This window comes from Paroedura picta, chromosome 9, assembly GCF_049243985.1.
Source record: "Paroedura picta isolate Pp20150507F chromosome 9, Ppicta_v3.0, whole genome shotgun sequence".
Taxonomy (NCBI): Eukaryota; Metazoa; Chordata; class Lepidosauria; order Squamata; family Gekkonidae; genus Paroedura; species Paroedura picta.
Genome location: NC_135377.1, coordinates 88,112,898 through 88,184,986, shown reverse-complemented (window position 1 = coordinate 88,184,986; position 72,089 = coordinate 88,112,898). Strand labels below are relative to the sequence as shown.

Genomic DNA, 72,089 nt, shown 5'->3' with positions numbered 1-72,089 from the left:
TGGCTGGGGGCAAATATCGGCACCCTTCCTCATCCCGGACAAGGCCTGCCCTCAGGGCCCTTACTGCTTTATTTAATCCGCTCTGCTAGGAGCGGTTAAAGATGATGTGGTACGCATAAGCAGTGATCTTCCCACACAGCAAGCACCATAGCCTCGGCCTCCTTTCCAATCCCCCAGCCCCCACTGGTTGGCAGGAGGAACCTGGCAACCCTAAATCAGTGTTATTTTTGCTCATAATGAAAATGCAAGTGACCAAGAATGATCTCAGTTTCCTTGGTAATTATTATCTTTAAAAAAATATAATGCTCTTTACAGTGTTTTCTCTTCTCTGTGATTATTCTCCAGTCCAGAGACACGCTACTATGAAATCTGGCAGAATAGTTCTTATGGTTCCAGCTAGGTGCTCACCCAAAGCAATACATTCCCCATAATCTATTCTGAGCATGATATCACCACGATGAATACCATCAGCCCTATTTCTGGGTGCATTGCTTACCAACTGTTGTCATTTGTTGTAATCACAGCTACAAGTTAAAATCCCACGGAGAGAACAAGAGAGAGGGTGGAATTCACACTTCATGCTGCTTTTGTTTAGACATGGGATGTTATCCATGCACAGGTTTCTGCAATCTGTTCATATCTAAGGGCGGGGGGGAATTGGTTCCAGCATATGGACTAGATGCTCCAATCGTGCTTCAACATTTAGCTTCAATAAACAGAAGATGGCAGCCATGAGGGACAATACTCACTTGGTGAGCCAGATTCATTTCAGCAACATGTTACCCCTCCCTATTTCACAAACCATCAAAACCACATCCAGTCTCACAAGTTCGAGCTAGGCATAACAGTGTCCCTGCGCTGTAGAGTTTGCAGCAAAATACGTAATCTCAACTATGAAGTTCTCTCCATGGGGTCAGACAAGAAGGACCCACAAAAGCTCAGTTTGGGTTCCTTCTGACTTTTAACGACAGAGAGAATATATGTGAGTGGATAGTCCATTGTGATGATATACACTGTGCAGTGTGCATTCTGCACATAACACTGCTCTGTACTTCCTCATGAAGTCTGTATTGGGGTGTCAAGTAGTGGATGGGCAGGTTTAGGTCCTAAGGTGCCTTTGTCCTCCATCCCTGGGGACATGAATAGTAACCATGATTGCAGCAGGGGAAGCTGGTGCCAAAGCAATGCGTTTAAAATCTGCTCGATCAATCAAATTTCCAATGGCCAATCAGAAACCTTGCTGAGGAAAGGCCCATGGCCCCACCCACTCCTTGAAACACCTGGTGGGCACTAGGAAAGGGGTTGGTGGGTACTACAGCAACCATGGATTATAAGATCGGGATAAGGGAGAGGGCAGAAGTTTTGTACAGTAGGTGCTGATATCTCAATGCTTCAGATATGCCAACTGAATGAGGATGGAGGGGAAGGGATAGTCTAGCTCAGGGGTAGTCAAACTGCGGCCCTCCAGATGTCCACAGACTACAATTCCCACAAGCCCCTGCCAGTGAATGCTGGCAGGGGCTTGTGGGAATTGTAGTCCGTGGACATCTGGAGGGCCGCAGTTTGACTACCGCATGTCAATGTCATTGTTGTATATGCAGACTAGTGGAGACTGAGAGCAGGGATCTCTGTTAGGGTTTGGGGAACACATGACTGCCATGGGACAGCACATAGGACCCAGTCTTCTATTGGTTGTGTTTGTCTACTTAGGAGCTTTGCTTAGGGCTAATCACAGGCTTTGGTAGGAGCCCCTCAACTGTATGTAAGTTTGGGTGTTGGGCTCTTTGGTTGTTCAGTTGTAAGTGATACATAAAAGAGTTGATGTTCTGGACACAAGCGTCTCTGAGTCATATTGGACCCACAATTCAATAGTCACAATGACCCAAATGACAAAAACAGGAAAGAATCAGGATTGGTCTAGAGCAGGGGTAGTCAACCTGTGGTCCTCCAGATGTCCATGGACTACAATTCCCATGAGCCCCTGCCAGGGTTTGCCGGCAGGGGCTCATGGTAATTGCAGTCCATGAACATCTGAAGGACCACAGGTTGACTACCCCTGCTCTAGAGGGCACTTATGAGAGAACGGTCACTAGATCAATGTGGTATTGAAGGATGGGAGAGAAGGATTAATGGCCGCTGATGCTACAGCTCTTGAAACATTCAAATAGGTGGGTGGGGAGGCAAGCAGGAATGGTCTGGGAGCTGGCCAAACATGGAGCTATGGAACAGGCAAGAGGAAGAGAACCTGCCTACCGGCTGACAATGTTAACAATTACTGAGATTGAAAAAGAAGAAAAGAGCTGGGGTTTTTGTACCCTGCTTTTCACGACATGAAGGAGTCTCAAAGTCACTAACAATCACCCTTCCGCTCCCCACACAACAGACACCCTTGTGAGGTAGGTGAGTCTGTGAGAGCTCTGAGAGAGCTGGAACTGGTCCAAAGTCCCCCAGCAGGCTGCATGTGGAGGAGGAGTGGAGAATCAAACCTTGTTCCACCTTGTTCCACCACTTTTTACCACTATACCTAGCTGGAAGTTGAAAGCTCAGATCTGCCATAGTAGCTTGTTTGGACCAGTCATTCTATGTATAAACTACATCACAGAGTTGCTGTAAGGATGACATGGAGGTAGCCAAAATGATGTTGTATGTGGGAAAGCAAGTTATAAATGCCTACATCTTTTTTAAAAGAACAACATCTTTATAAGCAGAAACATGATCATCATTTTAAAAAAAACCCAAAAGCCCAACACCTATGTGTACATCCAAACCTATTCTGGGCTATTGTATTTGGCTGACACATATTTCCATATAAAAGAACAATAATTGTAGAAAAATAACGTTCCTGGCTTTTAAAAAAACCCAGCACCTATTATATCTTAACAGGTTAATTATACTTTATGCCTTCAATAACAGCCCCCTTGCCTGGAGATTTAAACATTTTTCATTGAGCGCATAGTATCTTTTTCATTCTGTGCTTGGCGCCCACATATTAAAAAAGAAAACTATGAAGAATTTCTAATTTGCTAACAGATTTCTTTTTTAAACAATGCATCTCCTAATGACTATTGCTCGGTAATCCTTTCATCTGAAAGACAAGGGAAAGCCAGATGATTTTTCTATGACATCTGTGCACAATAAGGCTTTTAATTCAGAGAGAAATGCTCCAAAGTCTGGAGAAACACGATTTCTACAACCACATACAACAATGAATATTTTACAGAACAATAGACTGCAATTTAGCAGGGCTGCCACTAAAATGTTATTTAGCAGAGTTAAGATGAAAATTCCTCCTCATGGGAAAAAATTGCTGATGGATTCTGTGAATTTTCTTATGGGTTGGGCAGAAATGCCTGACTATCTTTTGGATGTCACTGGGCATTATTTAGTAGACAAAGAGACAAGCAGGAAGGCAAAGAGAGAGAGGGGGGGAGTAGACTGGTAGATTGATTGACAGATTAAGTAAATTTGGAACTTTTTCTTTCTCCAAGGAACTCGAAACAAAGTTCTCTTACATTCTATCCTCACAACATCCCTGATGTGACTGGTCTACATTCTATCCTCACAACATCCCTGATGTGACTGATGTTCATGGTCATTTACATGGGAAGATGTGGACTAAACTGGGATCTTCACATCCTATTCCCATGGCATAACCACTGCTTATGGGGGATCCCAAGGAAAACAAAAAGAGTTTCTCAGACTAGGAAATTCAAATGTCTCATGACCTGTGACAATAATCAAGAATAAATCATATGGTGAAGTAAATGCAGAATTTTGGTGAATCTATAAAGGTGGAAAATTTTAAACATAGGCTAGATAGCCATCTGACGGAGAGGCTGATTCTATGAAGGCAAAGGGGTGGCAGGTTATAGTGGATGAGCGATAGGGTTGTGTGTGTCCTGCATAGTGCAGGGGGTTGGACTAGATGACCCAGGAGGTCCCTTCCAACTCTATTATTCTATGATTCTATGAAGACTGTGAACATTCATGGGTTAAAACAGTGAAAATGATTAAATGTAAGACCTTAAGTGAAAATTGGTATACAATGTTCTTTAGGTCATATCTGACCTCTAAAGTGGTTTCCAAACTCTCTAACCAGACTGATGGTAAATGTTGGAAATTTCATGAGAAAGTAGGGCCCTTTTTCCACATGTGGTGGAATTGTAAATTAATTTTTTAAAAATCCCGGATAAAAATTCATGCAAATTATGTTGAAATGTACATTTCCAGGTGAACCAAAAAATGTGCTATCAAAAATGTCTTTCTGACAGGTATTGCTAAGGGAAGTGCAGAATTCTTCTTTTAAACAACAACAGCGCCAAGATTCATCATTGCTTCTGGATGGAAACAACAAGAAGAGCTGCAGATGAACTCTTGGTGTCAGAAGATCAGAGAACTGGCCATGATGGCTAAGACAACAAATTTGGTAAATCAAAGACCTGCTGAAGAATTTCAAAGACATTGGGACAAATTTTTGAAATGTGTGTAAAATCAAACTTTTTTCTTTTTTTCTTTCTGCTTCTTATTCTGTAATTTCTTGTTTATCAGAAAATAAAAAAAAGAATAAAAAAGAATAAATTCCATGATTGACATTCCAAATCATTCATACATTTCCATTTTATTTAACAGTCCTTTATTTAACACAAATAAAGGCCACCTCATGAGAAGGAAGGAATCCCTGGAGAAGAGCCTAATGCTGGGAGTGATTGTGGGCAAAAGAAGAAGGGGGCGACAGTGAATGAGGTGGCTGGCTGGAGTCACTGAAGCAGTGAGTCTGAACTTAAATGGACTCTGGGGAATAATAGAGGACAGGAAGGTCTGGAGGATCATTGTCCATGGGGTTGCGATGGGTCGGACACGACTTCGCACCTAACAACAACATTTAACCCAACCCTCTATCCCAGCAGATAACAAGGTATAAAACAATTCAGTCAAATAGCATGTGAGATCTAATGAGCAATTCAATAGGATTAGAATTTTAAAAATACAAACTATGCAAAAAGGTATCTGACTTGATATGTTAAGCAATGCAGAAAATGGAATGACAAAAGTAGAAGACAATGCAGTAACAAGATAATATGTGCAAACAAACCAATAATATATACCGTACACCATGGCATAGAGAAGAGCCCTGTTCCCTTTAGAAAAATGCCTTCCAGAACCAGTTCATTCCACTATAGTCCAAGATATGGTTGATAATGTAAGGGCAATGTCTGCTGGTAAATCAAAATCTCCAAGTAATAGTTGGGTGATTCAAGTCAGACCTTCATTGCCATATATAGATCAATATCCACAGAAAAGGAGAATGGGAATGAAGCAAATGCTGTCTTTAAAAGGTAGGTGAAATTATACAAAATAACTGACATCATGTTCAATTTGCATAATTTATACTAGGCAAACAATCTAGCTTTTCAGCATCCTGCACACAGAATTTTCTTTTCTTTTTATGGCCTTCTAAATGTGAATCAAGCCCATTTCTGTCCTTGGCCAAATTGTTTACTTAGTTAAACAATATAGGGAGAATCCCCAATGCATGGAAATATAGTATTGTTGTCCTCATCTACAAAAAGGATTGAAATCCAAATCCCAGAATTATCGACCTATTAACTTGCTAAATGTTGCAGCTAAACTTTATAGTAAATAATTGCTAAATATATTGGATGATTGGGAATCAACAAATCACATTATTTTGAGTTTACAAGAAGGATTTAGGAAGACAATGACTACTATTGATCATTGTCAAATCCAGGCTTATCTGGCAAACAATAGTGTTAAGGGACATGCAAAGCTCTTTATGCTGCATTTGTGGATTTAGCAGCATTCGATTCAATTGATATAAATTGCTTACAGACCAAATTGGATGGTATGAACATTGACAAACATCTTTATCTTTTGAAGGAGTTTCATGCTGATATATTTGCTAAGGTTAGAGTTGGAACTTCTGGGTCACTAACAGAGGCTATCCCTATAAACAAGGCCCAAGATTACTGAAGGGTAGACCATAAACACCTAGTTTCTATAAATGAAACTGAATCATCTGGGCCAGATGAATTGCATCCAAGGGTACTAAAAGAACTTTCAGATGTAATTTCTGAGCCTCTGTCCATTATCTTTGACAATTCTTGAAGAAAAGGTGAACTACCAGAGTATTGGAGGCTGGCAAATGTTGTCCCCATCTTCAAGAAAGGGGGGTAAGGAGGATCTGGGTAACTACTGACCCATCAGCTTGATGTTTATAGCTGGCACAATTTTAGAACAAAACAACAAACAGTTGGCTCTTGAGCAGCTAGAGCAGATGGCTGCAATTACTAAGAGTCAGCACGGCTTTCACAAGAACAAGTCATGTCAGACTAAATTTATCTCTTTTTTTTGAGAAAGTTACTACCTTGTTAGATCAGGGGAATGGTGTGGATATAGTTTACCTTGATTTCAGTAAGACTTCTGATAAGATTACACGTGATATTTTAATTGACAAGTTGGTAAAATGCTGTATGGATTCAATTGTTGTTAGATGAATTAAGGATTGGTTGATGGATCGTACCCAAAGGGTGATTGTAAATGGTTCATCATCTTCTTAGAGAGGAGTGACATGTGGACACAGAGATCTGTCTCAGGCCCTGTGCTGTTCAACATATTTTAAAATGATTTGAATGAAATAATAGAAGGGGTACTCATTAAATTTGCAAATGACACTAAACTGGAAGGGGTAAGAAACTCAGAAGAAGACAGAATCAGAATACAGGATGATCTTGACAAGCAAGGAAACAGTGAATGAAAGGAATTTCAATAGTGAAAAACGTAACGTTGTGCGGGATATGGGGTCTTAGTAGCCCATACACTGAACATGAGTCAGCAGTGTGTCTCAGTGGCTAAAAAGGCAAGCAGGATTCTGGGCTGGACTGAAAGAATTATAGTGTCCAAATTGCACAATGTGATGTTACCACTTTAATCAGCTCTGGAAAGATCTCACCTGGAGTACTGTGTTCAGTTTTGGGCACCACAACTGAACAAAGATGTAAAGAAACTGGAGTGTTTCCAGAGAAGTGCTACGAAGATGGTGTGGGGTTTGGAGACCAAGTCATATGACAAAATGTTGAGGGTTCCTCAGTGATGTGTCAGTGATGTGCCAGTGTTTGTCTCTTGTAGCCTTTCTTTGCATATCCAGGGAATTGCTACATTGTGGGATGGTAGGTGAATTTCCTCCAGGCCAGGCTGGATTCTGGAGTTGTTTGTTCCTGCATTGTGCAGGGGAGTTAGACCAGATGACACTTCCAACTCTATGATTCTAGAGGAGTTATTCAGGGCTGTGTTCTTGCACCAAAATGCAGCTGAGACTTACCTTGCCCCCTTGTTGATGCCTGCAGAGGGCTGGCTGAAGGCTTATGTGACCACCCCAGTGGCCTGCCACAGTGTGTATGAATGGAGAATGTGTGGCATCAGGCGGCGAGGCAGAACTGATGGCGCCTATATAGGCACCATGTGTGCGGATCCCAGGCCTTCTTGTCCAGGATGCCACAGAATGCAGTTTCCCTTCAACCCACCCTGTGTTAATGTGAAAACAGCCTTGTTCAGTGTCTGAGGTCGATATTTCATGGTGAATAATTTGTCACAGCTGTGGGTTTGCATGGGATGGAGCCTGTTGGCACGGAGTCGGATGGGTGATCAGACTCCCTGGGGTTCAGGGCCTCCCTGAGGGATGGCATGTAAACAAGCATGGCTGACCCTGCTGGGTGGCCTGGGGACAGCCAAATGAGGTAGGCGCCTTTTGGCTCCCCCACATAGGTTGTTTCCCATAGGGCAGTCTTCAGTAGGCAAGGGGATCTGCTCTCCACCTAGGGATGGTGCGGATCCTCAGGTCACCTCTGGAGTCCATGGGTTTGGGTGAAGTCCACTGACTACTAGGTCAGGCTCCCTCTCCCAAGCTGTGCCAACCCTCCCGTGGGAAGGTAAAAGTTGTGGCCTTGTTTATACCCAACATTAGTGTGTCATGTCTTCTTCCAGCCAATAATCCCGTCCTGCAAGTCAATACTCATTGACTTGTTTTCTTGATGACATGCTTTCTAGAATGGAATGACTGGAATTTGTGACATCCTCTGTAGGATCTCAAAAGCATATTTTGTTATATCCTGAAGACAGAGTTTACCTGACATTTATCTGTGTAGGAGTGAGGAGACTGTTGCAGAGATTGGGAGAATTTTGTGAAAATGAGTCACATTTTGCATGAATTTGTAAGGGGGCCATTTGCCTTGCTACTTCCTGGGTCCCCGTGGGGGACTGTTTTAAGCAGTGGACCCTGTCTGCCCCAGATTTCTGCCTCCATGTGAGGCAGCAGGTGTGGAAAGATTCTCCCATGCTGGGGGGAGGGGGCAACGGGTGCCTTTTTTTACTGTTTTACACATTCTTAAACAGAAAAAAAAATGCCTTGGGTGATTCTGCCACACTGTGCAGTGCCACAGATCCGCCTAGGGCAGGGGTGGTCAAACTGTGGCCCTCCAGATGTCCATGGACTACAATTCCCAGCAGCCCCTGCCAGCGAATGCTGGCAGGGGCTCCTCAGAATTGTAGTCCATGGACATCTGGAGGGCCGCTGTTTGACTACCCCTGCCCTAGGGCATTTTGTGTAGCAGCTGGGCTTGGAAGGCTCGATTCTTCCCTGCTGGATGTATCTGGGCTTACATAGGCCCCGATTGTGGCTGTGGCAGAACAGGGAACATGGAAAGAATCCACAATCCCATACTGCGGGGCAAGTCAGGGCCTGATTCAGGCCAGGCCCAGGCCAGGGGTAGGCCAGTGCTGACATCATGAAGAAACAGGAGTTAGCCCCACTGCTAGACAGACATCAGCCTGGCCTTATACTTGGAAATAACTTTTAAAGACATCTTAAGCTGGAGATCTCATATAGAGATCATAAAAGCTATCACACTTAAAACAACCGCAGCAATTCTAAAATGTCGTCATAGTCAAAGGGGTCATCTGGTGGAACCTGCTCTAAAAGTATTTAAGAGTAAATTGATCCTTCAGTTGCTATATGGACCAGTTATGTAGGGCTAGAACAATATTCTCTGAAAGACTAGAGACCATTCAAAACTTCTCCCTGAAGAGACGTCTGGCTCTCCCTCAGGGTATCCCAGCTGCTCATGCTAGGGTAGAAATGGGGATGCTCTCAATAAAGAGTCGTTTTCGTCCTGCCCTATTGAAATTTCTCCATTGTTCACAAACTGCTCAGAATTACTCACTTTCCAAATTCTGCTTTAACAAGCTGATGTGAACTAATAATAACAGGTCGAAACACCTTAACAACCTGAGTTGTTAATTTAGAACTATGAGAAAACTCAAATAATGCACTGTAATAACAGGTTTAAGAAACATCGCCGGTACATTGACAGACACATAATTGATCAGTGAAAGTGTTTTAGATATCTTGGAGAAAACTTTCAATACATTGGGGGCCATTATGCCTATATACATTCGGTCTCAAAGTCCACACAAAAAAAAGGGCTTTAGCCATTCTTAGATTCTTTCAGACTAAGTTTATCCCAGCAGCTCTGAGACTATATTCTGCAAAGGTATTAGCGCAAATCCCGTATGGTGCTCAACTGGGCCCATATAAGAGCTACTCACTGCTTGAAAGAGTGCAATCCAAATTTTTGAGAGATCTTTATAAAACACCGGCTCACCAAATGTTGTATTGCACCAAGAATCCAGCCTACTGAAGGTAGAAACCCATGCTTGGCAGAAAACAATCAATTATTGGTAAAAACTTCTCCATCCAAAGGGACTCATCCCAAAATTTTAGCAGTTTCCTCGCAATTCCCATGGAATAGTAAAATTATTGAAAAAATCCAAACTTTGGGCCTTGATCCAATTCATCTAATAGCACTCAGCCTTAAAACAGCTAAAGCTGTCATACAACAACACCTTCTTGATATAGATTCTCAGGAGATATCTGCAGTTCTTCCTAGAAAGTATAACACTTTGAAAGGATGGTCAGGAAATTCTCCAGCTTCATACTTCACAAACATCTCCATAGTAAAATACCCCTGGGCCTTCTCAAGAGGATGTTTTAACATGTTCCCCTCAGCTCTCCTGGAGGGCAGGTTTCACAGTCATCTGCCGGAGGTACACTTATGCCCTTGTGATATTGCCCAACTTGAGACAAAGTCACATATATTATTATATTGTCCCTTTTATGACAGCATTCAAAAATGTTTACACCTATGTTTACTATCCCATTATACTAGACATTCGTCTTTGTCCTCCTATAATAGTGACATTCTAGTTACATTTTTGCTAAGGGATAAAGACCCGTTTATTTCTAACATGGTAGCAAAATTCTTTTGTATTTCTACCAGAATAAGATCGAAAAGAACGTCCAAACGATAGTAATGTATAGATAAATGCCAGCTTATCACTTGGGTTAATGGACTGTTAGATTTCTTGTTTTTGTAGCTAATTCCTCCGAGTTCCCCCCCTTCTTTATATATTGTAACACTTTCCCCCTATTTACAATAACATTATATTGGTTCTTGACAATGTATTATTTTAACCTTATTTTAATATCGTAATATTTCCATGTAGCAATATTCTTGTATTTTTTTCAAGACACTGTATGTATTAATTTTTACTATTAATTATTACAGCTTTTTGTGGATGCATAGAATCATAGAATCATAGCATCATTTATATGGGTCAATTGACCAAATAAACATGCTACTACTACTATTGTTGTTGTTATGTGCGAAGTCGTGTCCGACCCATCGCGACCCCATGGACAATGATCCTCCAGGCCTTCCTGTCCTCTACCATTCCCCGGAGTCCATTTAAGTTTGCACCTACTGCTTCAGTGACTCCATCCAGCCACCTCATTCTCTGTCGTCCCCTTCTTCTTTTGCCCTCGATCGCTCCCAGCATTAGGCTCTTCTCCAGGGAGTCCTTCCTTCTCATGAGGTGGCCAAAGTATTTGAGTTTCATCTTCAGGATCTGGCCTTCTAAAGAGCAGTCAGGGTTGATCTCCTCTAGGACTGACCGGTTTGTTCGCCTTGCAGTCCAAGGGACTCGCGAGAGTCTTCTCCAGCACCAGAGTTCAAAAGCCTCAATTCTTTGACGCTCGGCCTTCCTTATGGTCCAACGTTCGCAGCCATACATTGCAACTGGGAAGACCATAGCCTTGACTAAACGCACTTTTTTTGGCAGGGTGATGTCTCTGCTTTTTAGGATGCTGTCTAGATTTGCCATAGCTTTCCTCCCCAGGAGCAAGCGTCTTTTAATTTCTTTGCTGCAGTCCCCATCTGCAGTGATCTTGGAGCCCAGGAAAATAAAATCTGTCACTATCTCCATTTCTTCCCCATCTATTTGCCAGGAATTGAGAGGGCCGGATGCCATGATCTTTGTTTTCTTGATGTTGAGTTTCAAGCCAACTTTTGCACTCTCCTCCTTCACCCGCATCAACAGGCTCTTTAGTTCCTCTTCACTTTCTGCCATTAGAGTGGTATCATCTGCATATCTGAGGTTGTTGATATTTCTCCCTGCACTACTACTATTACTAGTTGTTAATTTAGAATCCCGTTTCTGGGATTGCTATCCTCGAATGGGTTTATAGCCGTGATGCTGTGTATGACAGACTATAAACCAAGCCCAATTTCCCCATGGTATGGAATAAAAAAATATATATGATTCTGCAGCATACCTAAGTAACACCAGTAGTTTTAGAATTAGAACTGCTTTTGCCATTCTGTGTATCCAGACTATGCCAACAGCCTATCTGTAAGGTAGTCATCCCCGGATATGGATAGCTTTAAGGCTATGTGTTTGTGGAGAACCAGCTGTAGAAGATCTCCCTTGAATATAAGCCTAGTTTTTCAGCACCTTTTTTCACACTGAAAAAGCCCCCCTCGGCTTATATGCGGGTATATACCATAACTGAAATAAAAGCCTGCTCCAGATAGCCAATTGTTGCATTGCTTTTGGCAAATGGGTACTGCAAGCTGAGCTTGCTCTGGCAGCTTGTAGGACATCAACGGTTTGACTGTGATCTTTTTTCCCCTTTTGCCTTCACTTCTTCCTCTTCTTAATCACTTCTTCCAAACTATTCTTTTGGTTTCTGTGGGTGGGGTGGGCTTTGGATACTTGATGGGATGTGGGGGATCCAGACAGTCTTTCTCTGAGTTCAATGTTTTCAGAGATAGTTTCTGGACCAGGATTAGTCAAACTGCGGCCTTCCAGATGTCCATGGACTACAATTGGAAATTGTAGTCCATGGACATCTGGAGGGCCGCAGTTTGACTACCCCTGTTCTGGACAGTCATGGCACATGGCAGGTGTATCCAACGACTCTGCTCCTTTGACAGCAGTGTTTCTTCCATGAGGGGCAAGGTGGTAAATGCCAGTCGGTGCCTATAAACCAGCCAGTCTATGTATGCAAGTCATGCCACTGTATTTTCACAATCCAGACAACACATCTGATTGACTGATCGATCCAGCATTCAAATCCTATGAAAAATAACAAATAACATTCCATGTATAGCATATGTATTCTCTCATGTATGGATCCATTTCTCAAGAAATATTAAACATAAGCCATGTTATAGCTCTATTGACTTTCTTTTTTTAAAGCACATTTTGAGAAAATGGAAAATGTACGGTCACTGGCATTTATGTCTTTGAACTGTTAAACTGAACCCTATTCCCTGCCTTCATATACAATTAATCTGCTGCATCCCGTTTCAGATTAATTAGTTTCATGTCAGGTATGAAAGAACTGGAAGATTAATCTGTCTAGCCCATTAGCTGTAATGGTGGACAAATTAATTCATTATAACTTTTGACCATTAATACAGATAATTCGTTCAGGAAGCATTAACCTGGTGGGCACCATGTCTCTTATTCCATGCAGAAGTTAATCAGATGGAAGCAGTTACTCCAAAGAACTGGAGTCCCTTCCAACTCTTATGGATGCCCCTGAATACTTTTGCTAAAATCGTTTCCACAGTTATTATGCACCTTTCTCATATTGGGTTGCATAGGGGCAGCAGTGATACATTATACAAATGCCATAAGAAAATACTGGATTGATAATTGAAACAGACTGTGCTGTACTGTCCATGCAAGTGAATGCATTTAGATTTCACTGGGGAGGGGAAAAAAGGTCCTAAAGAGGGATTGCCACATACACAAAAATGGAACACTGAAATTAAAGAAAGCTATGCTCCAAAGAAATATAGCTGTTATTAATTGATACATATATATCTGATGTAATCCCAGAGAGCCAGTTTGGTGTAGTGGTTAGGAGTGCGGACTTCTAATCTGGCATGCCAGGTTTGATTCTGCGCTCCCCCACATGCAACCAACTGGGTGGCCTTGGGCTCCCCATGGCACTGATAAAACTGTTCTGACCGAGCAGTGATATCAGGGCTCTCTCAGCCTCACCCACCCCACAGGGTGTCTGTTGTGGGGAGAGGAATGGGAAGGCGACTGTAAGCCGCTTTGAGCCTCCTTCGGGTAGGGAAAAGCGGCATATAAGAACCAACTCTTCTTCTTCTTCTTCTTCTTCTTCTTCTTCTTCTTCTTCTTCTTCTTCTTCTTCTTCTATATTATTCCACACTTACATTTCTGCAGCTCAGCTCATGTCATAGATTAACCTCAGCTTGTGGCTAAGGATGCTACACCCAGCACTAGGTGTAGATTAATCTTCCAGTTCTTTCATACCTGCCAGAATATTTGTTACGTTTTATCACTCCTCCTCTGAGGAGATAGGCTCACCATTTTATCCCCCCAGACAACCATTTGAAAAAAAATTATTAATTAAGAAAATAGTGACTGATCCCAAAAGCCCTTAGCTGGCTTCAGAGCTGAGAAGTGACTTGAAGTCAACTTTCTTCAGTTTAATTCCAACACTGTAAAGTTTGCAGGCAACTTTTGAAAAGAAAGAGACCACAAGGAAGGATGGTAAATGCAGAGTTTTCAGCAGAAAGGTTAAACAAAATATTGTCAATCACAGTAAGAAGTAGGAAAATTAAAATAAATGCAGAAAGGGTGGGCTTTTAATGTCATTATCTTAGGAATCACTGGAGAGAAGGGCAGCTGCACAGAGAATCACCTACACTGGGGGTCTATAAAATCAAGCTCCCCTTTTAACCTTGTTGACATTTAGAGAGAAGGGTGTGTCTTGAGCAGATATGGGGCTCTATAAACAGCTACCCCCAAACTGTCAGATACATTCCCACTGAAAATAATGGTCCCGCCTTCTGAAAAACATACATTGGAAAACTGAACTGGCAATGTCTAACCCTAAGATAAGCAGTCACAACTCGAAAGTAAGCGATTGTTGACACACAAACCTACAATCATCGTCATGGTTGGTTAGTCTTTGGCAGGAGGAGTGAATTGCACCCATTTATTATTTTAGGACAGAAAATAGATAGGTGAGCTCATCGGCATTGTTGGGGTTAGGACTAAACTTGTCCCACCATCACTGGCAAACCCAGTGTATGTCATGATAATTATCCTCACCCTGATAGCCCAAGTTGCTGGTTATGTACTATAGAAATCAAACAGCCATCAAGAATGTGTGGCCATTGTCATGTGGGCAGGAAGGCTAAAGCAATCCAGATATTAGGACCTAGTAATGCAGTATCTCAATATATAACAAGTGTGTTATCAAATGTATGCATTTTATTAATATAATATAAAATATCTCTAGGCCCTTTAATTGAAATTGGAACTTTCTGGTTCTTAGCTCAATATTTAGATTTAATTTATTCTCCCCCCCCCCCTTCTTTGCCTCATATGGTCAGGCTTACCTAGGCTTTGCTCCTTCAGTTAAATGCCAGAATATGACTGAAGGTTGAATTTTCAAAGAGAATGTCCAAGAAAACCTTGCAAACCCCCTGAATTACTGCAGTATGGCTCCTTTGCAATGGAGCATTTACTAAGCAGAGCCCAAACAGGATGTAATTGTTAACTTAGAAAGGGCACCCACTTTGCATTTCAGAGGGGTTCCTTGTACAAGAGGAGAGGAGACAATCTGAAATCGCCATTGCTGTGAAAGAATGGTCAAACTGCCTCCATTTCTCCCCCTAAGCTTCCAGAAGCATAACAGCTTCCAGCTCTCCTATTTAGACACAAAAGTCAATAAATATGACTACAGCTAATACAGTAATTCTGTACAGCACAAATCTATAATGTAGCCACTGACTCATACTCGAAGAAATAACTGGCATACCGAAGGTATACCGAGACATGTCCACGACTTTAATTATAGCCTTGATTTAACGAAGTTAATGGAGTTGGCAATGGACTTCAGCTCTAATAAGTCTGAAGCATAGGCCTATAACTTTTCCTAAGGCCAATTCTGGCTGTGTGTTAGACACGGCAAGAATAAAAATGATTACTGCACCATCTATGAGCTCCCATGACATAAATTGTAATGGGCAAAACGGAGACTGCAGGCTGACTCCCGAAAGCCTCTTCAACTGGCACACGGGGAGAAGGGCCCGGGAATCGTAGGTCTTTCTTTTCAGACGCCCTCGTCTCTCAAACTGCACCACTGATAGGAAAAGATGTGTTCGCTCAGAGCAATAATCAATGCTGTGCATTGAACACAGGGGATACGAAACATCAAGTAGATTTTTGTTTCTGTTCCAAAAGAGCTGCAGCCTGATCAAAAGATTGGATAAGTCCTGTCAAAGAGATTGGAGCCCTGAAGGATTGTGTGTTCTAGATAACCCTCCAAAAGCATTCCATCTATTTATTTATTTGATTTATTGGGTGGTAGGAATGCTTTTAACTAGCTGCTCCTTGGCCCCAGTGGAGTTGTGGGGACCATGAATATAGGACTGAGTTGTGGATTTTTAATCAAGGGGATTCAGCAAGTTCAGCTTTTCCCATTTTCGACAAATGACTGAAATCCCTTCATCTGCACTACTGTTAAACACATGGGAGCCCCGATTCCTGTGCATGGAACTAATGAAGGTGCGTTAAACTGAATCAGTGTCAAAAGTATGATTTATGCTTTTCTCATATAACTTGATTCCTGCTATTCACATGTCTTGGTCTGTTATCTATGCATGCGTCTAATGTAGTACTTGAATATATAGCCTAGTCTTTTCACCTCGGGTCCTGGTCAGTGTCCAGGGGAGGTGTGAATGTAGCAAGCCTGGTGCCCAGGCTGCCTTCCCCCACTGTGCTGCATCTGGGAACTGTTCTCTTTCCCAGGGACCTTGAATGTCAACAAAAATGCTAGGTGGAAGACTGCCCATTTTATTGCCAAGGGATCTTTACCTCCAAATGTTTTGGCATTGGGGAGGGGGAAGGCGAAGGATAGATTAGGGCACAGTTAGCTAGGATTTTAGTCTTAGTAAGCAATCCATTATGTTAAGTCCATTTTCCTTTCAATAAAGAGATTTTCTTCAAATGCAGTCTGCTTATAGGGAGTAATTGACAGACTCTCACAACCAGCCTCTTGGTCCATTGGCTCTCGAGAGTCTCAGACAGGTCTTTTCCTGTCAGATCCTACTGCTGGGTACTGAACCAGGCACCTTCTGCCTGCCAAGCAGATGCTCTACCACTGAACCGCAGCCCCACCCTCATCAAGTCACCCTATGATGGGTTATGTACATTCTTCTGAATGCCAGGATTTTGAAGGCTGGGCAACTCTGACTCACAGATTTTTTTTCACACCCCATCTTAGAATACTTTCACAGCAAGGAAGATATGGGTTTTTTTAAAGTGAAAATGAAGACTCCTCATCAGTGAGACTATGATCATGCATTACCAGTAGCAGCTGCATATAATGACAGCGGCACATGTTATTCTTCCTTCTCCTTCGTGACATTTAGTACAGCCACTTGCAATACCATAGCTATATTTATTCCTAGGTATCCCAACCTTCCAATAAGACCTGGACAATCCTCTGGAATTACAGATCATCAACTAAAGATCATTTGTTCTGGAGAAAATCGATGCTTTTGGACTCTATGGCACTGTACCCTGTCCTTCCCTGGCTCAAATCCCCAGAAGTTTCCCAACCAGGATGTAGCAACTCTACTCTCCATCCACTGCTGGTGGCCAAGGGGAGGATGAGACCCGGCAACCCTACCCCCAACTCCTCACTGGCCATGTTGGCCAAAGGTGTTGAACAGTGTGATGAGAACTGCTTCCCCGTGGCAAGGATTCTCCATCATCCTATAATTGTCATTTCGAATGCAGACCTTCCACGAAGGACTCTTCTGTGCACACTACCTCTGTTGGCACTTCGTAGTCATCTTATTCCTTACATTTGCCCCTTCTCAACAACTGGAGGTTGTTGATAAGGGGAAATAGCAATTGTTATAGCGCTATAGCATTATAGGCAGTGTGGTGAGCAAGACAGGGCTGATGGTAGAAAATGGTATTGATCTGGGTGGGACCTTTGAAAATGTGCACTTTTCCATCTACACAGAGTGATGACGCAATTGGGCAGTGCTCTTCTCCAAAAGATCAGAGCACAGCAAGGCTTGGAAAGAGGGTATTAAAGGTAGGGAAAAGTCGATTGCGGCATGATAGCATTTCAGGTTAGAAATCAAAGTGGTAGGGAGGAAAACTACGTGGAAGCAACTGATGGCACATCAATATGAAATAAGATGTACAAAAGAGACAAGGAGACACACACCTGTCATTTTCAACAACAGCCAATGTTTCAGATAACAGGGATGTTAATTCCAGCAAGAGGACTGAACGATAAGGACTCAGCAACAAGAATCACTGATGCAAGGTGAATTAAAGATGCAAGATGAATTAAAAAGCTAAAAATTAGAACATTGTGGACCTAAAGCACCTTCACGAATCTACTAGGCAGTAAATGTTAATTTTTAATATATGAATGTTAACAGAATTAGTATTCATGGTTTAAAGCAGGGGTAGTCAAACTGCGGCCCTCCAGATGTCCATGGACTACAATTCCCAGGAGCTCCTGCCAGCATTTGCTGGCAGGGGCTCCTGGGAATTGTAGTCCATGGACATCTGGAAGGCCGCAGTTTGACTACCCCTGGTTTAAAGACTTCACACTTACTGTGAACTGGCCAGGTCTGTTTCACTGAGCCAAAGAGTCCAACAAGGCTATGTCCTTGCTCCAAAGTTATTTAACTTATACCTCAGTGATTTAAGTTCTCATATTTCTAGAGACGAAATTTTGCTCGCCTCACCTGGCTCATGTTAAATTACTGTGTCTTTTATATGCAGATGATACCATTCTTCTCTCAAGATTTGTGGTTGGCCTATGTAAGCTTATAGGTTTCTATTTGGAAGGCTTACCTTTTAATGTTACTAAGTCAAAGGTACTTCTTTTCAGGACAAAAAATAAGAGGGATAAAGAAGCGTGTGTTCAGTGGCAGGTCAAGTCATGGAAAACCATTTTAAAAGACCACTCTAGAGCACTTTATTTAGTAAACATAACAGCACATAATCTTAGAATTATCTCAGCCTGGAGAAAAGGAGGTTGAGAGGGGACATGATGGCCCTCTTTAAGTATTTGAAAGGTTGTCACTTGGAGGAGGGCAGGATGCTGTTTCTGCTGGCTGCAGAGGAGAGGACACACAGTAATGGGTTTAAACTTCAAGTACAACGATATAGGCTAGATATCAGGAAAAAAATGTTCACAGTCAGAGTAGTTCAGCAGTGGAATAGGCTGCCTAAGGAGGTGGTGAGCTCCCCCTCACTGGAAGTCTTCAAGCAAAGGTTGGATACACACTTTTCTTGGATGCTTTAGGATGGTTAGGGCTGATCCTGCGTTGAGCAGGGAGTTGGACTACATGGCCTGTATGGCCCCTTCCAACTCTATGATTCTATGATTCTAGAATGGCTCTAACATCTCTGCGATTCGAAATGATACTGTCAGCCTTACTTTTTCGGGAGATATTTCCAAACACTCGCAGCCAAACACATTTGTATAAGTGGGAATTCATCTTTGGAGGACCTACCCCATGGTGTTTTGGCTTGCCCCCCGTACTCCGAACCCAGGGGCAAATGCCTTGCCAAGTTATTACCCATCTCATACCCTATTTCTGATTTTGATAAACTCACCTACCTGTTATCAGATGTCCTGTCCTCTACCATTCCCCAGAGTCCATTTAAGTTTGTACTTACTGCTTCAGTGACTCCATCCAGCCATCTCATTCTCTCTCGGCCCTTTCTTCTTTTGCCCTCAATTGCTCCCAGCATTAGGCTCTTCTCCAGGGAGTCCTTCCTTCTCATGAGGTGGCCAAAGTATTTGAGTTTCATCTTCAGGATCTGGCCTTCTAATGAGCAGTCAGGGCTGATATCCTCTAGGACTGACCGGTTTGTTCGCCTTGCAGTCCAAGGGACTTGCAAGAGTCTTCTCCAGCACCAGAGTTCAAAAACCTCAATTCTTTGACCCTCGGCCTTCCTTATGGTCCAACTTTCACAGCCATACATTGCACCTGGGAAGACCATAGCCTCTATGGACAGTTCCAAAAGTAATTTTTAGATTTTCCTTTTATGGGGTGAGGGTCTGTTGTTTATGACTCTGATTGGAAAAACCGTAATCAAGAAGGAAGAAAGTAGGGTTATACAAGAGGGGAAGTTGTAGGTCCTTAAACATGGCTTCAGTTCCCAATGTGGTGCCTAACAACACCTTCCTGGCACCCACCAAGGGTTTTTAGAAAGTGGGTGGGGCCCTCAACAGTGTTGGGACCCTTGGTGTAGAACCAACAAAAGTGTGATTCTATCAAGTTACTGCATACATCTGCAGAGCACAGAAAAGATACAAGTGAGAAATATGCATTAGATGAACTGAGAGCTATCATGGTAAACATTGTCTAATCTTACTGGCAGGCACTCTCCAAGGGCTTTCACATAACTGGCTGCCCTGATCCGTTGGACTTGAGATATCACAGACTGAACCTGGGACTACATGCATGGAAAGCAGATGCTCTATCACTGAGCCACAGCCCTATCCATCAACATTTCAACATGTGTGCTCTTTATCAGCAGCATGGCGAGGCCAAGGTCGCCCACCTGGTTGCATGTGGGAAAGTGCATAATCAAACCCAGCTTGCCAGATTAGAAGTCTGCACTCCTAACCACTACACCAAGCTGGCTCCTAACCTCTACACCAAGCCAACCACTACACCAAGGACAATTATTTGTAGAGATGTCACACTCCTGCTTCTCAGATGACACATTTCTTCTCTCATCTTTCTCTCAGCACAGTTTCCGTGGTGCATGTTAGCAATGCCTCAGTTCCAGCCACATGACAAAAAATAACATGGCTTGTTTTCCACACAGAGCGACTAAAAATTTGGAAAACAGATATTTATATACATATATTTAAGTTTGAATACAATTGTGGCAGTAATATCCTAAAGTGTTCATTGCCCTAAAATTACTTTTCAAGTGATACCATTTTCCACGACATAATCCTAGAAATTTCTTTTGTTCTTAAACATGTACAATTATAGCTTTCATTCACCCAGAGCACTTATATACTTATTTGCATGGAGAAAGGCTCATTATAAAACAAATTCTTTCCACAATGATCATTTAGAAAAGAAAAATAATCCTATGAGTTTTACAGGCCTGGTTTGTGTCATGTATTATTTGTATTTATAATCCTTGTCCCTGGGAAGGCATATCGGAAAAGTTTGAAAACACCATAAAAGTTATGCTTTATACTATTCTAACCTTTTAAGTATGATGTATTTTGATAGGTCAACCATTTTACCTTTCATCTTGCATGGGTTTGAAGCACTGTAAAAGCCAAAGAATGCAAGTGGGTACCCATCAAAACAAAGAATACTGAAAAGGTCAACATAGCTTTATAGAATGAGATTTTTATATGCCTCCTAAATCAAGACAGTATTGATTGTGAATAAAATAAAGGTATATATATGGTTAACCTTTTTAGCACTTCTTATGACTATATCTAATTCCAAACCAGGCCATGGATTTTAATATACTAGTAATAAAATCCATGGTGTACTGTAATACAACAGGTGCTAGCTCATGGATTGGTGTGGGTTTTCTGCCTCACTTGGAAGCTGCAACCCTAAGAGGAGTCTTCTCTATGCAGAACAGTCCTGATCCAAATCAGGTTCAAGCACAACTAAGAAGTGTGGAATTCCAGAACATGAACTTACATCGATCTGACAACCTTACTTCCTCTCTGCAATGTTTTCTTGACCTGAAATATGTAGCTGGTTGGGTGTCTGTGGAGGCATTAGACCCTTTTGAGGCCCCACTTTCACAGAATATTTCCAATCCAGGGGTAGCCAACCCCCAGGTGGGGCCTGGAGATCTCCTGAAATTACTGCTCATCTCCAGACTATAAACATCAGCTCCTCGGGCAGAAATGCTTTGGAAAGTGGTCTCTGAGGCATGATACCCTTTTGAAGCCTAACTTCCGAATTTCACATTCACTGGCCTATTGCTGGCAACTGCATTTCCTTTTGTCTGCAAAGACAAATTGTTGCCTAATCAAACTGGAAAACCTAGGGTCATTCCGCACAACTTAAATGTAGCCAAAGTCTTACCTTTTGTAAATGCTATTAATTTAACGTTCCGCATGACATCGCAAACAAACCGCAAAACTCCCACCAAACTCCAGCAACAATCAGAATTTTAGAGTGCTTAGGGGGAAATCCAGAAAAGTGGATTCCCCCCCCCAAAAAAATGCTATACTTCTGAGCACAAGCCGCAACACATCAGCAAAAGACATGTGCATTCTCAAAATAGTGGTAGAAAGAATGTCCCTCCCTAGTTCTCGCCCCTGAGCTTCCAGAGACGCGGTCAACATTTTTTCCCCTTAAACCAGCAAAAGCAATGAATAAGCGAGGATTCTTTGGCTGAAGTCCCTCCACAGAAGTGGTTAACAATAAAACAAAGCTTCCTTCTGCAATTGTTTTTAAAGTTTCCAAGCACAATAAAACTCCCTGTTCGACACTGTCCGTAATTTCGGCCAGAAATTGCACCCATCGGATGAAGAGCGTGTAAACGATTAAGTGCCAGCTCCTATGCCAGTTAAAACGGTCTTTCTGAGACATTGAATGAACAAGTAGAACAAATTCTAATTTTTATTTATCGGGACAGGCTTGAGCAAAGTCTTTTCAGCCCCTATGTCTCTCCAGCCAGTTGCTTGTTCACCATTTACAGATATAGGGTCTAAATATACTTTATTTAGATCTTCCTGCACTTTCCAGGCTTGTAGGATCCTTGCTGGCCTGTCTGTCTGTTTGTGCTGAAAATAAAAACTGTTGCTGGTAAGGGCTGGCCAGAGCCCACAGCCCAGGTGGGTCACACCCTACTCCACCCTCAGTCTGCAAGCCTCTGCCATCATCTCTACTATCCCCTACAGGTTGATGTAGAGATGAAACACTTGAGACCTACTGCACAGGGTTGCTGCTCAGATGAAACAGGAAGCAAAAGAACCCCTGCCACAGTATTCAGTTTCATCTGCACAACAACCATGTGCAGTAGGCCTCAAATGTTCAGATAGTGGTTGAGAAGAAACACGCATGGTTTGGCTGTGTCTTCCCTCTAGCAGTAAGGCCGGCAACAGCAGTATTTTATTTTATTTATTTTTATTTTATTTATTTAGATTTATTTAGATTTTCAGTGAGAAGGGGCTTTCCTGTGGCTTCCCTGTCAGTCAATAGTTAGGTAGAATGGGAAAGCTTTCCCCCCTGCCCTCAGACCCTGTTGCATTGCTCTCAGAAATGTGTCCCTCCCCTCATTCAGGGGCAGTTAGAGGTTCCTTCATAACAGGCCTGAGGGGAGGAGGGGGGTACAGATTCCTGAGCAAGAAAAGCAATTGGCCCTGAGTGGGGGAGATTCCACCAAGAGGAGTCTTTGGAACCTTCAGTATGTTGTCAGATGTGTGAATCACATCTGTAACAGCTTGCACTGCTAAAATAATTGAGTAAGGGCTAGGTGGGCGGAAAGTAGTCCAGACAGTCCGTGCCTCCAACAGCCCAGCGAGGAGCAATCTGGCACAATAGCTGCCAGTCTGCCCCTGACATCCGCTGGGAGAGGAGGTCAGTAGGGCTGCAAAGGGGGGGGGGAATGGAGGCTTGGAAAGGCCACGCCAGCCCCTTTCACGCCAGGGCTGTCCTGTCATTTCCAATAACTTCCTTCACTTTGCCTCAGATTGCTGATGGAGCTGGCAGATGGCTGGTAAGTGCTCTCCCTCCCCCCTCCCTTCAGGCCTGCTGTGAAGGAATCCTCTAAAAGCCCTTGACTGAGGCAAGGGAGGCACTTCTGAGAGCAACACAACGGTGTCTGTGGGGGTACTTTTGCTTTCCTTTGGGGGGGGGAAGCGTTCCCCTTCTGCCAAACAGTTGGCTGACAGGGGGCCTCAGAAAAGCCCCTTCTCATTTAAAATACTGTTCTGGCCAGCCTCACTGCTGGAGAGAAGAAACAGCTGAGCCATGTGTATTTCTTGTTGGCGACTCTCTGTTGATTTGAGGCCTACTGTTGTGATAAGACCATATATAGTCATGTCAATGTACCCACCCCTGATAAACTGGTCAGTGATGGGCCTGGATAGGATGGGAAGAGGAGGGGCACTGAGTCGGTATGTACACAGCTATGGTTCCCAACCTTATTCAGCATAATCATGCCACTTCTGGGGTTTCTTGAATCCTGAAGAATGTTTCAGGGGTTTCTCAACAGTCAAAATGTTGAAGAAGAAGAAGAAGAAGAAGAAGAAGAAGAAGAAGAAGAAGAAGAAGAAGAAGAAGAAGAAGAAGAAGAAGAAGAAGAAGAAGAAGAAGAAGAAGAAGAAGAAGAAGAAGAAGAGTTGGTTCTTATATGCCGCTTTTCCCTATCCGAAGGAGGCTCAAAGCGGCTTACAGTCGCCTTCCCATTTCTCTCCCCACAACAGTCACCCTGTGAGGTGGGTGAGGCTGAGAGAGCCCTGATATCACTGCCCGGTCAGAACAGTTTTATCAGTGCCATGGCGAGCCCAAGGTCACCCGGCTGGCTGCATGTGGGGGAGTGCAGAGTCGAACCTGGCGTGCCAGATTAGAAGTCCGCACTCCTAACCACTACACCAAACTGGCTCTTTGAGAAAGGCTGCTTTAAGGTGTGATGTTTGACATCTTAATTTGAATTATCCAGCTAATTCTTTTGGCTGCAGATTTCCTTATTTTTAATATTTTGGACCACCATCTTATGCATGTCCTACCTTCAAATTGGCCAGGAGCCCCTGATTGGCCTCCTGCCCGGTGAGGCATAAAGGGCTCTAAGGACATCCTGTTCAAGGAAGAAACTGTATGGAAAATTTCAGAACTGACAGTTTAGAAAGTATAAATTGTCACTTTGAACCAGTGGAAACTATTTTGTTGAAAGCTGGTATAGGAATATAGCAAGTATATGAATTGCCAACATCAGTATCCAATATAGTAGTATATAAGAGAGTGCAAGGACCATGTCCTTCTAGATTGTATCAAAGGGGATGACACGGCCAGATTCAAACACCCTGTGCCACATTATAACTCTTCCATCATAATCAGTGCACACAACTTTGGCTGGAGTTGTGCTCCAAAACTGCTGCAACAAAAATAAAGCAGTAAGAAAACAATTTCTGAAGCACCAAAGTTATCAGAACCATGGCAAACATGGGTCATGTTGACACAGACCTCAATAGAGCCAAGTATATTTTTTATTTATAGTTGGATTTATATACCGCCGTTTGCCAAAACATCTCACGGCTGTTCATAATATGGAACAATCATAACAGTAAAATCTCCCTGTGCCATCTTCTAAAGCAGGGATTCCTAACCAGGGATCTACAGATTCCTGGGGGTCCGTAGGAGCTCCAGAGGGGGTCCGTGGTCTTTCCCCTCCTGCCTTAATGGACTTGGCCACAAGCTAGGGAGCTGGCTGCTTCAATTGCTCCTCCTCCCAAGTATGAGTTATCTCATGGTTTCTGCAACTGGGAGGGGACAGAACCTGCACATCTACTCTCACCTTAAACCACCTCGTGTCTCACCCCCCTCAGTCTTCATGAATCCTGCCTGTTAACTCTTGTGCTCCTTGGAGGATGTTCCTTTCCTGCCTTAAAAGTCATTGAGTTCCCACAGGCAGGAAGGGAACGGGGGGCTGGTCTTGGATGGGGAGGTTGGGCCCAGAGTGCTGTGGAAGACCAGTATGTGCATCTCTGTAGAAGGCAATAGAAAAATATAGTGGGATCCATACTGCTGAAACATTCATTAGATTTGTCAGTATGCAGGCTATGCCATGCAGATATTGGGTACAGCTTGGTGGGTATCATTAAACAAAAGTATGTGGCAAGGTTGCATACAGCAGTAGTCCCCAACCCCCGGTCTAGAGACTGGCACCGGTCCATGGATCAGTTGGTACCGGGCCATGGCTCCTCCTCTTCCTCCTCCCCAGCTGCTGCCTCAGGGGCTGCCCTGCCACTCTGCCACCGGTTCACCTTTGGTGCTCTCCAGCGGCCACCATCGCTTGGGCTCCCCCTCATCATGGCACTGCACAGGTGCTGCTGGCAGTGCCCCCCAGCAAGTGGTGGAATGTCGGTGCCAGCAGGAAAGCAAGCAGAGCAGGGGCTCAGGCGGTGGCGGCAATGTCCCTTGGCAAAAGACTACCCACTAGGCCTCAGTAAAATTGTCAAGCGTTGACCGGTCCCTGGTGATAAAAAGGTTGGGGACCACAGGAGGAATGAAATGAAAGCCTGACTTGCCAAAGAAAAGCTTCCAAAGCTTCAAGGGGCCATGAAAAAGTTCTTGGAAGTAACAGTAAGACCATTTACGCACTGGAGGTTTCATGCCAGACTGCAGGCTGGAGTTTTAGTTGTGGCAGGTTGCCCGCACCCCACTCTTCCTACACCTACACAGGGGAGCATTTGGCTGGGTGCAACTCATCCGCCCCTGATTTGTGCTCCTGCATGGGAGCTGGAGCAGTGCGTAAGCAGTCTAAGACAGAGCATTGTACTAATAAAATGGTGGCATTTCCTCACTGTTGTGTATGCCTGGCAATCATGAACAAATGAAAAGCACTGAAGGACTACTACAGGTTTGCTGCACTTTCCTTTGGAATCCTCACATATCAGGATGTGAGGAACTCATGGCACTCTATTGGGAGGAAGAGGTGAAGATGGAAACTTGGAAGATAATGATGTTCACCTGAACATGCCTGACTTTGGGAAGAATTCAGGAGTTGCCCGTACCATACAGTGTAATCCTAAGGACACCTGTCTGGAAGGAAGCCAAAAATCAGATGACTTCAGTAGGATCCTCAACAGAACCCCTTAGGATCCATCTCAATTTTTGGCTTTTCTTAAACATTAGCAGACAGAAGATATTAATTCATTTGTTTATTTATGGTCATTGACCAGCCTCAGAAAATAAATAAAATTACAGCAGCATCATTTAAAAAAATTGACAACCAAGTCACTCAACATCAACCAAGGATTTCTGCACTCTGCTGGCAACATATATTTTCTGGGCCAGAACAGGATAAAGTTTGACAAGAGCCAGCTGATCTGCCATTTGAAAAAATCAAGACATATTTGTTCTCCAAGACATTAAAAATCACCTAATGGTAAGAAAATACTGAGCTAGAACCAAGTTGTCCAGATTTATCTAATGTACAGTGCAATCATAGACAGAATTAATGGGCTAACTCTGCATGGAATTCCACAGCCAGCCTCTCCAACAAAATATTATTAATCTTTCAGCATGGTCAGGCTACGCCAGAGGAAATGGAGGAAATCACTTGGGAGACAAAACAAAGGAAACTCTGAGGACAAATATCACTTGAAGTAAGGACAAGGTAGGAGACTCTTGCATATATTACAGAAAGACAAATAAGAGGAATATTATAGCAAGAGTTTAAAGAATTGCATCCAGATCCTATTGGGATATTTGGTTAATATAGGACAGTCACAGAAGTGTGGTACTGAATGCAGTAAATAAATCTCCCAAGAAGTATATTGCCAAAGAGGTAAACTTTCATTTATTCAAGTAGATCCAATTCACATTCAGGTTGCAGTCAAAGGAAGAGGAAGAAGCCTAATCTAAAGAGTACTTCCCTTATCACAAATGGCCAGCTTGTACGGCATCACGTGTGTGAGAGGACGAGGACCTTATCTCTACAGGAGAGACCTTCAGAGACGCCATGTGTCTCCATGGAAGGCCATGGGAAGAGGATGAGATGACAAAAGGAGAGAGAAAAAGGGTCGGAGGACAGAGGACAGTCCCAAGTTAAGATGAAGAAAGGCATTCCATTCAAGGAAGTAACACCTGTGCACACTTAGAGTGATGTAACCTCCCCCCCCCCCGCCCATTGTCCATGCATGCTGAGTCAGTCAAACAGTACTACTGTACAACAAATGTATACATTGGAACAAGAGGAATATTATAGCAAGATCTGCAGGAAAGGCACTTTTCACTCAGTTTCTCTTAACCTCTATGCTACTCTTTCCCCTCCCTTATTTCTTAAACAAAGCTTTCACAACTGTGTAGATTAAAGACAAAGTGTAAAGATTAACATGTGCTTTCCCATCAAAATTATTGACTTCATGCAGACACATTGAATCAACTGACTATAATTCATAAACTTAATTGACTCCAAGTTAGCTTTTATTGAGTGTCAGCTCTACTGGGGGGGGGGGGAGACCCTTTAGAACTGATTTATAAATTACTAGATCAAGGTCCATCCTTTAGGACAGGCTTTGAAGGGCCTAGGCTTCTTCCCGAACTACCCTCACCTCAGACCCTTCCCCAGCCTTCTTCCCAACATCCCACCAGACCCTTCCCTAGCCTTCTTCCCAACTATCCCCCCAGACCCCTCCCCATAGCCTTCTTCTCAACTCCCCTCCCTCCTCTTCCCAAGTGCCATGTCCCTGCTCCCCAGCCTTCTTTCCAAGTGCCATGAGCCTCCTCCTCAGACCCCTTCCCATGGGCTGGGCCCCTTCCCTACCTCTCCGCTTGAAGAAGGACATGGCGGCGCGGTACAAGAGTGGCCAGCCCCGAATCTGGCCTAGGGGTGCCGGGCTCCAGAAGGTCCATCAGTGCGCAGGGGGAGGGAGGAGGGCAGGTCCTGGGAGGCTAGAGGAGTCTCCAGGACATTGGGGCGGGGCAGGGATAACCCCAGAATTGGTGCCATCGTGAAGAATATGTCTGGGAAGCATAGCTATGTGCATGCGCAACAGGTGCAATTCCAGCCATTTCTGGCAAAGTGTAAGAAGAAATTTAGGATTGCTGTCTTCCAGTTGAGTTCTTCTGAAATTATGACTGCAGAGATCAGTTCTCCTGAGGGGAAATGGCAGTTTTGGAGGGCAGGTTCCTATGATGTCATATCTCTTCCTCCTAAAACTCCATATTCCCTCCCAGACACTGCCCCCATATCTCCAGGAATCCCTCCAGCCAGTGTTGGCAACTCTAGGAAACCACTGATAGAACGCAAGAAGCCAAGTCCTGGTAGTTCAGCAAGTTGATACATCATAGCTGCATTTGGATGGAGGGGAGGGGGTTACAGACAGGCAACTGGAAGAAGCAAATTCATCTCTTTGCCTAGGGGAAAGCCAACCAAACTGATGATAAATGATTCATTTGCTACCCATGACCTCCCCCTGCAAGACTTGCAATGGTACACAAGAGCTGTGTTGCTAGTGGGCTGGGAAATCACTCTAAGCTGCCCTATTTTTCTTGACTGCAATTTCCTTCTGTTCCTTTTAGTTTCCCAGAGGTTGATGAGGAGAAAAATTGGACTTAATTAACAAGCCTATTGCATTTTACTTTGAGTGCTTAGCTGCTATTGTAATTAAGGGGCTTTGATGGTATCAGCAGCTGTCCTTTTCCCTTTGATGGCCTCAGCCATTTGGCAGAACTGCAGGATATGGGGGGTTGGGGAGAGAGCATAGGAAGGAGGCAAGCAGATCTGATGCCAGCTTGTTCCAACTCGTCCCTCAAAGAGATCTCTTCTGCCAACTCCCCTGAAGAACCATTTCAGTCCAGGGACAGAACTTCCAGCCTAATCCAACGAGATGGCAGGGTTCCCTGGTTGTGCTCCAAGGTGGAGACATAAACAAAATCAAGGGCTAGTCTAACTTTCTTAGGTCCTTGGAAAATACGGTCAGACATTTCCTTAGTAATAGAAATAAGTGAGGAAGTGAGCCAGTGACTATATTGTTTACCTGTGAGAAGAATGTTGTGTTTCTCCAGCTTTGCGATCAGCTTTCTGCTATGTCCAGTCAGGATCACCAGATAATTGGTTTTCTACTGTAATCATAGCCCTTGTTGAATGGTTCTCAGTCTTCCCCTTCAGCCATGCAGAAGCAATGACCAGCAATGATGCTACATTAAAGTCGTGTGGAAGGGCCCCAAGATTTAAGTAGTCTATTTACCTCGAGGGACCCAATGTCAGCTGACAACAGCAACAAACACTACATTAAAAATAAATCCAAAAACCAAGGAAAGGACCCCTTATCTATATGCTGAATCCACACCAGTCTACCCATGGGATCAGTGTTGCAGAGTTAGCAAGTTAACTAGATGTTATACACACTGTTATTGCCTGTTAAAACTACTATCGTTATTGTTTACCCAAATTTATGACTTATGCTGTACTTCTTTGTTATATGTACTTCCTCTTCGTCATATGTAAACCACCCTGAGCCTGAAGGGAAGGCAGTCTAGAAAATAATAAATAAATAAATAAATAAATAAATAAATAAATAAATAAATAAATAAATAAATAAATAAATAAATATGGCGTCAGTGGGCCCAGATTCTGTTGCTGGCTCATCCACAGTTGCCATCCATTGACTTTGGTTGACAATTTCAGTTGATCTTTCCTGGCTCAGTCAAAAGCCTTGGAGTTCTCTTAGGTCCACCTTTATTACAGGAGAAGCAAGGTAACCCAGCTGCAAAAAGGCTATCTATTAATTAAGCCTAGCCCACAAGATTATCTTAACACAGCTGATCTGGTCAGCATGATCTCTACCACAGTAACATCAAAACTAGACTAAACACTTCTGCAGGGCATGCAGAGGGGGGCTCTTCTGCCAGGCATTTGGTTGAGGACGACCAGAACCAGCAACACCCACTGGACCCCTGAACCTCACACCCCTTCCAGGGATCCATGTACCTGAACTGAACCATGGACCAGTTTGATTTGTCATCCTGTTTAAATTATTATCTTCTGTTGTTATTATTATTACTCTTACCATTGTTGTATTTCTGTCTGACACAAAAACCAAGTTTGATGTATTGTTCTTTACGTTCCATGTGAACTGTCCTGAGCCTCAGGGGAGGGCGGTATATAAATGTAATAAATAAATTGTGCATTGTTCATTTGTCTCCTCTCAAAATCAATTCAGAAACTCCAACTCAACTATTATTGGGATCTAGACTAGATGGAATATACATATTATTCCCATTCTGCCAATCCCCCATTGGCTGCCCATTCATTACTGGATTCAATACCAGCTACTGACTACCACAGACAAACCCTTCATGGCCCCTTTTATCTGCAGGACCATCTCTACCCCCCCTCCCATCAGCTTTGTTCATGTTAGCTGCCCTTCCAGTCTCAAAAGCCAGGAAGATGTTCAGAGCACAGCTTCTCAACCTGCCTGCAATGGCTAATTAGTGGCTATGGAAACAGAAAGTAATCCATGGATGTGTCTAGAAGAAAAGAAACTGAAGGAGTCTCTCTGTCCCTAATCAGCCAGAAGACAGAGAGATCTTGGATAAGGCTAATCTGTGGTCCATGTACTTGGCTCACCTGAGCTGAAGGAAGTATGCCCATGCTGCTGGGAGACCATCAGGTTACTCATTAAACCCTGAGATGCTGGTGTTAACTGTAATTGTGTTGGTTTAAAGGGGTTCTACTGGGGTTAATGTCATTGTTCTTTGCCATGAGCCACCTTGCAGGAGTGACAGGTTAGAAAATAACAAACAAACAAGCAAATAAATTTCATTCAGAAATGCCTCAAAGGTGTAAAGCTACAAACACCCAAAGGGCAGCATACAGTTCCTAAATGGAGTCTCCCCCACCAGGGGGTGGCTGGCCTTAGTAAAACCATCCCCCTTCAATCCTTGTTTTAGTTGGAATTAAGGAATCTGACATGACCACAATTTTGACTAGGAGCATCTCAGAATTGAGGTCCTTAGGGAGAAGGGTCCCTATGGGACCCAGGATGGCCTCTGATCTCCCTCGCTTGCTCCCTCCCTGTCTCCTAGCTGTCTTCTCCAGAAGAACTGGTGCCTGGAGATCAGCTGTTTTTCCCGAAGATCACCCAGCCCCCTCCTACAGATTGGCAACCCAGCTAGCTGCAGAGGGAGGAGGCGTGGGGGATCAATCTGGGCTCTTGAGATTAGAGACTCCTACTGTTTAATCACCTCCAACACTTTGGATCTCAAGATCCAGCAGGGAACGGGGTGGCGTGGGAGGGTTAGCACCCAGAAAAGCCACAGGGCAGGCATGTGTGCTAGCATCCCCTGTATTCCTGGGTACAACGGGCTTTGTCCCTAGTAATTTTATAAACCTCTCTCATCCCCCTTCCTACTTGTCTCTTTTCCAGACTGAAGAGTCTTTCCAGACTCTTCAGTCTTTCTTCACAGTGAATGTGTTCCTCCTCCCTAATCATTTTGGTTTTCCTCATCTGTACTTTTTCCAGCTCTGCAATGTCCCTCTTGAGATATAGTGACCCAGACTTTACTCAGTGCTCCAAATAAGGCCACACCAAAGATCTATACAGTGTTTGCCATTTTATTCTCAATGAACACATCAGGCTTTAGATATGTTAGAATTGCAATCAGCAAGTAATTTGCTTCAGTCAGCCTTGAAGCTGAGTTGCACCTATGTGCTCAGTACTGGCATCAAGTGGTCACTGATGAGGTTGCTGTGAAAAACGCCATGCACATAGAATCACAGAATCAAAGAATAGTAGAGTTGAAGGGACCTACTGGGTCATCTAGTCCAACCCCCTGCACTATGCCAGCTACAGATGTCAAGCTGTTTATAAAGAACTATGCACCTTCAACAAGATTATGGAAGAAGTAAACACTGGAATGCTATTAGCAAGTTATTTGGAACAAGCTTACCCTGAAGGGCTGGTTGCTGTAAACTGCAATGTCCTAATCATGAGCTCAGCTGAGACACCTGGCTGCAGATCAGGAACTGCAGATTCTACCAACAAACCATTCTACACCAGTTTCCTCTCTGATTAATCAGAACTTTTGTCCCAGGTGAGAACACCCACTTACTCTTTGAACTGGAAGAGAAGCAAAAGTCTGTGTTTGTAGTCTCATGATGTCTTCTGTTGGAGTCTGGCGGTATGTGTGTGTTCTCCATTTTGGAACAGCATGTTAGAACTGTTTTGCTCGGAAACTTGTAAGCTGTTCGGTCCTGATCTGGCAAGAGGCCAGATCAGGAAGCATAATATATTGTATATATGAGGAAGTAAACTTTATACTTTTAAGCCTCTAATAATGTTCCAGTGTCTCATTGAAGCTGTGCTTCAAGGATTTAATTAAAGCTTATACTGCGCTCTCTCAAGGTGTGCTAAGAGTAGAACCTATGCAGTGGGGGAAAAGAGCAATTCTCTTTTTATATGTTTTGTTCTGTCAACCACAACACATGGTAGTCCAGAAGGAATAAGAACAGTAAGTATTGATACTTACGTTACTCCAAATGTAAAGACTGTTTTGCAATTTAATCAATATTGCACCACTTGGGTAAGATCAGAAACTCTAGATTCCATGTGAGGAGTTTGCAAATAGTCTGCCCATCCAGAAACTAAGGCAATGACAGAATAGGAAGAAGTAATGGAACCTGTAAACCGCTCCATGGGAGCGGTAGTAATAAAGAGGTAAGGGAAATGTGGGAGGAGAAAGGGGCTGGGCGAGTCCGGGATAAAAACTCGAAGGGGCCAATCAGGAGCCGCAAAGAAGTGGCAGCCCTGCTCCTTTCCCACCACCAAAGCTTGGACGCAGGCTTCAGGGGGGAGGGAAGAGGAAAGGCTTCATCCTGGGGAAATGAGCAGGCCCACAGCGTTTCCCCGGGATGAAGCCGGGTCCTCGGGGGGGGAAGAGGGTGGGGGGAAAGACTTTTTGGGATGAAGCCAGGGCCTCGGGGGGGAAGAGGGTGGGGGAAAGGGGGTGGGGGGAGGAGGTGCCCAGCCCGGGCGGGAGGGGGCCTGGGGAGGAGGGGGCCCAGGGGGGCCCTCCCGCACCCAGCTACCTGCCCGCTAGCACCTGCTGTATTTGGGCTACATGGGCCTTAAATCTAGTCATAAAATAATAATGTTGGAAGGGCCATACAGGCCATCTCATCCAACCCCCTTCTCAGTGCAGGATCAGCCTAAAGCTGCTGCTTGAATACCGCCATTGAGTGGGAGCTCACCACCTCCTTAGGCAGCCAATTCCACCGCTGAACTACTCTGACTATAATTGTTTTCCAATAATAGAATAGTTGTTTCTCTATAGATAGCCAAAATAGCACATAAAGGAAAATAAAGGGCTAAATGTTGAGTGATCTATCAACCATATAATTCCAATTCTTTTTCAAAGTGACGTCAATAATAAAAAATGGAATTATATGCTTGAAAGATCACTCAACATTTAGCCCTTTCTTTTCCTTTATGTGCTATTTTGGCTATAAACCCCCCCCCCCCCACACACACACACATACACACACACACATACCTGATATCTAGCCAATATTGTTCTACACATAGTTTAAACCCATTACTGCAGGTCCTATTCTGCAAACAGGAACTTTTCCCTGCCCTCTTCTAAGTGACAACCTTTCAAAGGCAGCAATCAAGTCTCAACCCCTTCTTCTGTCATGAACTCCTTCCAAGAAGTCCAGGCTTCCTCAGCAACATGTGAAACTACTTAACTGCAAAATTCTCATAATCCCCCCTAAGCATTTTTCTTTTTTCTTCTTGGATCTTGTTGCTTTTGCACAGTGCCACTTGCTGCTTCTGTAGCCAGCATTTGTTTTAAGTTTGCATTCCCATATTTTCATCGAGATTCAACAAAGTGGAAATGAAATATTCTACGTAATCCAGTTAATCCTGTTGCTTTGCAGGGAAGTAAGAACAGATGCTAAACTGATTTTTTTTTTTTTTACAATCTGTTGGTTAGAAATGATTGTGCCAGATTCTCAAAATTATTTGAATGGTGAAACTTACTCATCATCACCCTGTTATGGCCAAGCTTTTGTTGACATTTACCCACATAAAAATTTGACTTGCCAGGCAGATGCTTGCAACACACCTGATTAATTCATTTACTTTTCATCTCTGAACACTGAGAAGCTACAGTACTAGCATTAACAGCAGTTTCAATAGTGAAAAGGAGATGCAACCATTAGGATTTTCCTTTTTGGACATTTCTGAGGCCGAATCACATATCCCTACTCCTGTCCCTTCCATTCCATGGCAGGGAAAACTGTATCTGTTGATTTTCTGCCTCTCATGAATGCATGATGATAACACAAATTCTCTAGTGTAGCGATCCCCAACCTGTGGGCTGCGGACCACATGTGGTCCGTCGACTAATTGGAGGTGGGCCACGAAGGACGCCTTCTCTCCCCCCCCCCCGGCCCTTTACAACACACTTTGGGTGTCATTGTCTCCCATCACTCCCAGATGGGACTATCTCTTTGCAGAGAAACAAGTTCAGGGTTCCCATTGATTTGTCATTGTCATGAGTTAAAATTTCCATGAAAATAAAATGTTCCTTATGTTCATTGTCGTGGCGTGTCTGTATCTTATTTTGAAGGGATGTTTAAACATTACTATAGCGACCAGAGAGTGTTAGAGCAGTGGTTGAGAATAGAGGAGTAAACTACCCCCCCCACCGGACCTCAGTAAAATTGTCAAGCGTTGAGTGGTCCCCGGTGATAAAAAGGTTGGGGACCACTGCTCTAGTGAGAAGAGAACAAGGTAGCTAATTTACTGATAGTAGTTTTCATACCTATGTCAGGCTACAGAATCCACTGTGGAAATTGTGGAATTCACCCCCAGTGAACACAGTCATGACTGTGAGCATAGCTGACTTTCAAGGAGAGTTTTCCCCCAGATTCATTTCTTGCATCAATGCCTGAATTGACCTCTGCATTCAGAGGCAGCAGATCTCTGAACACCAGTGATGGTCTTGGCCGCTATGCCTTATCCATGGGAACTGGTTAGCCACAGAGTGAAAGAGGATGCCTGACCCAACAGGGCTCTCTTCCCTTTTCCATGTTCATATGCTTCAAGCCACAAGAGCCAGGTTATCCACATCGGCTCTGTCTTTTTCTTCCTCCAAGCTTGAAAGGAGGCTCAGTGGGTAGACGTCCCAGTTGGAGAACTAGCACAAGAGAAGAAGGCTTAGTGGTGGAGTGGTTAAAGAGTGTTGACCTCTAATCTGAGTCCCCACTCCTCCACATGCAGCCGGGTGGGCAACCTTGGGCTAGTCACAGTCTTGTTAGAGCAGTTTTTGCAGAGTAATTCCCTTAGAGCTCTCTCAGCCCCACCTAGGAAGGGAATGGTGATTACAAGCTGCTTTGGGACTCATTTGGGTAGTAAAAGTGAGGTATAAAACAGCTCTTCTCTTAACCTTCTCATCCCAAACAATGTGGGCCAAACCCACATTCCCATTGCTGTTCCCATTGCTGTTCCCATTGCTGTTGTTGGTACTTCAATAAAAAAAAGGGTCTTCAGTAGGGATGCCAGCCTCCAGGTGGGACTTGGAGATCCCCCAGAATTGGAGGGGTAGAAAAGCTGGGGCATTTCACCATACTGAGGTCCCTGTTATCCTCAGGCTGTGTCCCCAAATCTTGAGGTGTTTCCCAAACTGGATATGGCAATTTACCCCCATCTGCAACAGCTGGCTGATACTAGATGCAGATTTGGCTCTTAGCCACTACAATGGTTTACCTACAGAGGCCAGATCGGTCTTCCCGTCTGTGGTGCTCAATTTTAGCATCTGACAGGCAGGCAGGGAGATGGTTGTTTTCTTCTTGAAGCGACAAGTTGCACTGTCAGCATGAAGAGCGTTTGCGAAGGTAAGGCACATTTTGTTCTCTGCCTGCCGCTGGCTTTTGTCGCCCACACAAGGGAAGCGGCTCCTATTCAAGGTGTGCGCGGAGCATGAGATTTAGTCAGCTATCGTTCCAAATAGGAAAAAGCAATCGGATTTCATGTTTATGTATGACCAAGGTGTGTTCAAGGGAGAAGGCGAGCAGAACCGAACACATTCCCGCTGACAGCGCAAGACTGCCGATTTCAGTTGAACACCTAGCTGCCTTTTGCAAAATACACATCCATTTAGAAATGAGGGGTATTTGCGTTTCCAGCGTTTCAGCTGTATCTAATTCACGGTTTGCCTCAGGACCCAGATTAATTAGGAAGCACAGCTAGAGAGGGGGTGGGAGGGGGGGGAGGAGGGGGGAGACCATCTCTCCCTAACAAAACCCAGCTGTGTCATATCTGCATTTTGTTTCACACACTAACATTTTAATTAAATATAGAGTGCTATAAATTAAAGCCGCCTAGCGCCTGCTGGATTTGAGCCACTGGAAAAAGTGTAATCAGGGTAAGATGGTATTGTGGAATTGCCAATGGCATTCACATCCAGAGAGAGAGCTGCGTTAGTCCGTCCAGGGCAGTAGAAAAGAGCAAGAATCCGGCAGCACCTGGAAGACTAGCAAAATTTGGGGCAGGGAAAAGCTTTTTGTGAGGATCAGAAAAAGTGAGAAGTGATTCACAAAAGCTCCTACCCTGTTGGAAATCACATTAGTCTTTCAGGTGTGCCTGAACTCTTCGCTCTTTTACTCTCTACCCTTGTCTTTTCCCTCTCACCGTTGGAAACAACGGAGGTCAAATGGGACACCCAAAGTAGGTGCCCATAGAATCTGACCTCAGGTCCAGTGTTTTTAAAACTTTGGGGTTCTTTTGAAAAGAGGCTCCTGCAGCTACACTTCAAATCTGGCACCTCTACCTCAAACCCCACCCCCTCCCAACCTTGGGTTAAATGGAAAAGGAAACTTTTGGTCCCTTTAAATGGACCCATCTCCACATGTCCAAATCACACCTGAAAAGTGACCTATTCTGCATGAGGAATTTGCCCCCTAGACAGCCTCTCATTGCTCACAAGTTTCAGTGCTGTTTCTACACAGTGTCTGCAACAACCCAGAGCTCTCCAGTGGGTGGCATGAGTTTTAGGCTGTTTTGCTTTGAGATGAAGGAATTTGTAAAATCGTGATTTGCCACTTCTTGCCACACCGCAATCCAGGGCACAAACAGGGGCATGCCTGTGTGGAGGGAGAAATGTGTGATAGTCTCGGTAGTATTATCCCTGCCCTCGCACCTGCCATCCCCTCTCCATTTCCAGATCAAGATTTTTTTTTTTAATGGGGCAGTCAACATTTATGTGGGACTGGAAATCTACGTGGCCTTAATCAAAATAAAATGTTCTCCTCATTGTGCTTGGTAATTTTGGGATCGGGCACCCAAAACACATTCTTGTGTGCGTTTTCTGGGCGGTGGGGTAGTAACAGGGAAAAGGGTGTGTGTGTGATGAAGCAACCCTCTCCATAATAGCTTGGCATACGTGCTCTGTGTTTTAAATCTTTACTGTGAACACACATTCATCGGGGTCCAGTTGCCATGGCCACCCTATGTCAAATGTACCCAAAAATAGAGACATTTATAAGACTCCCCAAAAGAGATTTAAAGGACTGTTTCATTGTTGTGGTGTGATCCCACTGCAACATAGAAGTGTAAGGTAAAAAAAAAATGTTTTGGTGTTGTGGCATTTCCCCATAGCAAAATGGAAGTACATTTTTTAAAAAATAAAAATTAATTTCAGGGCTTGGGAAGGAAGGAAGTTTGACTCTCCAAAACAGCAGCTGTGAAGGGATTGGTGGCTTGCCTTGATTGACAAGCCGAGGAGTGGGAGAGAAGTTTGGGTTGTTTTCTCTTCCGGTTTCTCCATCACCTCATCGGGAGGCAAAAAGCCATGACAAGGCAGTGGGAAAACATGGGGGGGGGTGTCTTCAAACACAGGCTTTCTCTTTGAACTACTTCCTTATTCAGACATAGGGTAGCTGTACCCCCTGGTGCAGACTGGGGTCCCCTGCTATGAGGTCCCCATTAGCTGGCCAGCAGTGGGACCTCTCAGTAGAAGGCCCACTCCATGTTGCCGGTGTTCCACTGAAAGTGATGCCATCATGCCAGTATCTTCTAGACACCATTCTGGGCAACAACACTGTCGTAGAAATGGCTTGTATTGTAGAATTCATGGCCAAATAGCAGAGTGTCACCTTGAAAGTCATTGGTGTGCTGATGGTGCTTCCTTTGAGATACCAGCAATGTGGACTGGGTCCAGCATGGTGTGGTGATTAAGAGCAACATCCTCCATTCTGGTGAGACAGGTTTGATTCCCTGCTCCTTTGCATGCAGGCCGCTGGGGGACCTTTGGCTTGCCACACCCATTATAGTGCTGTTCTGACTGGGCAGTTGTGTTAGAGCTCTCTCGGTCCCCCTCAGTACTTCACAGGATATCTGTTATGGGGGAGAGGAAGGGAAGCTGCTTTGAGACTCCTTTGGGCAGTGAAAAGTGAGGTCTTCTTCTTCCCACACACATACTTGATATTAGCCAAAGGACTGAGAAGCCTTTCAATAAATTGAATAAATCTCTGATGTGGGGCTGCCATGAATTCGGCCATACATGAAAATGCATGCATAAGCAGGGGGCAAGGGAGGAGGGTTGTCTCCAGGGAAGCCAATTCCTTGGGAAGACAAATTTATTACTTTCTCTGCCCTTTCCATTTTCAGGAGAGTGAGCCATTCAATGTGCGAACCTGAACTTGGACAGTTTTGGATTTCACCCCACCTAAGCATCAAACAAGGCTTCTGCTTCCATGTTTGATCCTTAGGTGGGGTGAAATCCAAAACAGTGCAGGTTCAGGTTCACACATCGAATGGCGCACTCTCCTAAGCATCAAACATGGAAGCAGAAGCCTTGTCAAAATAATTAAAATTGAACTAAATAGGAGCGTTAAAAAACAGAATCTTGATTGCTCATATTAGTAAGGAATGGTACAGGCATGGACCGGAGGACTCTTTTTTCAAATAAAACCTCATTTGTATTCCAAGAATCTGACAGATAATGAAAAGGTAAACAGGCTTTTCCTATAAGATTCGGCATGCAGATAAGTTACAAATGAACACAAAATGACAAGCAATTTAGTAATGAACGAGATAAAATAAACGTAATGTATTATATCAGTGGAATACGTGTCTCCCAAAGCTATCTTGATTATTCTGTTATTCGTCCCTCGTGATTCATTCTCCGGTTTGCCTTCTGGGGAAATTTTTGTGGATACCTTTAAAAAATAATGTTAATATGAGTTGCTATGTCATACTGTGCTCACCGGGAAAGCAAAGACTGAGCTATATTTTGCTCTTCATTTCTTTTAGGAAGAACAATTCATTCCTTTTTGACAAAACTGCGGTCATGGCTCAGATTCACTTCAGTTCCTTCGCAACCAAACCTGGTGGCAGAGAACGCTTCAACTTTCCAGCCTTTCCTTTGCCTGTGATGACGAATACATACCGAAACCAGTTGCATGGCACTTTGAATTTCACATTATCCTTGTGTGGGGTTTGGTTGTGCTGACCTTGACAGATTTGGAATCTTTTCTTTAGGCTACCAATAGGACATCTTTGATCTCTTCATTTTTGCAAGGTATAGTGACAGCTTCTGGGGAGACCCAACTTGGTGGAGCAGTTCAGAACGGTGGCCTTTAATCTGGAGAACCAGATTTGATCCCATACTCCTTCTCCACATGTGGCCAGCTAGGTGGCCTTGGACCAGTCAGGGTTCTCCCAGAGCGCTCTCATCCTCACTGATCTCATAGGGTGTCTGTTGTGGGAAGAGGAAAGTGAAGGCAATCGTATTTATTTAATGTATTATTTGAATTTTACCCCACCATTGCCCAGAAGGGCTCAGGGTGACTTACAATAAAAATGTGATACAAGGTATAAAGAACAGCTCTTCATCAAACAGCAGAAGTCTGTTCCTCTGGAGAAAAGTGATGCTTATGAGGAGGGAATGCAGCCTTGTTCCCACAGAGGTCCAGGGAAGCCAGCCGCTAGAGGGGGACCTGGAGATCCCCCAGAATGACAGCTCTTCATCAGACTGCAGAGATCAGTGTCCCTAAAGAAAAGAGCTGCTAGGAAGGGGGGACTGTGGCCTGAGTTCCTCAGTGGGGCTGGCTGCATTTAGATCCAGCATGTGCTGAGGGTGGCAGGAAGTTGGGGTGGAGAGCTGACTCCTTATCAGCCCTTCCTGGCTGAGGCCTCCCTCCCAATAGGGGTTCAGCTACAGGGGAGGGCCATTCCTGGCCATGGACCAATCAGTTAGCGAGTGATCAGTTGTTTCTGAAAATATATGGGTTACTGATGCATTGGTTGGAGAAAGTTGACAAAGAAAACTTTTTCTCTCTTTCCCAAAATACCAAAATTTGAAGATATCCAGTGAAGGTGATGGACAGTAGATTTGTGACAGAAAGAAGAAAATACTGCTTTACTTAGAGAATGATTAAAATGTGGAATTTGCTGCCAGAGGATGTAGTAATGATCATAGGAATAAACAGCTTCAAAGGGGAATTAGATAAATTCATTGAGTAAAACTCTATCAGTGGCCACTAGCCATGGTGACTGAAGGGAGCCTCCCCATTCAGCAGCACTAATCCTCTGAATCTCAGAGCCAGAAGGCAACTTCAGAGGAAGGCTCTGGACTCTATGCTCTGTTGTTGAGTGTCCAGAGGAAAAGTTTGGCCAGGATGCTGGACTGGATGGATCGCTTGTCTGATCCAGCAGGGCTCTTCTTATGTTCTTCATACACTGGAGAGTAAAGAAAGACTTTCCATCTGTCTGCTAGGTTTCCTACCTACATAATCCCTATCTGTATATCTATATATACACGTACAAACAAAAGCATACACATCTCATCCATATGAAAATAATTCACAAACATACACATGCACCATCTGTTCAAGTAATTCAACAGACTTTACCTGTAGATATTTCTGTCAAAGCACACAAGAAAGGTTAGCAAATATATTAAGTACACCTTATAAGCTCTTTCAAAGCACTACAGAAGAACTGGAAAAAAAAACATGTATCCTTCAGGCTATCCAGTGCCTCAGAGAAAAGGTCCAACCCTGAACTACACTTCAGTAAATCCTGGTGTGAGAAGAATGCAAACACTGATACCATTCCAGCTATTGATGATATTATATTTACTTGGCCTGTTCAATGAACGCTTCTGCAGACCCAATTTACTCCTGCCTGGATACTTTTCCTCAGAATCAGTTGCCTTCGTCTCTACATATGGCCCATTTTGAATTCTTTTCAACAGATAATATTTATTCCCTGATACCCTTTTCTTCCCTTTATTTTTCTGGAAGAAGGAATGGGGAAGAAAGGCTCATCTAATAAACCAAGCAATACTTAAAGAATATTGTGAGAATGATGCACTACAAAGAAGGAAAAGCTGAGCTATGTCTCAGTGTGTGTGTGTGTGTGTGTTTGTGTATGAGTGTATCATGTCTGCCCCCCCCCCTCCCCAAAAGGCAGCAACTTTGGAGGAGCCTGTAAAATTAAAGAGAAAAATATCGTCACAATGAGGGCACATCACATTGTCCTTATTCTGAATTGGCTTTATGACATCACAACAAATGCAACTTGGCTAGCTAAGAGAACCGAGTGACAAGATTGCTTTTTACCTTCACTCTGATTTGGCTTTGTGACAATTTAATGTGGCCACAATTTATTAACTGCAGGCCCATGGGACATGATCCCTGACTATCTGCAAGTATCCCAGAAAAAAAGAGTATTAAAAAAACTTGCTGTAAAGACCAGGGAAAGAAGAAACTAGGATGATGATGATGATAATCATCATCATTTTTGATTGATTGATTGATTTAATTTCTAAACCACCCTTCTGAGATTGGCTCAGGGCAATGTCCTGTTTTCCCAGCTTATATACCTAGCTGTGAAAACAAAATGGCTTCAAGGAGAACTTTGTAAGCCACTATGGGGGCACAATTGTGGAGAAAGGTGAAATATAAATGCACAATCAAGAGGGGATTGGATACATTTATGGAGAAGAGGTCCATGAGTAGTTATTGGCCACAAGGTATAGATAGAACAATAAGACTGGGACAGTGATCTTCTGCATTCTTGGTGCTTGGGGGGCAAACAGGACTTTCTGAAGTTCTGCCCTTGATGGTGGACATCCTAAGGACATCTGGGATTCAGCCACTGTGTGACACAGAGTGCTGGACTAGAAGGGCTATTGGCCTGATCCAACATTAAGCAAACCAATAAAAGTATTATGTTCTTAAGTTGGCTTGATCTTGGCCCATTCTCTGGCATCACAGATTTAGTGAAGATAATGAGCCCAACAACTGTAAAGGCAAACCAGACCCTGAGTGATCATCTGTGAGCCAAAGCCAGCCAGAGCTGAAACAAACCCTGGTTTTGCATTATATCTGAGCCAAGTCTGCCTTTGTTTCCAGGCATTGTCCGTATTTTGTAGATTTTAAGGTTTCAGGACTGAAGCAACCATAGACACTAGGAGACAATTAGAGATGGACACAACCTGAACCATGAAGCAAAACCCATGATGCATTTAGCCATGTTTGTGGTTCAGGTTGAGAACTTCATGAAAGGTTCACTGGCACAAACTTCCTGGAAATCAGTTGTAATAGCTGATGATCGTAAGGGACCACCTGGAGGTTGGCAAGCTTGAAAATCCAATAGGCACAGCTTGCAACCCTACTTTTCTAGTAGACCCTTAAGGCCAGAGTTGTTAACAACCTGCACAAATTTTATCTTGTTCCATAAACAGTGGCTTAATGGGATGTTTTTACCAGGTGATATTTACCTCTGTGCCATGAAAAGATTCAACTGCCCATTTCTTTTTCCACCCATTAATCCTCTGTTAAAGGAACGAGGGATTTCTCCCCTCTCTGGGTTGCTGGCAGCCCTCCTAACAGCATAATTTTTCATGAATTTGTTTCTTGTTTTTTTTTTTCAGTTTAAAGAGGGAAAAATTGTTTCAGGCAGTTAACAATCAGTTAATTTCTACCCGCTCTCTGCATGCACAGCCTGGTAAACTGCAAGCTTTTACCTCATGACCTTTATGATTGTGTGGAAGAAGCAAGCAGAATTAAATGAACATTGTGGAGAGCTGCTGAAAAATAAGCCCTGTTTAATTGACAAGTGTTATCTATCTATCTAACTACCAACAAGATAGTTTTAGAGAGGAGCAAACCAACAATGTCATCAGAAGGCAAGATATTACGGCGGAAGCTCACTTACTCTGGACACATCATGCGATCAAACTCACTAGAAAAATCATTAATGCTCGGCATGGTCAGTGGCAAAAGGAAACGTGGTCGCCAAAGGATCTACTGGCTTGACACAATTGAAGCCAATACAGGGATGAGCATGAACCAACTAAAAGAAGCAGTCAGATACAGGGGCGCATGGTGAAGACTTTCCTATAGAATTGCTGAGGGTCAGACATCACTGAATGGATAACATCATCATCATATATCTATCTGTGTATCTACCTGCCTGCCTGCCTACCTTCCTCCCTCTTTCTCTTTCTGTCTATGTGTCCTATTAGTATGCCATTCCTTGGCCCTGCCTTCTAATCCATTATCCTGTGACCTGCCAATATGCATCAAGTTCCACTCCTGAATCATTTAGAAGCTGGCTCAGCCTACTGGCCAAGCATTACTGAAAGCCAAAGTGGGCAACTTTAATTTGAAGTGAGCCAGTGACAGAGGGACATGATTAAAATCAAGTTGATTTAAATCACGCAATGCCGAAAAGCTGCTACAAACAATTGGTTTCAATTGAAGTTTCAGGATCAGTTTGTCAAGAATTTCCTCCCTACAAACATGCTGTAAGAATTATCATGGAACAAAATGCAGTTATATCACCGACAGTGTCGAACAAAGCAGAAGGGCTCAGAAGGTGGGACTTATTCCCTGGAAAGTATTTTGCAGCAAGTCACTGTTAGGAACGTAGTCCTAAACTCTTGGTTATTCAGATGATAAACATGGCAATTTTTTTTTTTTTTTTGCCTAGGAATAAGCGAACACTTGGAGACTTAAGGATTTATTGACTGGCATGATAGTAATTGGCGAATGAGACACGAGTAGGCTTTTGGGCATGAACAAGGCCGCAGCTTTATTAACAAACCACAAACAAGGGTTGGCCTGGCACAAAGTGTAGAGCAGGGGTAGTCAAACTGTGGCCCTCCAGATGTCCATGGACTACATTTCCCAGGAGCCCCTGCCAGCGAATGCTGGCAGGGGCTCCTGGGAATTGTAGTCCATGGACATCTGGAGGGCCACAGTTTGACTACCCCTGGTGTAGAGTAATCCCAGCGCAGCGGTCCAGCTGCCATCATGGGCTCAAGGGGCACCCTGGGTCCCCCTTCCTTCCAGCCGGAAGGAAGGATCCCTTGCCCCTTGAAACCCTCCCCAGGGAGAAGGCCAGGAATGGTTGCCGGGTGTCCACCAAACGAAAACTGGGCGGGTGGGCATCTGTCCTCCGGCTTGATCCGCGGCAAAGAGGGTAAGCCTGAGGAACATGGTGCTTATAAAGCACTTGCCCCTGCCCTCTCCGTTGCTCTCACAAGCACAGCGTGCACCGACACTCCTGGGTCACATGTCTCCTTGGCCCACGCCCATCCTTCGCGCCAACTGCAGCCTTGTTCAGCCGCGGCTGCTCCTTACTGGCTATTCTAGAACCTTCCATCACATGAACTTTATTTATTGATAGATCAATTTATAGACCGTCCCTCTCGGACTCGCCGTGTCAGGGTGGTGAACAACAGTTTAAGCTTGCATATTTAAACCGCTCAGGGAGCGGTATACATATTTTGCTAAGGGCTAAGTGGGCAGAGAGTGGGTCAGGCCTGTCTGGGTGAGGGCCCAGTCGGAAGAAGCTTCCGATTTTGCACTCACCCGGACAGGCCATGGCAACTCAGGAATTCTAGCCAGTCTGCTCCTAACCACTGCAGGCAGAGGAGGTCAATAGGGCTGCCAAGGGGGATGAGAACAGAGGCTTGGACAGGCTGCACCAGTCCTTTTCACCCAAAGGCTGTACTAACTGTCTTGTCCAACTGTAACTTTGCCTCAGAACACTGACAGAGCTGGCAGGAGGCTGCAGAGTACTCCCCCTCCCCCCCTTCAGGTCTGCTGGGAAGGATCTTTTAACAGCCCCTGGCTGAGGGGAGGGAAGTATTTCCAAGACCAACGCAGGGGAGCCTGAGGGCCTTCCTTTTGAGGTCAGGGAACTTTCCCCTTCTGCCAAACAGTTGGCTGACAGGCAGTCCGCAGAAAAGCCCCTTCTCACTTAAAATACTGCTCTGGCCAGGGGTTAGACCAGGGGTAGTCAAACTGCGGCCCTCCAGATGTCCATGGACTACAATTCCCATGAGCCCCCTGCCAGCGAATGCTGGCAGGGGGCTCCTGGGAATTGTAGTCCATGGACATCTGAAGGGCCGCAATTTGACTACCCCTGGGTTAGACACAGTCAAGCGATGTGTATTTCTTCTTTACAACTCTCTGCAGATCTGAGGCCTACCTCACAGCGTTATTTCTGCAGATGAAACTGGATACTATTGTGGAGGTTCTTTTGCCTTCCGTTTCATCTGCAGAACAAACCTTGTGCAGTGGGCCTAAAGTAGTTCGATTCAACAACAACTTGTGTGGGAGGCCTTAAATGTTTCTTCACCACAACCCTGTCCAAAGTAGCCCTTTCTGCCTGGGGAACTGATTTTTATACTTTGCAGATGAGCTGTGATTCCAGGAGCTCTCCAGGCCCAACCTGGAGGTTGGCTACCGCCGGGTTGGAAATATTCCTGGAGGTTTGGAGGTGGGACTTCAAAATCGTACAATGCCTCGGAGTCCAGCCTTCAAAGGAGCCATTTTTGCATGCAGAGCTGATCATTATACTCTAGATACTATGATAGGGGCTTGTAGGCTACAGTTGGCGCAGGTGTGTTTTTATTGATGATACATTGATGGGGTCCGAACTGGCAGCAACTGACTAGGAGAGAGATCTTAAGAATAATTTATGTATTTATTATTAAATTTATTTACCTCCCCTCTCAGTGAACAGGCTGTCACTAATGTAATTGGATTAACTTTTGCTTATATATTCCTACTGTTATGATGGTCAGTTCATAGTCTGACGAAGAGTGCTTGCACTCGAAAGCTGACACCTTGAATAAATATTTGTTGGTCTTAAAGGTGCTACTGGACTCTGGTTTTATTAGGCTTGGTGTGGTTTACAACATGTTAAAGTCAGTTTGAAATGCAATAAATACTACGAATGCTCCAACATGCCTGCTACTTCTATATGTATTCAGTGGTGGCATTTTGGTCTGAAGAGGTAAGCAGGGAGACTCATATGATGGCAGATAACTCACTGAAGATATTGACTCAGTGTGTGACGGCAATAAAAAGGCAACCCCTATGCTGGGGATCATAAGGAAGAAGACTGAAAACAAATCAGTTGGTATCATCATGTCCCTGAACCTCAAAAATATATTATAGCGTAGAGAGAAGTGCAGAAAAGGACAGCAAGAATGGCCAAGGGCAGGGGTAGTCAAACTGCGGCCCTCCAGATGTCCATGGACTACAATTCCCAGGAGCCCCCTGCCAGCATTTGCTGGCAGGGGGCTCCTGGGAATTGTAGTCCATGGACATCTAGAGGGCCGCAGTTTGACTACCCCTGGCCAAGGGGATGGAACACCTTCCCTACGAAAAAAGGTTTGAGATGTTAGGGTTCTTCAGCTTGGAGAAATGACGGCTGAGGGGTGATGAAGGTTTACAAAATTATGCATTCTTTCTCCCTTTCTCACAATACAAGACCAGATGTGAACCAAATAAATTAAGTGAGCAGCAGGCTTAGAACAAATAAAAGGAAATCCCACACGTAATTCCTGGTTGTGGGAAGTGGGGGCAGCTGCCTTGTCCGGAAACTGTAATTGGTCCAAATTCCAGCCACATAGGTTCTTGACTGAACATGCTGGAGGGCTAGTCCTTCGACCAGTCCTCCAGCAGCTCTATTGGCTCTCAGTTGTATTCTGGATTCGGTTCAAGGTTCTGGTCTTAACCTTTAAGGCCTGACATGGGCAGGGCCCTGCATATCTAAGGGACTGCCTACCTGAATACATTCTTCGGAGAGCCCTGTGATCGTCAAATGCAAACCGGCTAGTGGTCCCTGGACCCAAAGAAAAATGCTTGGTTCCTGATTGGAGGAATGAGCTTCCTAACAAGATCAAGGCCCTCCAGGAACTGGAACAGTTCCTCAGCACCTGCTAGATGGAGCATTTCCGCTAAGCTTATGGTTGGGGGCAGCAATGATAACATTGATCTGGAACTGCCTCATTTCTCTCTCCTCCTTTTCCTTTCTCTCTCTCTCTCTCTCTCTCTCTCCCCCCCCCCCCCATTACGGGGTTAGCAGTCTTAGAATGTTAACTGATTTCATATCATTTTAACTGCATTTAAACCTTATTGACATCTATAGTAAATGTATGTTTTTGGCTTTGATATTGTGGCATTGTTCAGGGCCGTGTTTTAAAATGCCCTGGGGTGTCCCATTGTGTAGGAGTGGTTTAGTAGTACCAGAGTGAAATATAAATAATAATAAAAAATAAATTCAAGCATAGACAGCAACAAGAACGGATTGGAGAAACGTATGGAGCTAGCCACAAGGTATAGAAGGAACACACTGTCTAGGTCAGTGATGCTCTACATCCTTGGTGCCTCGGGGGCAACAGAAGGAGGGATGCTGGTGTTCTGGAGCCAGCTTGGTGTAGTGGTTAGGAGTGAAGACTTCTAATCTGGTGGGCCAGGTATGAATCTGCGTTCCCCCACATGCAACCAGCTGGGTGACCTTGGCCTCACCACTGCACTGATAAAGATGTTCTGACCAAGCAGTAATATCAGGGCTCTCTCAGCCTCACCCACCTCACAGGGTGTCTGTGGTGGAGAGAGGAAAGGGAAGGCATATGTATGCCGCTTTGAAACTCCTTCAGGTAAAGAAAAGCAGCATATAAGAACCAACTCTTCTCCTTCTCCTTCTCCTTCTCCTTCTCCTTCTCCTTCTCCTTCTCCTTCTCCTTCTCCTTCTCCTTCTCCTTCTCCTTCTCCTTCTCCTTCTGTCCCCGCCAATGCCCCCTGGTCCAACATGGCTTCTCTTATATTCTTGTTCATATGAGGCAGATGGGAACTAGACCAGGGATCCCCAGTGGGTAAAATGGTGGCCAGTGAGTCCTTTCATAGTGCCTGGCAAGTGTTTTTTAAAAAGTGGCCAGGGCTTCTGACCAACAAGGCTTCTGACTGGTCATTTGAGATTGGATTGCTGTGCCAATTTTCAATTGTTTATTGAAATTTTGAGCAACAGAGAAATGTTTTGTTTTCAAGGGTGGAATGTAGAGGACTTTGTTTCTACCTAGCTAGCTTGAATTGACGGCTCTGAACAGCCTAAAGTGTGTTTACAAATCTACGCAGCTGGATATTATTTTTTCCCCCATATAATGGGGACGCTAACTTCTTTTGTCACCTTGGTTGTCTCAGCTGACAAGCACACGAGGGGGGGGGGAGCTAACAGCTGTGCCATCTATTTGTTTAAATGCTTCAGCAGGGAGCCATCTTTGCCTTGAGCTCAGAACATCATGTCATGATTCCCCCCATTAGCTCATACAAGCAGATGTCCCCAGTGGAAACCGAGACACGATGACCCGGAACCAGGGACATTATTTTACAACCTGCAAGACACCAGCATGTTGTTGCTGGAGCAAAGCTGTTCATGTCAACAACTTTAATGGCATCTCTGTAGCCCTCTCCCTCTAAAAAACAGTCAAGTAAAATGAACCCTGCATGTAACCCCAAGGCATTTTCTTACAGTGATAGTAATAGCAGGTTGTCCAGTTAAAAGAAGAATAGTTCCCTGAGGTATTTACAGTCAACAGGACAAGCATGGTTAAAATGTCTCATTAGGGGAGGGGCCATGGTTCACTGGTAGAACATCTGCTTGGCAAGCAGAAGGTCCCAGGTTTAATCTTTAGCATAGGATATCAGCTGTGAGGCATTTGTGAGTCATTTTGCAGACGTAATCTCGACACTCCACCATGATCTCCCTCCAACCTTAGATACAGAAAGTAAACTAGAAGCCCCTTGGCCTTCTTTGGAGAATACACTGAGTAACTTCAGATGACTCACATTGACTGAAGTGGGCAGGATGCTAAAGGAAGTGAAGCCAGCCACAGGCCCTTTAGACCCATGCCCATCATGGCTGCTAAAGACAACTGATATAGTGGCCCCCTGAGTAGCGGCTCCCCTCGGGGAGACAATCAACCTCTCCCTCTCAACAGGAGAATTCCCAGAAGGCCTCAAAGAGGCAGTGGTTTGCCCATTGCTTAAGAAACCATCTTTGGACCCGCAAGAGCCCAACAACTATCACTCCATCTCACAGCATTTCTGTAGAAGATGCTTGAAAGGGCTGTTGTGGACCAACTGTCAGCAATCTTGGAAGAAGCTTCAGTCTTAGACCCATCCCAGTCAGGTTTCTAGCCTAGCCAAGGGGTAGAAACAGTGCTAGTCGCCCTGATGGAAGACACTCATCACCAGTTGGGCTGGGCTGGGTCAGTGCTGCTCATGTTATTAGACCTTTCATTAGCGTTTGACACAGTTGACTATGAGCTTCTAGCTCACTGACTCACCGATGCTGGAATTAGAGGGACTGGCCTTCAGTGGCTGATCTCCTTTCTCCAGGATCATGGACAGAGGATAGAAATAGGAGAGAGTTTATCAAGCTGCCACCAGCTTGCATGTGGTATCCCTCAGGGAGCGGTTCTCTCTCCAATCACATTCAACATCTTTATGTGTCTTCTTGCTCATCTGGTGTAGAAGTTTAGGTTGGGTTGTCACTAGTATGCTTATGACACCCAGCTCTACCTACTAATAGATGTCCACCCTGATTCTCGCCAGAAGCATTAGCCAGCTGCCTGGAAGCAGTAACAAGGTAGAGCTGAAGTCCTGTGGCTGGGCAGGAAGGTTTCAAGTGAGGAAGCACACCTACCCAACCTGGACAGAGTGCAGCTATCATTGGCTCACTCCACCTGGAACCTGGGTGTGATTCTTGATGCCTCCCTCTCAATGGGGGCTAAAGTCATTAAAGTAATTTGGCGGGCATTCTATCAGCTTCACCAAGCCAAACTACTAACACCCTACTTGACCCTGAAACACTTAGCCATAGTGATCCATGCAACAGTTGGTTCTAGAATAGGCTATTGCAACTCACTTTATGCAGGCTTGCCCTGAACCTTGATCCGGAAACAGCTGGTCCAGAATGCAGCAGCCAGAGTCCTCACAGCAACACTAGGGAGGTCCCACGTTTGGCCCATCCACCAACAGCTGCACTGGTTACTAATCAAATTCTGGATCAGACTTAAGGTCCTGGTCATCCCATTTAAGGCCATACGTGGTCTGGGCCTGTGTACCTGAGGGTCTGCCTTTTTGCCTACACCCCTCAAAGAGTTTTACGCTCCTCTACCTCCAACTGCCTGGTGATCCCTGACCCCAAGGAAGCTTGCTTGACTTCAACCAGGGCCAGAGCTTTCTCCATCTTGGTCTCCACCTGGTGGAAGAAGCTTCCAGAGGTATTCAGGGCCCTGACGGAGCTAGAACAATTCTGCAAGGACTACAGAAGGGAGCTCCTCCTCCAGGTGTTTCATGAGTTTGACCAGAACCAACATCTTCCCCCCAAACCTCCCTCCTATGAAAATCACTGCCAATTCATCCAACCCATAAGGCCGTCAGTATGCTGCAGTTTGAATTACTGTTCTCACCATTGTTCTGCTGTTCTATCACATTGTTATATTGTTATTACTGTACTGTTACTGGTTATAGCTACTGAGTTATCTGTACTGTTCCCTTTTCTACTTAGTTTTATGTAAACCACCCTGAGCCTCAGGGGAGGGTGGTCAATAAATTGAATGAATGAATGAATGAATGAATGGATGGATGGATGGATGGATGAATGAATGAATGAATGAATGAATGAATGAATGAATGAATGAATGAATGAAGCTTCCAAAGTCTGTTTTCTCCAGGGGAACTGATCTCTGTCACTTGGAGATCAGAAAATAGGAAAACATTTATGCTATTTTGCTATAATATGCTTCCATCTCCTTCCAGGGAAGGCTTATTTAAAAAAAAAAAACTTATAAAAAAACATAAAAAATGATTATGTATCTGTAAGGATGGGAGTATTGAAACATCAGCACATGTATTACTTGAATGCCAAATGTATGATCAAATTAGAAGAGAACTCACTTCATCTTTCCCATAAATTAGGCTTAATTCTGAGATGTTTAAAACCATGCTGTCAGATAAAAATGCTTCAGTTATTGAACTAACCTCTGCCATGGGTAAATTTGCATGGAAAGTGACTAAAATAAGGAAGACATGTATGATATGGAAGATAGTGTTACTTGCTGCATTGTATTTTAATTTGAAATTTCATTAACTTCCATGGTTTGGAATCTTTTCCTATTTTAATCTTTGTACAAATCTTTGTACAAATACTTAGTGTATTTGTATTCTAATGTGTATTCTGATCTAGTACTATATTAATAAACGGATTCTGACCTGGATATCCCTTTTGAAATATAGAAATATCAGTGGAATGGATGACCTTTTATGTCACAGTCTGCAGGTAAGCACTCTTGTCATTTACATATCTGCTGAGGAACTCTCCACTCCCTCCATGGAATCTAAGATCTTATAAATATGACCATGAATCATATGAACATAAGTCATATCGGATCAGGTCAAAGGCCCATCCAGTCCAACATTCTGTGTCACACAGTAACCCAAACGAGGTCCATCAGCAGGACCACCATTCCAGATCCCTTCCTCCAAACACCAAGAAGGCAGAGCTTCACTGCCCCAAACATGAGAACATAAGAGAAGCCATGTTGGATCAAGCCAATGGTTGATCCAGTCCATAGTCTGTGTCACACAGTGGTCAAAACCCAGATGTCATCAGGAGGTCCACCAGCAGGGCCAGAACTCCAGAAGTCCTCCCACTGCTATCCTTCAAGCACCACAAATACAGAGCATCACTGCCTCAGACAGAGTGTTCCTTCTACACCTTGGGGCTAACAGCCACCCAAGGACCCCCATTCCAGATGTTTACCCAATCCCTTCTCAAAGCTGTCTGTGCCTGTAGTTGCCGCTATTTCCACCACATTTTAATTGCTCTGTTGGTGAAGAGGGACTTCCTTTGATTGGTTCTAAGAGTCAATATACTTTATTTCCTCTTCAAACACTGCCCTCATGGGTTTGATCCAGCCAGCTTTTCTGCTGGTGAAAGAAAGAGTCCACTTAAAGGCTATGCTGGGGTCACTGGACTTGCATGCACACAAGGCATGGGGGGAGGGTCTATACCAGGGGTAGTCAAACTGCAGCCCTCCAGATGTCCATGGACTACAATTCCCATGATCCCCTGCCAGCAAATGCTGGCAGGGACTCATGGGAATTGTAGTCCATGGACATCTGGAGGGCGCAGTTTGACTACCCCTGGTCTATACTAAGGAGGGGAATTAAGTGAAATGGGATGGGAAAAGCTAGCCAGTGTTGAGGATAGGTGCATGTTTGGATGAGTTTCATGTATTGATTTGGAAATAAGCAGCCCAAATCCTTGGCTACAGATCTCTAGTACCACCAATAAACAAGCTAGGACAGATACTTTCAAACCTGAGACTCTATTAGGGTATATTCTCAGATCGGGCAGATACAAAATCTCAGTAGCTAACTTTGAACGAGTTATGAATAGAAGTGTATTTAGGCTTAAGCAATGGAAATGCGGGGAATGGAAATCCTGCACGGAAGCAACCAGAAGAAAATTACATGGTGGGAGGGAAAAGCAATATATTTCACTAACACAAACAAGTGGGCAAATGATAGATGACCACAAATCGGTGTAAATGTCCATAGTTTTGCATTCTGCTATTGAGCTGGCTTGAGGAAACATATGCCTGGCCTAACCTCTGAATCAAATAAATAGAAATTGGATTCTGCATGAGAAATGAAGGTGTATTAGTGGGTAATATTTAAAACATTACTCTCAATGAGAACATACCCATTTGTCCCAAGGGATGCATATTACATATGTATATATTTGGGACAGGGAAGTAAACCAATGTGGATTTAATCATTTCTCCCTATTTAATGCAATTTCCTTCAGTCCACGCTCTCTAATGGCCATATTTTCTGACAGGAATGCTGCCCTATGATGCAGTAATCTGATACAGCACCACCCTGTTTTCACTGTAAATTAAGTTCTGAAATTTATGCCTGAAAACTACTTGCTTATGGTAAAGATTATTAGCCACAGAAGCCTAACCGACACTCTATGACAGGGGTAGTCAAACTGCGGCCCTCCAGATGTCCATGGACTACAATTCCCAGGAGCCCCTGCCAGCATTCGCTGGCAGGGGCTCCTGGGAATTGGAGTCCATGGACATCTGGAGGGCTGCAGTTTGACTACCCCTGCTCTATGATCACAGCCCACACACTGCGGAGGGGAGGGGCAAGAGTCAGGAAAGCCTTATTTGCCTCCTTCTGGGCTTTATTCAGGCGGGATCTGACTGACCACAGTTGGAAATAGGATCATGGGGACTTCTCACATTTGTGATGAATGCATTCTCTTGCTCCTTTCCCGCAACATATTGCATGTTACCTTTGTAGTAGAAGAAGGCCTGCCTGCCTGTTTCAGGGAAGGGGGGATCCATAACTTCTTTAGGGTTCCCACTGGGAGTTTCTCAAAAGTGAAATGTTGAAGGCACTGTCACAGACAATTCCCTTGAGAAGGAAAACCGGGAGGAACCTAAGGAAACCAGGATGGCGCCATAAACAGCTTTAAAAGAATTGAATAATAATAAAAAGACTTATTTTGATAATGGAAGGAAGACTTTATAACCAAGGAGGGATAGAAACAAACAACGAATGCATGAAAGTGTTAGAAAAACTAAAGCTCAGTAAGAGCATAGGCTAGCAAGAAATGCTAAAAAAAACAGTAAAAAGGGGGTTCTTTCTTTCTTTCTTTCTTTCTTTCTTTCTTTCTTTCTTTCTTTATTTATTTATTTATTTATTTATTTATATTATTATACCGCCCTTCCCTACGGCTTTGGGCGGTTTACATAAAGCATTTTGAAACATTAACATAGAACACTCTCAAAATCAATATAACAATATAACAAAAAGCGGCGAAGACTTATCAGCAGGCGCCATTGATGCAGCGGAGGAGCGGGTGGCAAGAAGACACGTGTGGGGGGGGGGGGAGGTTCAAAGCCAGCAGGAAGGGCAGCTCTGCATGAGAGGATTGTGCTAGCCTGGTTGGCGCCTGGGCATGGGCTCAGGGCGCCTTAAAAGGTGCCACGTGGAGGAGCCCTGCCTTTTGCACCAGGCTTGACGCCCGAGCAGCTTCCCTCCCACCCACCCTGTTTTGTTGGCTGTTAAGCTTATGGCTGTATGGCCACTGGATGATGTCTTTATATTGCATTTTGTCACAGCTGGCGGTTTTGGCATGGGATGGAGCCTGTTTGGGGGGAGTTCGGTCTGCGCATCGGACTCCCCAGGTTTGGGACCTCCCTACGAGGTGGCAGGTCTGCGAGCAGGGCCGACCCGGCTGGGAAGGCTTGGGGCTCGCAGTGCCAGGTAGCCTGGGGTGGGACCAAGAAGGAGGTGGGCACCTCTCCTTGGCACCCCGGGGCTTACAGTGCCGGGTGACCTGGGGCGGTGGCCAAGGGAAGTGTGCGCTTCCTCTTGGCGCCCCAGGTGGACACTTCCCTATGGTGGGAATCCAGGGGCTTACAGTGCCGGGTGACCTGGGGCGGTGGCCAAGGGAAGTGTGCGCTTCCTCTTGGCGCCCCAGGTGGACACTTCCCTATGGTGGGAATCCAGTGGCAAGGGGACCCGCGTTCCTGGTGAGGGAACCGGGTGGGCCCCAGGGCGCCACTGGCTCTTCCTATGGATGGGATCCCAGCAGCAAGGAGGCCTGTGTTACCAGCGGGGGATCCGGAAGGACTTCAGGGCGCTGCTGGGTCTGGGTTCTTGTGGTCTTCTGACTGCAAGTCAGGCTCCCTCTCCCATGCTGTGCCAACACTCCTGTGGAGTATTAATAAAGCTGTGGCCTTGTTTAAGCCAACTAAAATGTGTGAGTGTCTTCCTTGAGCCCAAAATGCCCTCCTGCAAGTCAATGACAATAACATGCCAACTAGAACAGTATTTTAACAATAACTTTGACACTCCCTCGGTAGGTTCGGTCCCTCAGTCTGGGGAGGGATCTGTAGACGTTATTGGTTAGTCGGCCTCACCGAAATTCAAAGTTAGAAAAAGAATAGGGACATGGTAGGACTATTGAGGGGACCAGAAAGTGACATTTTAACAGGTGATGTAGAGAGGGCTGAATTTCTCAATTCCTTCTTCTCCTCAGTCTTCTCTTGCAAGGGGAATGTGATGACCCCCCTGAACTATTAATAACTAATATAGACTGGTGGGCCCCTGTACTAGCATTTTTATTTACAGCAATTGCATAGTATTTATATGCATAGTTTCATTTATATGTAGAACAGACTAATCTGTGGATTTGTTGGTGCACAGATAATGATGGAAAATGCATTACGTGGGAAGAGGAAATGCCATTCAAAAAACATTATAGAGATTTGATTTCCCCAGCACAGAAGTGAATTTGGCTGAAAGATCTAACCAGACTTCTCATGAAGAAAACTACCCAAACCATACAACTGTGTTTGCAATGAATGCTGAAACTAAGTCCATTTGGCCTTGCTTGGCCATTCTCATGAACAAGCCGATTATCTTTCTTTTGCTACACACTCACACAAACCCACACACAGACAAACATAGAAACACGGTTGCATCATATCATGGGCATTTGTCAACTACCCCATCCCCGTACTCATATCTACTGCAAGGTGACATTTATATTTGCATCCTCCAACGATGTCAGGATCAATCCTTTTTGCAAGCCCAAGCTTTCTGATGGTAATCAGGTTCCTGAGCTGACAATAAAATACCAACCTTGAAAGCGTACATGAGAAGTAATGGATAAAACAGTGCTATTTTCTTCCAGGAGTTTCTAAAAGTAACTGCCGCGGCATGTCACGTTCAAGCCAATTTCACATAAATTATATTACTTAAGTTGCTGTGCTATAAATATTAGATAAAACTGTTTTCCAGAATGCCGGGTTTACAGCGCTAAAGATCTCTCACTTATCGGCAAAGTGGAAAAAAAAAGAGAGAGCAGGAGCCGAGAAAAAAAAATGTACACTAAAAGGACCCAGGCAGATTGCACACAGAAAACCTCTCATTTTTTCCTTTGAATATGTTTGACAGGAAAGCCTTATTGCATTACCTTTACAAAGCAACGTAAAAGCAATGTTTACAAATTCCAGTTTCCTTCTCTGCAAAGCTATAAAATGATATGTTTAGCGTTTCTGCTAATTTTGAACATGATAAATGCCTAGTCTGGAAACTTAAACTGCCATTTTGTTCTTTTCCTTCAGATGAAGAAGACTAAGGGGGGCTGTTGTGGGTTTTCCGGGCCACGTGGCCATTGCCTGGTCGTTTTCATCCGTAATTGCCCGTAATTTTGGCTGGCATTTTCAGAAATAGGACACAGCAAGATGGGAATCTCTCCATGCGAAAGAGGAGAGAGCCCTGTGAGGACAGGCTAGCTCACATTTATTTTCCCCAAACACACACACAAACACACCACAACACTAATTCAAATAGCAGCCCCAGCCATAAATTGTCAAGCTTCCCAGGACGGATCTGTGATAACATCGAATTTTCTAGTCTCTTCCTCCCTGGGTCACTCCAAAGCAACACTGGGCCAAATGGTCAGGGCCACACATTTTTTCTCTTGTCCAGCTATGACACATCAAAGATGCCTCACTGGTTATAAATGGAAATGGCTTCTCAGACTGGGGCCCATTCCACACACATAGGATAATGCACTTTCAATGTGTTCTGGCAGCTGGATTTTCCTGTGCGGAACAGGAAAATCCACTTCAATCCACAGTGCATTATCTATTGTGTGCAGACTAGGAGTAAGAGCCTCATTCTAACAGATCCTGATTTCCATCAAGAGGGACTCTGCTGGTGCATAAGATACCTTCAAAGAGAATTGCAATTAACCTGAACCTCATCTGTCTCCCAGTTCTTTTGTTTGTTTGTTTGTTTTTTGGGGGGTGGGGGTTGGAATTAGACTGGGCCACCAATTGCTTTCTGTCTCACAGTGTATCTGTTTTGATTCTCTTGTTTTATGTATCTCCAAAGTGTTTTTTTTTTCAAATAGATTTTTTCCCCTTTTTACAACCATTCGGCCTCAATGTGTTTATTGACTCTCTGCAATTGGTAGAACCCACGAAGGTTTGAAGGGAACTTCCCCCAAACCTTCCTTACAATTGCCATCTTGCTGTAGCCTCCCTCCTTGTCACAGTTGCTGGCAAGATATTAGGGACCAAAATGACCAGACCACATTGGCCACACAGCCTGGAAAACCCACAACAGTCAACTGATGCCAGCTTAAGAGCCTTCAGCAATTCATTCCACACCAACGTCCATGGTAGATATCCCGGCAACCTGGAGGCAGGCACCAGGATGCTGCCTTTCTTTCAAATGATGCCTCTACCTCCTCCTTCAACCAGCTGGCCTGTCCCTCCAGCGGCCAGCCAATCGCCTTCCATCTCCCACCCCTGGCCACACCTCCTCTTTCTGCTTCCCTCTGAGGCTTGTAGTCTGTACATCCTTGCTACATGAGAGCTGCCCCTTCCGGGTGAATTCCCTAACAGCTGCCTACAGCCCTTCCGGGTCCTGGAGGGAGGGGGAGGCTCTGCAGATTTCTTCCACTCCACCACCATAATCTTGCACCCGTTGCATTCCTGAATTTAATGGGCTTGGCTCCTGGTCAGAAAATAAGTATTAGTGTGCCATATGAAATCAAAAGAATGAAGGTCCTGTGAGCCCAAACTACTATCTACACATGCTAACTCACTGTATGATGTACCTACATTCTTCAAATTAGTCATCACTGAGGGTGTGAAGCTATGCCCTCCACTGTAATGGGGCCGTTCTGTTACACCCAAGGCAGAGACTGAAAGTAATTATTTGCTTTCCTTGGAGGCTGCCTGTTGTGTCTCTGCGTGAAAGGCTTAGCTTGCCTTCTCGGAATCGAAATGCGCAGCCGGACCCAGGCAGGGGCACCGAAGGTGGGTTCCTTTCATTAGCAGATTTCTCCTATTCTCTCCCCTTATAAAAGTAAACATTTTGGAGAGGCATAAGACTGAAGCATGCTTCTGAACTTGATTCAGAAAACAGGTGTTTTGCAGCTATCCTGGTTGGGGACTTGGTGAGTCACATAAACCTTTATTTCTGCTGCAAACACATTGTGCAACTGGCACCTCAACTCAGCAACCCCATCCTTACATAGACACACCTTCTTTTCCCCACATTTGGGGGGCGGGGTGACTCTCTTCTCCCAGAGTTAACCTTTACAAACCAATAACAATACATAACACCCCACTCTTCTGTGCACCATTCAGCTTTACACAGAGCGGTTCTTCTCATCAAAGGGGAGTACGATGTACAGTTGGCACCTTCAGGTGGGAGGAAACAGCTACAACAACTGGGTGCACAATATGGAGCCAGATGGCCCCAGAGTACGGGAACGAAAAGGGAGAGAGAGAATGAGCAAGGCGACTTCGGGTCAGTTCCCTGCAGGGCATTGTGGGACTTTGGTCAAGCAAATCACGGCAAGAGCCAGTGGCCACATGATAAAGGTGATCTAGTAGGAAGTCCTCTTTAGTAGTACACTCTATTGAAATCCATCCCTTCAGGCTCTTCCTCTCCAATACCTCCAAGTATTTCCCAAGCCAGAAATGGCAATTCTATCCATTGCTTCCCCCCATGACAATAACCCCAATTGATATTGCTTTGTTCAGGAGTCAACCTCAGTTGCTTTGCTGGAGACCTGACCCTGCATGCTGAGCAAATTAGTTCCATCTACACACAAGGAATGCCTACTCTGCTCTAAGGATCTTTTGGTGTAGCTGGCTCAGAATCTGGATCCAAATGAGCTAAGTAATGTCTTGGTTTTAATGGTCTCTGTCAGTAGGGGTGTTTTTTTCTAAGCAGTGCATATCTTCAATCCCCCAAGCCAAAATGGTTCCCTCTCTTGTGTGTGTGTGTGTGTGGTGCTGTCAAGACGCATCTGACTTATAGTGACCCCGTTGACTTTTCGAGGCAAGAGGCCTTCAGAATTGGCTTTCCCCAGCCTACTTCTGTGCAGCAACGTTCTGCCATCCACATACTAACCTGGGATGACCCTGCTTAGCTTCCAAAATCTACAGAGATCAGGCTCTCTGGAGCCATACAAATCAGGATAGAAGCAAACAGAAGCAGTTTGCCATGGCCTGCTTGTGCATACTAACCCTGGACTTCTTCCGTGGTCTCCCATCCCAAAAGTTAACCAGGAACAACTTTGCTCAGCTTCTGAGATCTGACTGGGCTAGCCTGGGCCATCCAGGCCAGGGGTGCGATGGTTCTAGGCATCCAGGAAACTGACCATTTCCGTGCCTGCCTAGACTGAAAAAAACAGAAGGGCTCGCCAAGCAACTGGCAAGCCAATTTGTGCGTTCAAGCTTGGAGAGGCAATGTTGCGTGGGTTGATGCAGACCTGCTTACTCACATTTCCTACCTGTATATGTATAAATCTGTTAGCTCTTTGCTGATTGTTCTCTTTGCCTAGCGAGAAATCATGTGGGCAGTGGCTGAGTCATTCAAATCGCTTATTCCTGCTAATCAAGCCACTCACATTAACTTATCTTTCCCTAAAGGATTTGCTTTTGGCTGGAACAAGCTCCAAGACTGCTGAGCACAGGATGTTGGTGTTTACCAAATGAGGTTAGCCGGTTGAAGGCATTGCTGAGGCTTTAGTCCACGGGGCTGTTTTGATGTTATTAATTCTCTTCCTGGGAAAAGTCCCTTGGCAAACTTTGTTTCTCTTATTCTCCGACTGAGATTTGTGATTTAGAGTCCTTGGGTTAGAGATGACCAGGGAATTATGCAAAATAGATAAATAGGTTCTGATTTACCTCAGCTTTTTAAAGCACAAACTTGGGAAAATCTTTACTGCAAAGTGCAGGCTTTGATTTATATATGAGTGGTTGTTGCTTTTGGCATGCGGTGTATACCAGTGGTCCGGAACCCCTTTTACCATGAATTCTGACACAGCAACAGAATGCTTGGCACAAAATGGCTGCCACAGGAGATGGAGCTAACCTAAAAATGGCTGCCACAGCTCACTCAACTCACTGCTGCCAATGCCACACAAAAAACTCTGCACAGCCAATCTAATCTCCAGTGGCCAACCAGAAACCTTGCTGAGAAAAAGCCATACCTGACTCCGCCCACCTCCTAAAAACATTTGGCAGGCACTACAATGGCTCTGGGCAGCATGTTGGGGACTCGTAATATACACAGTCCTGCATTTGGTTTTGCCAAGATATTGTATTGGCAGGGCTGTTGTGTTTTTCCTGAAAGAGATTCAGAGAAGCTTATCCTGGCAAGAAGAGGGTATCCATCTCTTTTGCAAGTATACAACATCTTGCACACTTGGGAGCTAGCTTGGTGTAGTGGTTAGGAGTGTGGTCTTCTAATATGGCAAGCCGGGTTTGATTCTGTGCTCCCCCACATGAAGCTAGCTGGGTGGCCTTGGGCTTGCCACAACACTGAGAAAATTACTTTGACTGAGCAGGAATATCAGGGCTCTCTCAGCCTCACCCACCCCACAGGGTGTCTGTTGTGGGGAGAGGAAAGGGAAGGTGATTGTAAGCCGCTTTGAGACTCCTTTGGTAGAGAAAAGCGGCATATAAGAACCAACCCCTCTTCCTCTTCCTCTTCCTCTTCCTCTTCCTCTTCCTCTTCCTCTTCCTCTTCCTCCTCCTCCTCCTGCTTTAAAGGCATGGGAGTTGTACCAAGAAAAAAGCCGGCAACCTTGCCTACCAGTAACACATTCTCTACCATGACCACCTTTGCACATCATTCACAACAGGATTATCTGGGTTGGACAAACCAATCCAGTTGCGAATAATTGCCGTAGGGTCACCGAAGCACAGAGTATCTGCTGATGTGTGGATGCAGCCATGACGTCTGTGGCAGCTCCCTGTGTAGAAATTGATGAGTAGCAGACCCAATTGCCAACTCAAATTCTCCCTTGGCAGTTCCATTGAACAGCAAACGCTCTTGCTCACTTGACAGCAGAATATCTGCTTGTTATGCAATCAATACGTTGAAGAAGTTGTTGTGGCCTTCATGCTGCGAAGCTTTCGGTGAAGGTGGAAAGGTGAAGTGTTCTTGGTGTTGCTCTTCAGTGTAAGAGAAGGGGGGGGAAATCATTAAAGGCACGGCGCTTTCTTTTTTCACTTGAAGAATGAAATGAAAGCACAGCTCAAGTCGGTTTATAGAAAACGAAACGGCGACAACAAAAACCGTCAAACCTTTCCCCTATTCTACGGAAAACAAAGATTCGTCACAGCTAATTAACGCCGTATTTCTGTGGCCACCTTCTCCTATTGGTTCTCACATATGCAGTTTCCTATGACTTCCTCTTCATGCATGTGTACACATCACATTGCATTACTTGTTGATTTGAAAATGGTAATGTGAACTAGAACAGCCAAGGGGGGAGGGTTACTTTTTGACATTGTGCAGGAAGTGACACTATTGCACTGGGCAATTTATTATAGATTTGTATACCACTCTTCCATACCACTCTGGGGGGTTTACAGAAAACATCATGGGGTAAGTACATAGAACATCATAATATATAACAAATCAACTACAATATTTCAACAGGAATATTGTTCAACAGAAATAGTAACTTTTACAGAACCCTTAGGTAGGTCAGATTCAGATTTGTGTAAGGAGAGTGTCGGGGGGGGACGACCAGCTGATGTTGTTGGGTCGGTTGGCCTCAAGCAAATGTCTGGTGGATATTCGAGCATTTGCCCCAAATTCTACAGATTAAACATAGAGTTAATCCTCATGTTGACCGAGTTTTAGATGAATGATATAGGGTTGAGAAAGAGAAAAGAAAACATCAGCAAGGTAAGAGCAACTGAACAAAACAGTGGTATGGCAGAAGTCAGAATATTTTTAGTATTTTAAATTTGAATAACTTTTATTGTATATTTGTTTTTGTTGAATGTTGGTTTTAAGGGTTGTGAACTGCCTGAAGCTGGCTAGCGGGGAGGGTGTGATCAATAACAATAAAGTGTTGGTCAACATGATACTGACCATTTTGGCAAGTTTCAACTCGGGTCTTCCCCTACCCCCCCCCCATTGAAACAGAAAGTTCTCTGCACTTGACTGGGGAAGCTGAGAGCAGGGAGGGGAGCCAAGCAGGAGTCTCTTTCTTGCATGGGGGTGGGGAAAGGATTGGAGACAGCAGAGGAGGGGGGAATAAATCCAAAAGGCAAATCTCTGCTGAGAGAAGTTAGGGCTTCTGGAGTGCAGTCACTTTAAGACAAGCCTTGCAACTGGGAACCAGGAAGTCGTTGAACTGGTGCCGTGGCCATTCAGGGAAGACTGCTTTGCTAAGAGGCACGGAGCAATAAGCTAATTCATAAAAAACAGAAATCTACACACTTACCGATGGTGATTTTTCAAATATTGAGGCTTATATCTACTTCCAGATAACGCGGGGGAAAGGTAGAGTCACTCTGGATCAATCATGCATGTTACAGAGGGGAAATTTAAAGTGCCCCAAATCAAAATGGAAATAAAATTCAGTGTAGACGGGAGGGATTTATTCGAGCTGGCAGTGGGTAAAAAGCCCTGTGCAGACTATACCCTGGAAACTTTAACTAATCAGCAGACACTGGCAATTTTAGCAAGAACCTAGTTTATACCTTGCCCTCCCTGAGAAATAGTGTGCATTAAAAAAACAAACTCAGAGCTCTCAAGGACATAGGGACTGTCGTCTCCTTTGTCCATGGTCATGCCACATGCTTTGACTACCTTAACTAATATTAAGGGCCATCCTTATTATCTATGGACACCTCTGGTCGAGTACAATGTCGTTACTTGCCACAGATGGTGTCAATAAGTTCCATGTATGCATTGCATGCTGTGGGAAATGTTCTTCTGTTGTTCATTAGATCTGGGATATATTTGGTTCATTTGAAGTCACTCAGTTCCTGTTGCATGTTGAGAAGCTAACACAGATGTTTCTAGTCACTTTTTCCAGACTATCCTAAATTTCAGTTTTTAACCATTCTTCCATTAGAAAGCCCAAATACAATGACAGAGAACTCCCCTGGAGACATTTATCTGGTTCCTAACATCAGTTTTATTATTGAATTAGGATTTTATATCTTGTGTGATCCTTCCTGGCAACACTTTGGGCATTTCCGCACATTGACAAAAATAGTGCTACGCCAACTGAATGGCGTAGCGCTAAACAGTATGGTGCCTCCAAGACCCTCCTCACCATTTTGCTGTCTCACTTTTCTCTGCTGCCTTTTCGTGCTTCTCACCCTCCTCAATGCGCTTTACATATGACTCTCTTCCCACTGTCAATCAATCCAGGCAACCCATCCCCTCTCTCCATGTTTTAAAAGTCCTGCAATGCCCGTTTATGCCACACCTTGATATTTTTTAAAATTAGTCTTGTACCTGAATTTTTTTTTTGGGGGGGGGGGGGAGACTTCAGAGGCATGCTTTGTGTTACACCTTTTGGTGAACAAAATATTTCTGGCAACCCATACACATTTGTCTGCCTATTCATTGTTCCAGGAGGTTAGCCATTTTTAAAATGAAATTCCCATCCCCGGGAACAAGGGAAAGGGAGGTGGGTGTGAGGGCAGGATGAGGCAGGCGCCTTTAGTGCATTTTAGCCTCCATAACTTCCCTCTGCTGTTTTCCTGCTGGTTGCTCTCCTGTAAAGGTAAAGATATCCCCTGTGCAAGCACTGGGTCATGTCTGACCCTTGGGGTGACACCCTCTAGCATTTTCATGGCAGACTCAATATGGGGTGGTTTGCCAGTGCCTTCCCCAGTCATTACCGTTTACCCCCCAGCAAGCTGGGTACTCATTTTACCGACCTCAGAAGGATGGAAGGCTGAGTGAACCTTGAGCCAGCTGCTGGGATTGAACTCCCAGCCTCAGGGGCAAAGCTTTCAGGCTGTAAGTCTGCTGCCTTACCACTCTGCGCCACAAGAGGCTCTCCTGTAGCTTGCACTAAATAGGTTGGGGAATCCACTTTATACCATTCCACAACTAGCGCTTTAAAATGGAGAATCTAGCCAGCCATTTGCTGCCTGGACAAATGGCGGTTGCAGTAAGTCACGGCCACCTATTAGAGAGAAGAGCTGGTTTTTTATACCCTCCTTTTCAATACTTAAAGGAATCCCAAAGTGGTTTACAAACTCCTTTCCTTTATCTCCCCACAACAGACACCCTGCAAGGTAGGTGGAGTGGAGAGAGCTCTGAGAGAACTGCTCTATAAGAACAGTTCTAGGGGAACTGTGACTAGCCTAAGGTCACCCAGCTGGCTGCATGTGGAGGAGGAGTGGTACATCAAACGCAGTTCTCCAGATTACAGTTGGCCGCTCTTTACTACTACACCAACCCTCTCTTTGCCATCTTCATTTCAGATGGAAAACCTTAACATTTCAAGGCTCCTCTTGTACTCAGCCAAAGTGAAAATTATTTATTATAAATATTTTGTGTTCCAAAGTCACTCTCTTGCTGGCCCTTTTCAGAGAGTGGGCAATTTTATTTCCTGTTAAATTCAAATGACGACGCCATGAATTATTCCAGCATCTGCAGTTACAAAACAAACAATTTGTTCAGCAGAAATAAAAAGTGCAGCAAGTCCCGCAATTTACTCCTACCTGTGTGTATAGCCAAATTTAGGTGCTGTTTCTCTTTCAAAGAAGAGGAATGTTAAAAAAAAAAATTAAAAAGGTAAATAGACCATAGCAGGCTTGCAGGCATATTCTCGTTACTGCTGCTTGATGTTGTGTCAGCCCCCCGCCCTTCGCCCAATAATTTTCTTTTCAAAATGAAAAGCTGTGCTCAGCAGTTCTCTGATAAGCTGTATTTTGTATTTACTGAATTCAGATCCATTATTATCATACTCAGCAATGACTGTTCTTTGCTACTTATCTGACAGAAAAGAGAGACTAAGCGTGAGCCTAAAAATGTTTTCCTGCGAGCGAACCCCATTGAGGGAACTGGAGCAGGATCCTTAGTAGACCTGTATAGGATGGCATTGTTAGAGTCAGAATCATGGAATCATAGAGTTGGAAGGGGACATTTGTAGTGAGGAGCGGCATATAAACGGAATGGATGAATAAATAAACGGCACTGAAGCTATTACAAGCCAAATCTATGACACAACTGCGAACTCATCTCAGACCACCCACAGCCTGTCTTACTCTACTGGAGAGAGTCCAGAGTGCCTGAGAGTTGTCCTCTAAACCAGGGGTAGTCAACTTGTGGTCCTCCAGATGTTCATGGACTACAATTCCCAGGAGCCCCTGCCAGCAAATGCTGGCAGGGGCTCCTGGGAATTCTAGTCCATGAACATCTGGAGGACCACAGGTTGACTACCCCTGCTCTGAACACCAAGATGCAGCTCCAATGCCACGATACAACTCAAAACTGGTATGTTAAGAGTTGGGGCAAGGATCAGACTCATGTCCCTATATCTGCAGCTCAAAATAAATCTCAGTCCCCAAGGACTACTTCGTCCGATCCTTCAAGTCCAATCTAGTTGGCGTGAATCCACCTAGACAAAGCTTGTAAGCCTTTTCTCTCCAAATGATCTACTCAGAATGGGTGAAGATTCAGGCAAAGGGAGTTCTCAGGCAAAAAACCCCCAAGACGTTTGCCATTTATGCATGGCAGCAGCTGCACTGGGCCACTGCCGGAGAATTGCGATGGACCAGCATGCTTTTAAGTTTTTTTAAAAAAATAATTAAACATTTATCTGGTGACGACCATATATGGTCAGGGCAGCCTGCCCCCATCCTCTCAAAATGGCCGTGGGATGGGGAGGGACCCCAGGTGAGCATGTAGACAGTTATGCTTCCCAACCATATTTTGCATGAATGCGCCATTCCTGGGGTTTCTTGAAGCCTGAATTTTTTTTTCAGAGTTTTCCAATGGTCAAAAAGTAAAGCATCCATGATAGATATCTGTCCACCAGCTGCTTGAAGACAGCCACTGATATCTAGCTGGTGCCATTCTACACATAGTTTAAAGCTATTACTGCAGGTCCTACCCCCTGCTGCCTACAGGAATTGCTCCCTGCTGCCCTCCTTCACATGACAATTTTTCAAATACTAAGAGCAATCATGCCTTCCTCGGCCAAGTCATTGTCAAGACTCTCAGCCTTTCCTTCCTGTGCATATTCAGCTATTGAAAGTCAAACAGACTTAGCAAATACTCCAGCCTTTCTCTTTCACCATCCATGAGATACATGTTATAACCAGCTGCCTACCCCTCATCCGTTGATATCAACAAATAAAGGAGAGCACTAACATTAGCAAGATGTTTGGCCATGCCCACAGCAGTTCTGGCAAAAAGAATACAAGTCTCAAAGAGATTGTGCACCTGTTCACTAATGGAATCTATGGAACACATCTTTCGTCACCTCCTGTACACCTCAGTTCATAACCAGCTTGGTCATCCTTGTTGCTCTCCACTTCACCCTCTCAATTTAGTCCACGTCCTTTTTGAAGAGAAGCCTCCAGAACTGCACACAGGTTTGGTTTGACCAATTGCAGTACACTGTGGGACTTGTTGTTTGATATGAAATCTCTGTTGATACAGCCAAAGACTGCATTTGCCTTTTTTACTATCACAACACACCGTCTGCTCATATTTAGCTTACAGTCCATAAGAACCCCAAGATCTCATTCACATGCACTGCTACCCAGAAGTGTATCTCCAATTCAGTATGCCCACTTCTCAATTTTGTGATCCAGATGTATGCAGACCTTGGCACTTCTCCTTACAGAGTCGTATCATTAACTTGGAATTCGGTTTCATGGAATCAGTCAGTCATTTCAATAAGAAATATGTTTAGCACTGTGGCATGAATTAACTTGACCTTGGTCAGCTTTTCTGGGTCTTTCATGGCTGCCTTTTCCAGGATCAATCTTCTGATTTATGTGATTACTATGTGTGGGTATGTTGGACAATGAAGAAAGCTGACGGGAAGAAAGTGGATTCTTTTGAAACGTGGGGTTGGAGGAGAACTTACTAAGTTCTGCAGGGCCTACAAGACAGAGCTCTTCCACCAGGCTTATGGTTGATGCCAGTCTCTTAAAAAAACAAACTGGGCCTCTTCCTTCTCCTCCCCCCCGCCACAATCTCTCACCATCTCCTCATCTTTCTAACTTTGGCAGGCTAGAAATTTTTCCATCATCAGTGCTGTGAATCTGCATTTTATTTACAATCTTTAACATTTCCCATTGTTCTACTGTGTTATATATTGTTTTTTTTAACTTAATTTATAATGTCACAAGCCTCTTGTGGTGCAGAGTGGTAAGGCAGCAGACATGCAGTCTGAAAGCTCTGCCCATGAGGCTGGGAGTTCAGTCCCAGCAGCCGCTCAAGCCTTCCATCCTTCCGAGGTCAGTAAAATGAGTACCCAGCTTGCTGGGGGGTAAACGGTAATGACTGGGGAAGGCATTGGCAAACCACCCCGTATTGAGTCTGCCATGAAAACGCTACAGGGCGTCACCCCAAGGGTCAGACATGACCCGGTGCTTGCACAGGGGATACCTTTACCTTCATAATGTCATATGGTTTTTGAATCTACTGTTGTGCCATGAGATGACGAGTCTGAGAGGGGTGGTATACAAATGAATAATTAAATAATCCACTTTTTGGATACCAAAAGGACCAATCGGAATGTGATTACGTCACTTCTTGTGTAATGTCATCCACAAGGCCTGGACCTTTCTTTTTCTCCTGTTAAGTTCCCCTCATCCCTTGCTGGATTCCAGGACCGGGCAACCTTACTTGAGCTTCTTTGGGCCCCAAATGGCGAGAAAAGAAGTGTAACAATATATCAATAATGCATTAATCAAACATACCACGCATTGCTGGAGCAAAATCTTTGCTTTCAAGTTGATTCCTGAGCTGCCTTCGAGTTTTAATTGTAGATGCACTGAATTGTGGAAATTCACCGCTGGGAAATTCTCCTACAATAAACGTTGCCATCCTCAAGTTATTCTGGTTTGGCATAGCCGCTGGAGCTCTGATCTCTGCTCCCCTCTACTTGCTGGCCACAGCAGTGTTGCTTTCATAGAGATGAAAAGAAATGCAAAGACCCCCTAGCAGGATGTTGCTCTATCTAGCAGCAGCTGGAGATGCACAGGCAAAATAATCTCATGTTCTCCTATTGACTGCTCAGTCAATTGATGTACGGTTTACAAGAGGTCTTCCAACTTTGTTGACAAACCTGGAGGGAAGGTTAGGCTAACCTAAGGGTTAATCTCTCACTAGAGGGCAGATATAATAGGTTTTTCTTTTTTGGGGGGGGGGCAGGGTTGTTGCATATCCTTAACTTCCCCATGAACCTTTATGCTTCTGGAAATCTGCTAATCTTTACGACGCCAGTGAACTCTTTTTGATTTTATCAGAAGATGGTGCATGACCTGGGTTCTGATTCTTTCTCCTCAGCCAAGAGCAGTTTAGTTGCTGTTGTAGCCATGCTCTTTTCCCACACTATCTCCAGCATCTTCTTGTTATCTGCTTCTTTCTTTATGGATCGGATTGGCCGGGGGCACACCGCAAATGGCAATCCTTGGGGGCATTTTTCACATGTTGAAAGTGGTAGTTGATTTGGAATGAAAGGGATCTGTTGGCCAGAATGCTTGTCAGCATTACAAAGGCCACATGTCTGCTTTGTCTTCCAAGTTACCCTATATACTCGTGTATTTTTTCACACTGAAAAAGCCCTCCTCAGCTTATACGCGGATATATGGAAATAAAAGCCTGCTCCAGCCAGTCAATCGTTGCATTGCCTTTTGCAAATGTGTCCTGCAAGCTGAGCTTGCTCTGGCAGCTTGTAGGACACCAGCGGTTTGACTGAGGGACTCTGGTCTTTTTTCCCTTTTGCCTTCACTTCTTCCTTTTCTTAATCACTTCTTCCAAACTATTCTTTTGGTTTCTGTGGGTGGGGTGGGTTTTGGGGGTGCTTTGGGATTTGCTGTTTCTTTTTCCTAGTATTTCTTCTTTTATCTGAGCGGGAGCATTGTTTGCCTTTTCTTCATGGCGTTGTGTTTCTTTTAAAAGTTGATTTTTACAGTTCTTTCTTTCAGTGCTCAGTTTTACAGTTCTTTATTTCAGTGCTTTGTTCTTGGGGGCACTGCAGTTCTCAAACTGTATTCTCCCAGTTTGGTAGCTGTTGTGCTTGTTGTAGTAGGTTGCCAACTTCAGGTACTGTTGTTTTGCTGTGGTTTGCTGGCCTGGGGGGGGGGGCACTGTTTGGTTCTCCTTCCAGATCTGTTCTAATAGAGCTGTTCTGTCAGAGCTCTCTCAGGGTGTCTGGCACCAAGAGAGGAAGGCAAGGAAATTGTAAGCCGCTTTGAGACTCCTTTGTTTTCTCTATTTACTCTGTTGTTTTATTTTATATTATTATATTATACATGCCATTTCCCATCCCGCTTTGAGGAAAGGGCTTCCCCTTTACAACTTCAAGTATAGGCTTAGGGTCTCTTCAAGTATAGGCTAATGGAGTCTGAGCTTGGTGAGAGCCAGTTTGGTGTAGTGGTTAGGAGTGCGGACTTCTAATCTGGCGTGCCGGGTTCAATTCTGCACTCCCCCACATGCAGCCAGCTGGGTGACCTTGGGCTCCCCATAGCACTGATAAAGCTGTTCTCACAGAGCAGTAACATCAGGGTTCTCTCAGCCTCACCCACCCCACAGGGTGTCTGTTGTGGAGAGAGGAAAGAGAAGGAGATTGTAAGCCGCTTTGAGCCTCCTTCAGGTAGAGAAAAGCAGCATATAAGAACCAACTCGTCTTGGTCTTCTTCCGTCTTCTTCGTCTTCTTCTGTTAGTGAAAGGCGTGGTATAGAATCTAGCAGCTATTCATCCTCTTGACTTTTCTCTATTTGTTGGGTGGGAGGCTGGATGGGAGAGCCTGTGATGATGGAGCATTTCCCACCCTCAGCTTATATGCGAGTCAATAAGTTTGCCCAGATTCTGTGGTAAAATTAGGTGCCTCGGCTTATATGCATATTGGCTTATATGAGAGTATATGCAGTAACCCTTTTAACACATACAAAGTTGTTTTTCTTTGTTTCAAAAAAAAAGTTGTGCCAGATCCAAAGCTAATTTGCCCCATTTAAAAAGCTTGTAGTGTTTTTTTTAATGTATGCACTTAATTTATGCTCCACTTGTCACCCCAATGAAGAGGTAAACTGATTTACATCACACTCCCATTCGCCATTTTATCCTTTCAATGAACTCTGTGATTGTTTAGGCTCAGAGTGTGTGACTGGCCCAAGGTGACCAATAAATTTCCACAATGGAACATAAGTTTAAATCTGGAACTTTTTTTTTCAATAAAAGAACTGAGGGAGTTCATGTCTTTGATGGTGCAAGCCCACTTTGTGGCTAAAATGAGCCAAAAAAAATTCTTGAAAAATACCTTAGTAAGAATTCTTCTGAGATAAGGTACCCATTGTTTCAGGCCTTTGAATTTAGAATGCCAGCCTCCAGGTAAGACCTGGAGATTTCTTCTCTCTAGAAAGATCAATTCCCCTGGAGAAAATGGATGTGGTGCTATCTCACTGGGTCCCCTGTCCTCCCCAGGCTCCACCCCAAATCTCCAGGGGTTTCCAAACCTGGGACTGGCAGCTCTCCCCCTCCTTCCACTGGTAGACAAGGGGGTACCTGGGGATCCTACCTCCAGTCACTGTGGGAGGATTCATGCAACATTCACAGCAATAATAAAAACACAGACGGACCGCCAAATAATATAAGCAGCCCCTCCTTCCTGTAAATCAGTAGAAAAAAAATTAATGTGTGGTTTTATTTTAAAGAGGAGTCCTCCTTGAGGTAAGCTACCTGCAGTTTCAGGCCCCCCATGCCCTTGGGGAAGACTGTGCCTTCCCTCCTCCCCCATTATATGGAATACTCCAACTCTTTAGCCTTCCTTCAAGGGACTCAGGGTTACACAAACACCACTGGGGGCTGGGAGAGTTGTTTCTGGATAAAGGTGCACAAAATGTCAGGCTGTTTCTCAGTGATCAGCCTAATCCTGAGTACACTGATTTAGGCTAAGTCTCAATGAGCTTGTTGGGATCCCCTTCTGAGCAAACATGCTCAGTTTTGCACTGCAATGCTGAAATCCCATCCGCATCTGTTTGGGGGAGAATATATCCAAAGGGGGTTCTTACTAAATGCACCAATTGTACTTTACTGTCTGTCCCCCCCTCCCCTTTTCTCATCTCCTTTTTTAAAAGGAAGAACAAATACTGCAAGATAACCTTATGCAGATTGCTCTGCCCCTTCCTCATCGGCGGCCCATGGAGTTCTGACAACCTTTGTCCAGTAACCAGAGATGTGCTTTCACCAAAGGTAAGCAGAGGGGACCTTCATGTTTATGGTCTGAGCCCATGCAAATGTACTCGGCAGTACCATTCAGGTCAGAGGGCGTCCATTCGAAATGTCGCAGAGGACAGTCTCATGCAGAATGCAATTCTCTATCTGTGGGATCATCCAGAACACATGCATGCAGATTACTCTGTTGTTTTGTCATATTATACATGCCATTTCCCATCCTGCTTTGAGGAAACGGCTTCCCCTTTACAACTTCAAATATAGGCTTAGGGTATCTTCAAGTATAAGCTAATGGAGTCCGAGTTTGCTAAGAGTGTAAGGGTGAAAAATATCTTGGGTTCATAGTGGAGAGCTTGAA

At 44.4% G+C, this 72,089-nt stretch overlaps 1 long non-coding RNA gene and 1 pseudogene across 1 annotated transcript in view; one reads left to right on the top strand and one right to left on the bottom strand.

The window, feature by feature from the left end:
• The window catches only part of LOC143844316 (uncharacterized), an 8,450-nt gene extending 3,970 nt beyond the window's left edge, over positions 1-4,480 (top strand). Inside the window, exon 3 of the long non-coding RNA XR_013233948.1 lies at positions 4,272-4,480. This is a non-coding gene — a long non-coding RNA (uncharacterized LOC143844316). The remainder of the gene's footprint in view (positions 1-4,271) is intronic.
• A 35,001-nt stretch (positions 4,481-39,481) lies between these two features.
• LOC143844178 (large ribosomal subunit protein eL38 pseudogene) lies at positions 39,482-68,406 on the bottom strand (annotated as a pseudogene).
• Between the last annotated feature and the right edge of the window lie 3,683 nt (positions 68,407-72,089).